The sequence below is a fragment of the Urocitellus parryii genome, chromosome 14, assembly GCF_045843805.1.
Source record: "Urocitellus parryii isolate mUroPar1 chromosome 14, mUroPar1.hap1, whole genome shotgun sequence".
In the NCBI taxonomy this organism is placed as follows: Eukaryota; Metazoa; Chordata; class Mammalia; order Rodentia; family Sciuridae; genus Urocitellus; species Urocitellus parryii.
In genome coordinates, this window is record NC_135544.1 from 58,381,457 (window position 1) to 58,453,545 (window position 72,089).

General features: G+C 40.3%; 1 protein-coding gene across 5 annotated transcripts; it reads left to right on the top strand.

The window, feature by feature from the left end:
- Nucleotides 1–1,461: 1,461 nt before the first annotated feature.
- On the top strand, nt 1,462–43,057 carry Ccdc25 (coiled-coil domain containing 25). 5 transcript variants are annotated; one of them, XM_026398887.2, is made up of 9 exons: nt 1,462–1,665; nt 6,191–6,238; nt 11,400–11,439; nt 16,137–16,188; nt 23,593–23,668; nt 29,283–29,386; nt 29,599–29,801; nt 37,736–37,781; nt 41,663–43,057. In XM_026398887.2, the coding sequence occupies exons 1-9, from the start codon at nt 1,638–1,640 to the stop codon at nt 41,690–41,692; spliced, it is 627 nt and encodes a 208-aa protein (XP_026254672.1). In that variant the 5' UTR covers nt 1,462–1,637; the 3' UTR covers nt 41,693–43,057. The 5 variants fall into 5 exon arrangements, with proteins under 5 accessions (XP_026254672.1, XP_026254674.1, XP_077648567.1 ...); XM_077792441.1 differs by having other exon boundaries at nt 1,637–1,665; nt 6,191–6,278; XM_026398889.2 differs by lacking the exon at nt 6,191–6,238.
- The last annotated feature ends 29,032 nt before the right edge of the window (nt 43,058–72,089 follow it).

Here is a 72,089-nt window from a genome sequence, read left to right on the forward strand (position 1 = left end):
TAAAATACAAAATAGGGCTTGGAATGTGGCTCAGTAGCAGAGTGCCCCCCCCCTCAAAAATACACAAAAAGACACCTAAGTGCTGTGAGAGATTCACATGAAATGATTATTCCCACTTACAGCAAGAGGACCTCTGAGGTTCAGAGGTTTGGCATTTGCTTGATCTCATAGGTAATAGATGACAGACCTTAGATTTAAAGTCAGAATAGTCCAAACCCTAAGAAGCAATATGAATATCAATAACAATTAATTTGAGTGATCCCTACATTCTAAACCCTTGATGCCTATTAACTGACTTAACCCTAGCAAAATATCTGGAATTAATTTCTCTATTATCACTTGTATTGGGGAGATTCAAAGAAAGTGAAGCACAGAGTCTAATATGCCCAACATTTACCTTACAAGCAATGGAGCTTGAAGGATACAGATAATAAGTTCAAGGACATTTTCCCTAAGCTTTTGTCATTTAAAATCCCAGGCCCTAGCCAGAGCAAAGGAACACAAAAGGAACTCTTACAGGACTGTCACCTGACTCAATTCAATAAGCCCCAGGGGATTTCCTATCCACCTTCCTGTTCCACCCTAAAGGAAGCTCAGACCCTTTATTCAGCCTGAGCCATTTTCTGCCCCTAAAATGAGCCAAGCCAGGCCTTTTGCCACCAATAGACCCCGCCACTAGAAACTGCTGATCCCAGGTTTGCTTCCAGTCTCCCACCTTTGCCACGTGTGCATGATTTGTCCTAACAGAGCTAGAACGAGATTATGTTCAATAAGGTTATTATACTTGTTAGAATATGTGAGAATTTAGAAGTTATGCACCGTGGCAGAGAGATGGATCTCAACTCCAAATATGGGGTGGGCAAGCGAGAAGACAGCCAATATGCAGGCTGGAGGTCAGTGGGTAGAAAATCACCAACGGGACACATCAGGATCAGGGGTAGGGAGGGTTGCGGCTAAACTGCCCTACAGGATTCTTGCTCTAGACAGTCCTAGGTAATCAGAGACTACCCAGGAGGTGACGGAGGGTAGGTGCCAGAAGGTTCCAGATAAACTGACGCAACAGAGGTCTTTGCTAAAACTGGATTTTACAAGGGAGTGCAAGATGGGCCTAGTAGAAAAATCAGAAATTTAAAGTTTGGCGAAGGAATTTGAGTTCACTTAAAATGGAGTGTAGTGAGCTCCTATTAGGCACCACACTGTGTGATCAGCATACCCCTTGCTGTGAAAAAGCAGTTTCTGCTTTCCTGAAGCCCAGGAAAGGTTGAGGGGAGGCGGATAAAATCTATAAATATCCCTCTAGATACGAATGCGCACTGGAAGTAGGCTCTGGAAAGATCTGCCAATAGCATTTTTCCTTTTAGACTTTAAAGAAGACGTCGAGTTTTCCAACCACAAGTTGTTCTACCTCCCTCCTCCCTTCCTCAACCCTCAGGTGACTGGCGCCCGGCTAATGCCACGCCGCCGCGCCAGGATTAAAGATGGCGCCCACGGGACGGCGTTATGACGCGACCTGACGTCCGCCGGAAGTGCGCGCGGGAGTTCCGGGGAGCAGGCGGGCGCCGCGCTTCTGGTGTCCTGAGCTTCTCGATTTGAGTCCTGCTGCTGGGTTCTGGGGTAGTCGCACGGCCGTCGGGATCATGGTGTTCTACTTCACTAGCAGCAGCGGTGAGTGGGCGCCGCGCCTTCGCGGGTCCCTGCCGGCAGCTGGCTGTGGAGGCTGCCGCTTCCTTGGACGTGGTCCTGTGGCGCCTCCTCGGCGACGGCGCCCCTTCGGTCCCCCTGCGGTCCCCCTGCGCATTGGTCCCTTCGGCTACCCTGGCGTCCCCGGGTGTCCCCTGGTCAGGGCTGGGAGGGCGCGGAGGGGCTGTGCCCTTGCGGTCTTTGCGGCCGGGAATCGTCCTCGTCCGTCAGTCCGGTGCTCCTTGGAGTTGGGCAGAGTTCGTGGGCATCCTCACGTCCCCGCACGCCGAGCCTCTCCCCTGCTCCTGTGGCCTTCATCCTGGCTGCAGTCTGGCAGTGCTTCCCATTGAGAAGGAGACGTCGGTCAGCGACTATTACAGGAAATGCACCTTACTCTTCCAGGAAGGGCCTGGGACGCAGCGCGGAGCGGTAGACTGGAATGTCGATAGCAGCCACTCACTGGGCAAGAGTCGATGTTCCGGTTTTTGAAAAGTGACACCATGCTCCTGATTTGGTTTTGGCAGGCAAAGAAAAGGTGCTTGCCAAAATGGTATAGCTCCGTTTAGTTTCTGTGCACATGTTGTTCCTTTTGTCTAGAATAAGTTAATTCTTATTCTATTAAGATAGCTCTGAATATCTTTCCCAAGATGCTTTTCCTAACCTAGCGTCCAGGAATTGTTTATCTCTTCTGGGACCCCCCTTAACATCCCACGTATTCCTTTTGCACCGCATTTGTCTCATGGCGTTAAATGCTATCAGTTTGAGGTAGAGTGTAAGCCCCTGGAGGACAGGGGCCTGACTTCACATAGTGCCTGACTCATAATTGTTCTCAGTAAATGTTGAGTCAAATAATGGCATTTTATGTCTTACTCATAGCACTCTGTTGCTACCCCATGCTTACTTGTAAAAGGGGAGCTTCTATTTTATTTTCTGGGTTAATCCCAATTTTATTACCTGCTTTGAGTAAAATAAACATGACCTATGAAAGTCATGCACTCTTGTTTAAACAAAACATGATGCACTGTCATGTTTCTTTTCACAAGTAAAAATGAGGAAATGTATTCTCCAGAGATGTACTTAAAGAATGAACCACTGCTAAACACACACATAGTATATATGTATGTGTGTGTGTGTGTACACGTATACATACATATATAAAACTTCAGTCATTTCTTTCGATACGAATTACTTTGTTGTCAATTGGCCTTTATTTCATTTATTTATATGGGGTGCTGAGAATCGAACCCAGTGCCTCACACATGCTAGGCAAGTGCTCTACCGCCGAGCCCCTACAAATTACTTTGTATCAGGCTCTTCCTATCACTTAGATTCAATATGACTTCCTTACATTAGGAAGTTTCAGGAGATATTGAAACTACTTGTTACAACTGACAGCTGTCTTGTATTTTTCACATTCTCAGATTTTCAATGTAGTGTGCATTTTTACAAGTAATCACTGAAGACTTTTGCATATCTCTTCTATCCAAGGTAGTGCCTTCCTTTACATCTGTGAATTGAATAGACCTGACTATAGTCATTCCCACATGCTTTGTGTTAATGTAAGTTCTCTCCCCTTGGCATTCTCAGGAGTACTGAAAAAGTCTTGTGATAGTGAAGCATCCCACATTCTTTATTCAGGGTTCCTCTCCAGTGTGAATTCTTTTGAGCATGTGAAAGGACTGGATTGAGTGAAGACTTTCCCTCATTACTTACATATTCTCCAGTGTGAATTCATGCATGCCTTTGATAGTAAGTGGAACATACATATATTGCTTACATATAAAGGCTTCTCTCCTATGTGAATTAAAAAGTGAGCTTTAAGTTAGCACTATATTGTTTGCGTGGGTTTTGATAGGGTGTACTTTGCTTTTAGAGATGAGGAAAATTGAAGCCCAGGGAAGTTATAACTTCCAGCCCTCTGCTTGTCCCATTCCATCATATTGTCACATCGTTACTTTTCTCACAGTTTAGACTTCCCTGCCTGCCATAAGCTATTTCTCTGCCTCTGTAGATTTGATCTTTTGAATCTTATTATTATTTAAACCTGTAAATAAATAAAAACTTACAATACTAGTATTGTAAGCTGCTGAGAATTTTCATCCTTCTTGAGGTATTATAAGTTCATACTCTTTATGGCTTCTTTACTCATGAGACTCCCCAACACAATAGACATCCATTCTAGACCCGCAGCAGAATAAACAATACAGCCAGGGAATAAAGGTTGCTAAATATGTTTCACACTAGCTGCTTTATTTCCTTTAAAATATTCTAAACTCCTTTTAAGTGCTAATTGTGTATGCACAAGAGCCCTCAGTAGAACAGCATACTTTGGCAAATTTGTGGATCCTGTTATGTCAATGACTTCCATTTTAAGGTCAGAACTGCTTCCTGTTGGAAAAATATTTGGGCTAATTCTAATAAAATTAAAGTTGGCAGCAGATCATTGAAAATTGTCAAGTTAATGTGAAAATAACTTTTCCAGGAAAATTATGGTAAAACTTTACATATTTCCAATATAGAAAAAAAGTTGAACATACAGAATAGTCAGAAATGGGTTGGTATGCATAAGCTAAAGGTTATTTCAACCAGCTAAAGATTAACTGCATAAAAATGGGAAATCTGTAGAAGGTTTTTGTTGTTGTTTTTCCCTTTCCAACAGTGGTATCTTTGGCTAGAGTCTGCGTGATTTTTATTCTTTATATACTCTTTTATAATGGAACAATGAAATATTTGTCTTACTGTATTTCTAGCAAGTATAGGTAGTCTGTGGGCCCATAAATCAGATAGTCTTGAATTTTGAATTGAAGAATTATTTTGCAGAATGCTTTGTAGTATGAATTTGATGTGGTCATATTCCTAATCACCTCTTTAATAGATGAACCATCAGGACATTCCTCTCATTTTTTTGTTTCTAACTCAGCTTGGCCTAAGTTGTAACTTTTATTTCAGTTATTTTAAAAATTATTTTTGTTCCAGTTACAAAGGCCCTGTGTATACTTTATAAGCAAGCTACCTAAGGTAACTATTATTAACTTATGAATATTCATACACATAAACAAAATGTATATGTAAACATATATTTGTAAACATCTGTGTGTGGACACCATGATATATTCATTTATTTTTTACAAATTGAATCTTACATCTAGATTCACAGAAATACTATTCTGCCACTTAATTTCTTCTTTAATGGGCCCGTGGTATTTTAAGGACATTCCCCATAGTATATTTAACCAGTTTCTGCTATTCTTAGGTTATAACATGAACATCATTGCCTGGTGGAGTATTTCAGTAGAATGTACTCCTAGCAGTAACATTATGGAAATACAAGAGTATACACATTAAATATTGCCAGGCTGTATAGAGGGAACCTGAGAAACAGTTTAGTTTTATTCCTAGTCTTCATTTGTTACGTGACATGCTGAGGCCTTATTGCACTAATATAATGCTCCATCAGCAAGTAGGTGTTCCTGTCAACTGGTCAATGCAAACATTCCCTCTTTTAAGTTGTCTTTCAACTGCTATGGACTATAGTCATTACAAATGCTCACCGGTGGAATTGGGAGTTTTCCCTCCCCAAGAAAAGCAACTAGTATTGATAATTTAAGAAAAACAAGCAATCTCTGATATAAGGATTTATATGAAAGATTATTGCTTCCTGGCCTTTCAAGCTTACATATATGTCTGTTTTCTGTTCTCTAAATTCTCCAGCCCAACCAACCCTGCACCCACAAACCCTCTCAGGCTTTGTAGACTGAATATTACTTTATAAGTTTAGATCCAGTGGGAATCAAACAAGTTTAGAAACCCAGTATCGGTTGCAGTTTCAACAGAAAACTTGTTTTATTCCTGATCAAGGATGCCTGTATTAAAACATATTACCTCAGTAAGAAAAATGTCATTCTTAAACATACCCAGAATATTCTGTTTGATTTAGGATAATGTTTTTTAACCCTGACTTCATATTAGGATCTACTTGGAAGTCTTTCAAAAACACAGATGCTCACCACTATGCCCTGGTAGTGGGAATTGGTTTGTCTGAGGCATAGCTGGGGCATATTATTATGCTAAATAAAAGTTGGCCAAGTATAGGAAACTGTCTTTAAATGATTGTGGTGTAGTTTGTTTTATTTTATTTTTTTAACTTTTAAGGAAGGCAAAGAAAGGTATGGGAAATTGCCATTGAACTATGTTCCGTAGAAAGTGGGAAAGTGATCGTTTAATAATGATTGATAATCTTTTCATTTTAGGGCTAGATAGTAAATATTTTAGGTTCTTTGAGCCATACACAGTCTCTAGAGCTTAATCTTTGTTTTCCTTTTTGTCAGCCCTTTAAAAATGTAAGTCTTTCTTAGCTAGAGGGCTATCCAAAAATGGGTGGTGGGCCAGATTTGACCCATGGGCCATGATTTGCCAACCCCTAATCTGAGCATTTATCACTTCTTTTCCCCATGAAACAGGTTTTTGATGATAAAAGTATCTAATTTTTTTTATGTTTGTTTTGTCATAGTTAATTCATCTGCTTACACTATTTACATGGGAAAGGATAAATATGAAAGTAAGTTTTCAAAAGCATTTGATTTTGAAATTTCCAGCAGGTAAGTGTTGTTGTCCCTGGACCCCCATTTATTGGATGAGTTTTTTTTTTATTTTAATTAATTTTTAATTGACAGATAATAATTGTGCATATTTATGGGGCACAGTGTTATATTTTAATACATATATACATTGTATAATGACCAAATAGGGGTTACATAGCTTATCCATTGCATCTATTGACCAATCTCTCCTATCTTCCCCAGTCTCTGGTGACCTGTGCTTCCTTCTATGAGATCAGTTTTCTTTAGATTGCACAGGGTATGAGTTTTCAACTACTTTGATAAGTCAGCTTTTGAGAATTTATCACACCCATTTTAAGGAACTCCTCCTAGAATTTAATCATATCAGATAATATTAGAATTAATTTGACTGTATAGCATGAATCATGTTAGCATGTATTAATTTAGATCAAATAAAAAATAGTGATTTGGACTTTTTTCGGGGAGAACCAAGTATTGAATTCAGGGGCACTGAGTCACATCCCCAGCCTTATTTTGTATTTTATTTAGAGACAGGGTCTCACTGAGTTGCTTAGCGCCTCGCTATTGCTGAGCTGGCTTTGAACTTGTGATCCTCCTTCCTCAGCCTCCTGAGCCACTGCCAACGCACCTGGCTTGTGATTCGGACTTTGAAGAAAGCATTTTCTGTGTTTTTTTTTTTTTTTTTTTTTTTAACAACTTAACGATTCATGGAAACTTATCTGTTGGTTGAAGATGTTCTTTCTAAGTCATGAAATGTTAACAATTTTTTTAAACTTGTTGACTACTTTCCTCAGTATGAAGTACATAAAAAATTATGTTTTGCTGTACATATTCCTTTAACTAGAACAAAAATTTACAAAAAAATACCTCTACTATTTACTATTTGCTATGCCCTCTACTTTCTTTCTTTTTTTTTTTGGTGATGGGGATGGAACCCAGGTCCTTGCATGTGCTAGGTAGGTGTTCTGCCATTGATCTGCAAACCAAGTCTGGCCCTCTATTTCTGTTTTATTTCGTTTATAAAAAAAAAAAGTAGTCTCAACATTTTGTGGCCCACTAATGAATCAGAACTAAAGTTTAAAAAGAAAAATATTGATTTAGGAGTTAGCCTTTTTGGCTTCACAAGTAAAGGAAGAAAACAAAGAGAAGCTGAGTTTGGTTTTGGTGTTTTTCTTTGTTTTTTTTTTTTTTTTTGTTGTTGTTGTTGTTGTTTTGGTTGTGCTGGGCAAGAAACCCAGCACACAAGCACATGCTACCACTGAGCTAAGCCCCCAGCACTAAGTTGAGCTTTCTTTCTTTCTTTCTTTCTTTCTTTCTTTCTTTCTTTCTTTCTTTCTTTATCTTTAGATTGAACCACTTAGCCATATCCCCAGACGTTTTTTGTTTTTTTTTTGTTTTTTAATTTAGAGACAAGGTCTTGCTGAGTTGCTTAGGGACTTGCTAAGTTGCTGAGGCTGGCTTTGAACTTGCGAGCCTCCTGCCTTAGCCATCTGAGCTCCTGTGATTACAGGTGTGCATCACTGTGCTTGGCTGAGTTGAGCTTTCTTGATTAGGAGAGCAATGAGTTTACAGCACTGATCCTCAGTGTGTGGAACATCAAGGTGAAGGAGGTAAGACCACAGCAAAGAACTGGAGGAAACAGCATCAGTGTGCCTTAAGCTTGGAAAGCACAGCTGCTTTCCTTCTGGGGTGCTGGGATGTTTTGGAAGAGACAGCTTTGAAGTCATGCCAATCTAGGGTAAAATCTCAGCCCTTTAACAAACTAGCTTTATCATTACTAAACCTCCTTGAACCTCAGATTTCTTAGATGTCAGAAGAGGCTCGTGGTTTGATAACTAACTTGCATAGTTGCAAAGACTGGCCACTGTGTGAGGACCATGTGAAGTCCTGAGTTATGGCCACACGGGGCACTCAGGAATTGGCAGTTGGTACCGCTGGAGCTTCTGTAGATCCTCCTTCAGCCTACTGCAGACACTGCCCTCCTGGGCTGGATGACTCTGCTTCAGTAGTCAAGAGTTACCTTGACTAAAGTTCCTGCCTTTAATCTTCATGTGCTGCTTGCTTATTTTATTTTCCTTTCCCTTTCCCTTTGTAATCTATACCAGTGTCTGTTCTAGGGGTAGCTTGATTAAACTTCTTTGTGTGTGTGTTTGTGTGTGTATGCGTGTGGTATTGGGGATTGAACCCAGGGCCATGTGCATGCGAGGCAAGCACTCTACCAACTAAGCTATATCCCCAGCTCTAGAGAGGCTCATGTCCATTCTTCTGTATAAGGCATTTGACAGTAGTAAAATAAACAAGACCAAAAATGGTTACCTTAAGGCAGAATCAATGCAAGCAAGACCATCACATCTTGAAGAAGAGAAAATCAAACCCAGCAAAATAAAATAACGTGTTTTGAAACAATTTTCACTTGTAATGAATTTAGGATATTGACTTTGGGCATGAGGTAATGGTGAAGTAGTTCACAGTATAACCTAGTAACTCATAAATTTGTCATAGGTAATTTCGACTTGTTCTTCTAGCATCTTCCTAATGTATGGAGGAGGATGTTACCTTCCTGTGTTACATTAACACATAACAAGAGTTAACACAATATCAAGAGTCATGGTTGATATAATAGATAAGAATGTAGATCTACTGACCAAATTTGCTTTTATTTCTATCATATCAGAGAACCTGAGAATTGGGTTACTAAGAAACACCTATAGCCAAGCAGCTACATAGATTGTTCAAGTTTTGCACTGTGCAACTCTGCTGAGTGGCTTTGCACATTTCTTATAGTGAAGTGCTGCCCTGTTTCTGGTTCACACAGATGAGCTGACCTCAGGCAGCTGTGCTGGGGACGTCCCTACCCTGTCTCTTTCTTCTGTGTTAGTTTACTGTTCACTGGGGGCTTCTCTTTGTGGGGCCACATTCTACCCTGTGTGAAATGTATATGTCAATTTTGTTGTTAACCTAAAACTTATCTAAAAAATAAAATCAATTTTTAAAAGTTTGGACAAAATAAATAAATACATAAAGATAAATAAGAAGGGCTGAGGGTGTAGCTCAGTGAGAGAATTTCCCAGATACCATTCTCGTACCTTTAAAAAAAAAAAAAAAACAAGAATAAATAGAATTTAAAGCATGGTAGCTGCTCAGTAAATATTCATAATAATCACCCCAAAGAAGTGTGGACAAAATGAAGTCCTACGAATAGCAAGTGCTGTACAAGTAGAGAGATGAGAGATGTTAAGTGTGGTTAGAGGCCCTGGGAGCCGAGAAAGCTTTGTGGAGGAGGAGTTGCGATTGCAGAATCCTTGTAGTGGCTGCAGTAGAAATACAGGTAGATGTAGAATTTGTGTCAATACATGTAAATCTGGATATCTAGAGCCCTTTAGAATGGCATTTTGCCATCATTATTGTATAGAACATTTTCTCCTAAGGAATCTTTGAGTCATTTGGGAGAGTCAGCCTGTCCCAGTTTGCCTTATGAGAGAGGGTGGAGCATTTTCAAAGCCTCCTGTTGGTATATAATTTCTGATATTCCTGAGGATTTCAGGCTGAAGGACTAGAGCAGTCATAAAGAAAGTGTAAATGAAAAGATGTACTTCCATGAACAGCTCTAGGTCTGTTCCTTTTCACAGCCAGCAGGTGTCATGAGGGAGCCACATGCTGCAGCTGCATACTAAAGAACACTGGGTTGCACACTTCCCTTTGCTTTTTCTATTGCCTATTGGCTATTTGCTCAACTTTCCACTTAAGGTGATAGAAAGCCCTTGGAGGACTTATGGTGTCTGCTCGTGGTGTTAGCAGTCACTAGAGTGCCTTTATCCAAGATTTGCCCCCCACTTAAGTTATGTGTCCTCTACTTTCTTGATTATATTTTAAATCATCACATGAATCATTATGTTTACCTTATAATTTTTAAATTGTTATTTAATATTTAAATACCGTTGTATAAAAACATAATTATTCCTAATTATTAATATAGCTATTAGAAGTGTATACTAACACAACCTTTCTGTAGTGGTTGTTTTCTAAAATGTTCTTAGAATCTTATTTTTATCTACCACATATTTAATTTAAAAAGTCAAATAATGCCTGGCATGGTGGCACAGGCCTGTAATCCTAGCGGCTTGGAAGGCTGAGACAGGAGGATCAGGAGTCCAAAGCCAGTCTCAGCAAAAGCGAGGCACTAAGCAACTCAGTGAGACCTTGTCTCTAAATAAAATACAAAATAGGGCTGGGGATGTGGCTCAGTGGTTGAGTGCCCCTGAGTTCAATCCTCAGTACCAAAAAAAAAAGGTCAAATAGTAATAGAATGTTAGTGTAATGATAAAAATATCAGCTTCTATTCCTTTATTTGTATTACATGTTTCAGTTTCTTTTTATAGTCATGTTCTCTTCGCTTATCTGTATTTTTATGCATTGCAGGAAAAAAAGAACTAAAATAATAAATATTTATTGTTGCTTCTAATCAAACAAAGAGCAAAAAGCAAAACATCAGCTCCCTGCCCTGTACGTACAAAAGCCATGTTCCAAACTCTACCCAAAACAAATACTTTTCACCCTTTCACCTTTTTCCATGGTATTTTATTTCCACCATGTGATGTAACTTTAGATGATTTTTAATTTTTTATACTTCTGATGTTTTATTACTGATTTTTCTATATTTATATGATTGAGTTATTTTTTTCTTAAATAATTAAAATGCAATCAGTTCTTTGAAGTTTTAGTGAAGCTATATTTTTACAGTGAATCAGTTTTCCAGAGTGCCATCTAAATTCTCAGCTGCTCTGTTTTACCAGTGTTACTTTTGTTATCTTCTAATAGAAATATCTTTGGGTATCAGATTAAAAGTATTAAAATTAGCTGGGCACAGTGGCACACAGTTGTAATCCCAGCAGCTTGGGAGGCTGAGGCAGGAGGATCTCAAGTTCAAAGTCAGTTTTAGCAATGGCAAGGTGCCAAGCAACTGAGTGAGACCCTGTCTTTAAATAAAATACAAAACATGGTTGGGGATGTGGCCCAGTGGTCAAGTGCCCATGAGTTTAATACCTAATACCGAAAAGAAGTATTAAAAATTATGCAGTTTATATTGTCCAATTGTAAAAACTTTCTATTTTAACTTTTCTGTGTTCTCTTTTACTATAGATGAAGATCTGATAAAGTATGGCTGGCCTGAAGATATTTGGTAAGTAACACTTTTTTTTTTTTTTTTGGTTATTCAAAACATTACAAAGATTGTAGAATCACATCGGTTGGTAAGTAACACTTTTGATTCTGCTTTATGGATTGTTTATTTTCTTAGGTGTGGCCTGCCACCCTGCTTCTGTCACTAGAATTTGTGCTTTGTATTTTTGTTTATGTGTGTTCTGTGACAAGGCTGGTTCCCTTTGTTTATAATGACCATGTGAACTGGCTATAATGCCTTGGGGTTTGATCTCAGGCCTGAGAGCAAAGGCCTTCAGGACATAGGCTTCCTTTTACTGCCTGTTGGTCACCTTGTGGCAAGTTACTAAGACACCACACTTGTTCAGACCCATTGAGTAGAGGGATAAGACTTTCCCAAGACGCAGTGAAAGAAACAGGCATCTATGTCAGTGGACTGCAAGCTGTGTCTGACCTGGTCCAGCATTAAAGGAAACAGATGGGCTCCTTTTGTCCTCCCTGATGATCTTAGCCCTGTTTTGATCTACCCCTGTCCCTTCTTTCCAATATTATTTGTGGAAACTGTTTAAATAATATATACTTTCTTAGCTTCTCTCCAAGATCATTCATTTTGCTGCTCATTAAACCCAGTCCTAAAAGAAAACAATGACCAAAAAATGAACAAAAGGACTCCTTCATTTTAGCTGAATTTTCTCTTTCTCTGTCAGAATCCTATGAGTACTTTCCTTCCACACAGACCTAGTCCTTTTGAAAAGTACACAGGCTTTCAGTGTGCATGCGCGCGCGCGCGCACGCTCTCGCGCTCTCTCTCTCTCTCTCTCTCTCTCTCTCTCTCTCTCTCTCTCTGTCTTCTACTGTTCTCTCACTCGGTTGCTTTCCTTTTCCATCTCCAGCTTCCACCACTCACTTTGACCCTCATAATCTCTCTCTCTCAGAGCCTATTTTGCCTGTTTAGTGGGGTATCCCCAGCTTGTAACATCTGGTACCAAATGTTGGTCCTAAAGATCTGTTTCTCATATCCTGTTTACTTTGATATGATAGTAATAATAGATATTTTTCAAGCACTTATCTATATGCTACATACTGTGACGTGTTTACTTCTGTTAATACTTTATTTCTCAGTGATACTGTAAGATAAGTATTGCTATTATACTCATTTTTTAGATGAGGAAATCAAAGTTAAGATGAACTGGTCTTTTTTTCCCTCACGGTGCCACTCTTTTGGCTTCTGGTTATTTTTTCTTCCCCTAGGCCATTCCTACAGCTCTCTCTAGACCTCTTTTTTATAATGTGAGCTTAGACTCTTCATTTAATTCCTTAGAGTGATAGCATTTAAATTCCAATGTTTTAGAAGAGTTTATTTATTTATTTATTTGGTACCTGGAGTTAAATTTAGGGACACTTAACTACTGAGCCACATTCCTAGCCCTTTTTATGTTTTATTTTGAGATGGTCTTGCTAAGTTACTTAGGCCCTTGCTAAATTGCTGAGGCTATAATCCTCGTGTCTCAGCCTCTCAAGCCTCTGGGATTGCAGCACCACCATGCCTGGCTGAATTTTTAATAAGGTATATAGCATTGAGTATTTAACAACAGAAATATTGCATAGAGTCTAAAAACTAAAGCCACCCCCAGATGTGGCTATGCTCACACCCCTGCCTGTGTGTAGGGACTCCCTGGAGGGTTTTCTTTCTAGCTTCATGAAGAGGCCAGTTCATATCCCCAGAGGACATGTCCTTCTATCTACTTTCTATAAAATCCATACCAAGGATCCAAGAAGTCCAAGGAACATGAGAAATTTTAAAGACTTAAAAGGAAAATCTATCCCAGCACAATATCCTGTTATCTGAACTCAGATGTGTCTTCAGGTTAGACTCTGCTTAGTGCCCCCTTACCTCAGGTGGGTGGTTTACTCTGCTGAGAACTTTTAGGTTGAGTATTGCCTACCTTCCAAGGACCCTAGACTGAGCTCCATGAAGACAGCAATCTACCTGCTTTGTTAACTGCTGTGTCCCCGGTACAGGGCATAGGTTCTAACATGTAGTAGATGTTTAATAGATATTTGTTGACTTCCTAATTGACTAGGTCTCTGCCCTTCTAGAAGTGATTCCCCCCAGATGTTTCTGCCCAGTAACCAGTTTCTTCTTATCTCTGCTCTGAGCACCTCTGCCCTGTCCCCCCCCAGCTGGAATAGTTTCTGTTGTCCTTAAAGCTCAAAGATCTCTAGACTCTCTCAAGGAAATTAGAATGACTATCCTGTTAGATAGCTTACCTGCTGTACATTTTTAGCATATCAACTTTGAGACATAAATATCAGCATAAAAATGTTATAGGTTCAGTTGCAGCATAAAAGTCATTTCGAGTGGAAGAGAAATTTCTAATTTACAGCTGACAATAAATTATGACTTGAATGTTTAATTTCATCAAGGTTTGTGTGTGTCAAATTGGTGTCTGTAGATTCCTAGAGTCCTGTTTTGACCCTCTTTAATAGTCTAGAGGTTAGTGACTATGGTTAGACATGATTGACTTTTATTTTCGTAAGTTTTTTTAGAACTGATGTGAGTTGAAATAGGCCCCAAACTCAAGACCCATTCCAGTTCATGTCAGCCTGGCAGTCTTCTAGGGAGTGCCAAGAGTGATTCTGTGTTGCTCTACCTTCCTGGGTAGATTTTAAAACACTGGTTCACTTTGATGAAATATTTGCGACTTTACCTCTGTGGCTGTCAATATCTGAATCTATTCCAGAAAACCTCCTGAGATTCCTTTAAGCAAAGAATTTTCCTAGGATTAAGTGAGAATGGAACTAGATTATATTTTAAATGAGAAAACTAGAAACAGTGTGCATTTACTGCCTCCAGAATGCCTAATGAGCAGGGTTTTCACAGACCTCATTAAGGAATTTAGTGTCCTCACTTGTGGGACTTTGCATCTATGTTCCCTTGAGTTATTGATACTCTCTTAGTGAAATTTCTAGTCTGTATTTGGTAAAGGGCAGCAGGAATTAATCAGGAACAGGAAGATATGAAGAGGAACTAGTGGGCATAATTTAAACTTTAAGTGAGCATTTGGGAAGGAATTTTAAAGAAAACTTGCTTAAAATAATTCCCCCCCCCAACATTTCATCAAAGCCCCGAAGTTCTGTCTACTCCCCCACCCTTTGTAGCAGTACACTTGCTATGTACAAACCTGAAATTGGTATATATTGGCTGTGATACTCCTCTGTGTTTTTTGGTACTTTGACTATTATGTGTGAACTTAATAACTGTATATTGAATTGTTTGGGTATTTCTTTTGGCAAAATTTCACATCAGAGACCTTAAAGAAAAATAGAAAACAAGGGCTGGGGTTATAGCTCAGTTGGTATAGTGCTTCCCTTGAATGCACAAGGCCTGGGTTCAATCCCCAGCACCAAAAAAAAAAAAGAAGAAAAATCAGAAAACAACCTAGCTATTTTGAGTATATAGGAAGGAATTGTAAATAGAGAACTGGCTTAAAAGCTGTTGACTGTTAGAATGGGAGAAGGTGTTTCTCAGTTGGACTTGGTTAGTAGTGCAGATTTTTCTAGGATTCTGAAAGAAGATGAGGAGGTAACCAGGTGCGGTGACCCACACCTGTAATCCCAGTAGCTCAGGAGGTTGAGGCAAGAGGATCTCGAGTTCAAAGCCAGCCTCAGCAATGACGAAGCACTAAGCAACTCATTGAGACCCTGTCCCTAAATAATATACAAAATAGGGCTGGAGATGTGGCTTAGTTGGTCGAATGTCCCTGAGTTCAATCCCTGGTACCTTTCCTCCCCCACAAAAAAAATTGATGCTAAGAAAATGTCTAGCAAAATATAAAATGGGATTTAATGATAGATTTTATTGAACACTTACTCTGGAAAAGTAAGGACAAAAGTTAACAGAATCACAAAATGTAATCATGCGTTACCTTGTTTATTTTTTGATATTAGGACTTTGGAGGCTTCTCTGGGTGTTGTAAAGAGAGAGTTGACTTTGTTGACTTGTAAACTTGAAAAATACAATATTCCGAAATGTCACATCAGTTTTAAAGAATTTAATTAAATTGATGGATTTTGGAGCCTTAATGAAAGATTGATTTATGACACTGGGATTAGAGATATCCTGAATGTTTTTTAGACAATGCCATAAAGACAGTGTTCATCCTGAGGACACATGTTAGTGTCATTGTCGGAGTATAGGGCTGGATGAATTTGTTAATCTGAGCTTACTGACTTTAGACCTTACCTAATTTTCCCAAATCTGTACTTGACATTCACTTGTGGCTGTTTTGTCATTGTTTGAAACTCAGAATGCTCCAGGCTACTCCAGTCTGTGGTCCTGCAGATCTCCCAGGCTGGCAACATTGGAGTCTCAGCAACTTCTGTCATTCCCTTCTCTTCTCATCTGTAATTTCTTTTTCTGTTTTTCCTTTTAGTCCTGTGTGTGCTTCAGTCAGGGGACAGCCAAATCTTATTTCTTCCATGAACACTTTGATCACAGAAAGCTCTTTTTATCACTTGAAGAATCACTTTTCTCAGGGCATTTAATATTTATTATCTTACTCATCTTGGCACTTAACCACACACGGTGGCATAACTCCCATGGCCTGTGGTAGGCCCTGAGTGAATACAGTTTGGGAATGGAATGCTTTAAATGCAAGTGACCAAGGAGATGGTTATCTCATATCTCTTGCTAAAAGTGATTTTCATTCTTTGTAGGTTTCATGTGGACAAACTCTCTTCAGCTCACGTATACCTTCGATTACATAAGGTAACTGAATTTAAACATGGATTCATTACTTTTTCTTTAGTGTTAAGCATCATATCTTATTCTTTATTCTTTTTCTGCTGTTAAGTTAGTTGAAATAATAAATGTTTCAAAATCTAGGCCTTCCCCATGACTCAGAAAATTACTGGAAAATTCTAGGTGATTTCTGAGACTGTGAAGGGGCCATACTATGTATTTCCTACGTAGAAGCATTGCCTTGTCTTGGTGGTTCAGGTGTGTTGAGTGTCCACTTTGCAAGCTCTTTCTTTTAGTTGGATACCACCAGACTTTCTTTTTTTTTTTTTTTTTTTTTAAGAGAGAGTGAGAGAGGAGAGAGAGAGAGAGAGAGAATTTTTAATATTTATTTTTTTTAGTTCTCGGCGGACACAACATCTTTGTTGGTATGTGGTGCTGAGGATCGAACCCGGGCCGCACGCATGGCAGGCGAGCGCGCTACCACTTGAGCCACATCCCCAGCCCCCACCAGACTTTCTGTCTGCTCCAGTGGTTCCTTTTTCTCAGGCTCATGTGATTCTTTTGCCTTATAATATAAAGGAAAAGAGATTTAATGTTCCCTCGTAATATAGTACACTATTTTTCCACTCATTCATGGAAATGGATATATGAATATTCCAAATATTCACATATTTCGAATAGTTGAATCACAGGGCATATACGTCCCCATATGTATATATGTATATTTCCCAACTTTTCACTTTGGAGTAATTTTAGATTTATAGAACAGTTGTGAACATAGTATAGCGAGTTCCCATATAGTTTTCCTTATCATTTCCATCTTGTATTACCAAGGTACATTTGTCAAAACTAAGAAGCCAACCTTGATATATTACTATTAGCTCAACTCTGGACTCTATTTGAACTTCATCAGTTTTTCTGTTAATGTTGTTTTCATGTTCCAGGATCCAGTCTAGGGTACTACATTGCATTTAGTAGTCACATCTGCTCTGTCTCCTGGTTTGTGATATTTTCTCACTCTTTACCTATTTTTCATGACTTTGACAGTTTGATCAGGGATTCTGTAGAATCTCTCTTGATCTGAGTTTTTCTGATATTTTTCTCATGACTAGACTGAGGTTATGGGTTTGGGGTAAGAGAACCACAGAGGGAGTTGCTCTGCTCATTAATTACATCAGGGGGTGCACTCACTGACATGATTCATCACTGATCCTGTGAGTCTCAATTACCTGCCAGGGTAGTGTATGCCAGATTGCTCCACTGTGAAGCTGCTTTTCTCCCCATTTCTAGCAATGCACTAAACCCAACTCCTACTCAATGGGGCAAGGGAAAGAATTAATTTCACTTTCTAGAATACAGAGCATCTACATATTTTATTTGGAGTTCTGGAAGGAAGATTTGTCTTTTCCCCCATTTATTTGTATCATTGTGGACTCTTGTTTCTTTTATACATTGGGTTATGTTTTGGTGCTGTGTTACTGTTGCCCATGATGTGCCTGCTTAGCTCCCCATTTTGAGCACTTCCTTACCTTTTGTCCCTATGAGATGCTGCAGGCACATCTTGTATTATTCCTGCCCCAGATGTACAATCAGCCATTTCTACAAGGAACCTTGGTTCCTTTTCTTGGTGATTGATATTTCAAAATGAAGATCTGGGCTCTGGGTGTGACTGTTGCTTCTAGAGTGTTGTTGCTCTAGCTCCTCCCAACTGACAGAACTAGGAAATGTCTGTCCATGAATCCATGTATATACTCGTATCTGCTATCATCGTTTTTCTATCTCTTCATCGTGTCCATGTTAAGGTAAATCTGAACACATATTGCTTCCTGTGACTAATCTGGGCTCATTCTAGCCTTCCCCACGCACTTAACTGCAGCAGTGAGAAGCCTCCCTTCCACTTATTCATTTGTCTCCAGTATATGCATAGCTGGTTTCAGAATTGCTAACCTATATCCATCCACTTGAGAAACAACACTATCTGCTAGAGTATTTGGTGTGCAGATAGTTTTGTCTTTTTGTCCAGTGGTTTTCATCAAAACATTGCTTTCCTAAGTTACATATAAATTGTTTTTTTTCTGTCCTCCTTCCAGTAATGTGATGTCCTTCTCTTTTTTTCCTCAATCTGAATCTATCCTGGCTTTTCCTGGCTGATTGTATTACTTTTTAAGTGACGGCTTATGGACCTTTTCATGTTTCTGTATTATTTTTTATATTTATTATTCTGACTGGCTACATGGCATTGATCATATGCCACAATTAATAAGAAATCTTTATCAGAACATAATTATTTACAATTTGTCAGCATTATGAATTCCTAATAAGAACTACCTTTATATGAGTTACTTTCTGTTCTTCTTCTGAATTAGTTTCTTAGATTAATTTTTAGAAATGGAAATATTTGGTCAAAAGATATATATATTTCAGTAAACTCCTTTTTGCTAAATGGCCTTCAGAGTATTGTGCTAGTTTAAAATGCTGTTTGCTATCCAGTTTTTTTCCAAAAACTTTTTAGGTTTTATAACAACAACAACAACAACAAAATATGTATATATAAACCCTATTTTAATAAGTACACGATGGCTGAAATACTAACTTCTGAATTTACAGCAGGGTTAAACTTGTGCCCAATTTTTACTTGTACTTTTGATTTTTTTTTTTTTTTTAATTGGTACCAGAGATTGAATCCAGGGGTGCTTAACCACTGAGCCACGTTCCAGCCTCTTTTATTTCAAGGCAGGTTTTCTCTAAGTTGCTTAGGGTATCACTGAATTGCTGACTGGCCTTGATCCTCTGTCTCAGCCTCCTCAATCACTGGGATTATGGGTATGCACCACTGTGCCTAGCATTGTTGATTTTTTGAGGACTGATTAGTCCCTGGTACTTGGTAGATACCAAATATGTATTGGAGATGTACAAGGCTAAGTGGTTGCAACCCAGCCAGAGCCGAAGTGCTGGATTTGAATACTGGCTGTACAGCTTACTAACCTTTTGACTTTGAGCACATTACTTGACTGCCTATTTCCTCCATTGTGGGAGGGGCCAACTTGTTGAATCATTGTGGGGTCTAAATGGCCCAGTCTGTCTTAAAGCACTTAGAATGTCTCATGTCATATGCGAAGCACTATATGCATTCATTATTGTTGTTGTTGTTGTTGTTGTTAAATTTAATTGAATTCAACCCATACCTTGAATCATGGATATTCAGCAATGCTCTTTTATAGTCTCACACAGAAAAAGCTCACCTACCTAGAGGTTTCTCCATTAACTGATGGCACAAAACCTACCATCAAAATTCTGGCCTTCACATATTGAAAGTACTTGGACACTTTGAGCTCACTTCCTCTGACTTTATGCAGAGTGCTAAATTGGATGATTTTTTCTTTTTGTTCATATTATTTAATATTTATTTTTTAGTTGTAGTTAGTACCTTTATTTTACTTATTTATTTTTTATGAGGTGCTAAGGATCGAACCCAGGGCCTTGCACATGCTAGGCGAACGCTCTACCACTGAGCCACAACCTCAGCCCTTTTTTGTTCATATAATATTGGAAGTAGCAAAATAAGGATAGGAGATGACTTTTTAGGAATAGCGACAGCCACAGATAGTAAGGAAACATATTGGGTCATAGCTTGACATCAAGGACCAAGGAACTGTATGGTGCTGCTAGAACTCTATAAGTAACCTAAGCCTGGGGTTTGGTTTTAGAGTATAGTTTTAAAACAGTACCATCTCTCAGCTCCATCACCTACCAGACATAATGGGCCTTGGCCTTGCTACTTAACTTCACTAAGATTCATTCTCTTCATTGGCAGGGTGAGGATATTTCACAGGACTATTTACTGTACCTGGAACATAGTGGGCACTCGAAATGGCAGCTTTTAAAAAAAAAAAAATCATGGAGTAAATGTCTGTGTATTTAATTAATGTTATTATAACCCAGTATAATGGTCAATATTAATGATGAAGATACTGAGTTACTAAGATATTATTGCAAAATCCTGTATTAAAATGGTCTTGTAATGGAATGAGATGTGCTTGAAAGTAGTGACAAAATTAGATTACTTACTCTGGGCCAAAATTTATATGTTTAAGAAGTTCCCATTTAAAACAATTAAAATGAAAAAAATTTGCCAAGTTTGATGGCTCACACGTGTAATCCTAGCAACTCAGGAAGATTGCAAGTTCTAGGCCAGCCTGGACAACTTAGTGAGACCCTATCTTAAAAAATAAAAAGGACTGGGGGTGTAACTTCATGGTAAAGCACCCCTGGTTCTATCCCTAGGGCCAAAAAAAATAAAATAAAATAAAATGAAAGTTTGAGTAACATAATGGAAGGAGTTTAATTTATCTCGATATTTAATTAGGTGGAACATTCATTCTCAAACAGGTGTTTCTGTAATCGCATACCAAATAGGAGCCAGTACTGAACTGATATCCATTTACTCTTACCTTGGAATATTTTTGCTATCTTGAATTGCTCTTTAATTTAATATAGGTTTTGTAGAGAAAAAGGATTGATCTTATCTGTGTTACTTCTCTTTCACAGTGAGTGGCTAAGTTCTAGCACAGACGTTTTGTTCCTAATTATGTTTGGGGTTAGAAAACCCACAAGAACTCTTCAGTTATCTTTTTCAGAGGAATTATAGGGACTTCATTCAACCAGCAAGAGTTTGGGTAGTCAAAAATAGGCACCATCGCCAGAGCAATCAGACAAAAGAAATTAAAGGGATACACATAAAAAAAGAAAAACTGAAACTATCACTATTTGCCGATGACATGATTCTATATTTAGAATATCCAAGAAATTTCACCAGTAAACTTCTAGAACTAATAAATGAATTCAGCAAAGTAGCAGGATATGAAATCAATACCCATAAATCAAATGCATTTCTATATACATAAGTGAAGAATCTACTGAAAGAGAAATTAGGAAAACTACCTCATTGAAAATAGCCTCAAAAAATATAAAATGCTTGGAAATCAATCTAACAAAAGAGGTGGAAGACCTCTACAATTAAAACTACAGAACACTAAAGAAGGAAATTGAGGAAGACCTTAGAAGATGGAAAGATCTCCCATGCTCTTGGATAGGCAGAATTTATATTGTCAAAATGGCCACACTACTAAAACTGTTATACGGATTTACTGCAATTCCTATTAAAATCCCAATGACGGGGCTGGGGTTATGGCTCAGAGGAAAAGCACTCTCCTGGCATGCATGAGGCACTGGGTAATTAAATAAAGGTATTGTGTGCACCTACAACTAAAGAATAAATGTTAAAAAAAAAAAAATCCAATGACATTCTTCATAGAACTAGAAAAAAAATCATGAAATTTATTTGGAAAAATAAGAGACCCAGAATAGCCAAAGCAATCCTTAGCCCCAAAAAAAAAAAAAAAAAAAAAAAAAAAAAGTGAAGCAGAAGGCATCACAATACCAGACCTTAAACTGTACTACAGAACAATAGTAACAAAAACAACACGGTATTGGTACCAAAATAGACATGTAGACCAATGATACAGAATAGAATGGTACAGACTTCCTTTGGAATGTCTTCTATTTTCTCTCCCTGAAACACAAAAGTAATCAAATGGTCAATTCCTTGCTGCTGACAGATACTACAGCCCTTAAATGGTACAAACTTCCTTTAGAATGTCTTCTCTGTATAGAATGGTACACAGAGACAAACCCATATAAATACAGTTGTCTCATACTAGACAAAGATGCTAAAAACATACATTGGAGAAAGGATAGCCCCTTCAACAAATGGTGCTAGGAAAACTGGAAATCCATATGTAGCAAAATGAAATCAAACCTCTATTTCTCACCATGCACAAAACTCAAAGTGGATTAAGGACATAGGAATTAGCCAGAGACCCTGCGCCTAGTAGATGAAAAAGTAGGCCCAAATCTCCATCATGTCAGATGAGGTCCTAACTTCCTTAAAAAGATTCCAAAAGTGCAAGAAATAAAATCAAGAATCAATAAATAGGATGGATTCAAACTAAAAAAACCTCTCCTCAGCAGAGGAAACAATCATTGAGGTGAAGAGAGAGCCTACATTTTTCGAGCAAATTTTTACCACACGCACATCAGTAGAGCACTAATCTCCAGGATATAAAGAACTCAAAAGACTTAATACCAAAAAAAAAAAAAAAGACAATCCAACCAATAAATAGGCTAAGGAACTGAACAGACACTTCTCTGAAGAAAATATACCAGTGATCAACAAATATATTAAAAAGTATTCAGCATCATTAGTAATTAGAGAAATGCAAATGAAATTAGGTCCTAACTTCCTTAAAAAGACTCCAAAAGTGCAAGAAATAAAATTAAGAATCAATAAATGGGATGGATTCAAACTAAAAAGCCTCTCCTCAGCAAAGGAAACAATCATTGAAGTGAAGAGATTTCATGTCACCCCAGTCAGAATGGCAGTTAATCAAGAATACAAGCAATAATAAGTGTTGGAGAGGATTTGGGGGAAAAGGTACACTCATACATTGCTGGTGGGACTGCAAATTGGTGCAACCCTTTTGGAAAGCAGTATGGAGATTCCTAAGAAAACTTGGAATGGAACCACCATTTAACCCAGCTATCCCTCTCCTTGGTCTATACCTAAGGGCTTAAAATCAGCATACTATAGCGACATAGCCACACCAATGTTTATAGCAAACTGTAGTATATATATACAATGGATTATTACTCAGCATTAAAGGAGAGTAAAATTATGGCATTTGCAGGTAAATGGATGGAGTTGGAGAATATTATTCTAAGTGAAGAAGCCAATCCCAAAAAACTAAAGGCCAAATATTTTCTCTGGTTAGTAGATGCTGATTTGTGATGGGGGTGGGGCATGGGAAGAACGGAAGAACTTTGGATTGGGCAAAGGCGAGGGTGGGAAGGAGTTATGGGGATAGGAAAGATGGTGGAATGAGGTGGACATCATTACCCCTAGGTACATGTATGATTGCACGAATGGTGCACCTCTATACCATGTACAAAAAGAGAATTGAAATGTTGTGCTCCATTTGTGTACAATGAATTGAAATGCATTCAGCTGTCATGTACAACTAAGTAGAACCAATAAAAATAATAATAATAATTTAAAAAAATAGGCACCTTTTTCCACACGGTTTCCAGAAGAATAAGAAGAGAGCAGATATTACTCAGACATAATTACAGTTAATGTTTTGATATAACTATGATTTATTTTTTCCATATTACTGTCTTCTCTTAATTTAAATAAATATTCCCATGATGGACATAGAAAATTTACTTTGCTTTTCAGTGTTCTGTAATGTAATTGAAGAGCCCCTACTTGTAATAAACTCAAACCTAGCAAGCAAGGCAGAAATACTGTTTAAGTGCTGTAGTATCTGTCAGAAGCAAGGGAATGTGGACCATTTGATTACTTTTGTGTTTCAGGGAGAGAAAATAGAAGACATTCCAAAGGAAGTGCTGATGGACTGTGCCCACCTTGTGAAGGCCAATAGCATTCAAGGTCAGTTTTCCTAAGGTATTTTTTGAATTGGCATTGACTTTCTGTGTCTGAAATAGATTACATCTTAGAGAACATGCAGTTGACTTTGGTTTGCATCAAAGGACTAGCAGATTATATCTTTATAGTGGGTGGCAGTTTTGCTCTCTGTTAAAGAACTAAAAGTTTATCTCCCTGCCCTTCAAATTTTCACTGTTTCAAGTCAGCTCTTTTCCTTACCTTAAATAGAAAGTAGGACATCTGGATCTGCCCACCCCTAAGATTATTTGTAAAAAGACTTGGAAATTTGGTAATGTTGATAGCTAAGCAAGAGAGATGTATCTTTTGGCTTTATTTTTTTTTTAATTTTTTTTTTTAATGTTGGTTGTTCAAAACATTACATAGTTCTTGATATATCATATTTCACATTTTGATTCAAGCGGGTTATGAACTCCCATTTTACCCCGTATACAGCTTGCAGAATCACATCAGTTACACTTCATTGCTTTACATATTGATATACTCATGTCTGTTGTATTCTGCTGCCTTTCCTATCCTCTACTATCCCCCTCCCCTCCCCTCCCCTCCCCTCTTCTCTCTCTACCCCCACTACTGTAATTCATTCCTCCCCCTTGTACTGTTTTTCCCTTTCCCCTCACTTCCTCTTGTATGTAATTTTGTATAACCCTGAGGGTCTCCTTCCATTTCCATGCAATTTCCCTTCTCTCTCCCTTTCCCTCCCACCTCTCATCCTTGTTTAATGTTGGTCTTCTTCTCGTGCTCTTCTTCCCTAGTCTGTTCTTAGTTACTCTCCTTATATCAAAGGAGACATTTGGCATTTGTTTTTTAGGGCTTGGCTAGCTTCGCTTAGCATAATCTGCTCTAATGCCATCCATTTCCCACCAAATTCTATGATTTTGTCATTTTTTACTGCAGAGTAATACTCCATCGTGTATAAATGCCACATTTTTTTTATCCATTCGTCTATTGAAGGGCATCTAGGTTGATTCCACAGTCTTGCTATTGTGAATTGTGCTGCTATGAACATCGATGTAGCAGTGTCCCTGTAGCATGCTCTTGGCTTTATTTTTAAGGTGGATATTTGTTTTAATCATTTGTCATTAGATTCTGAAACTAGAATCTCTAAATGATATTTTCCTATTTTTTTTTCCTCCTCCTCTTACATATTTTTTTCCTTTCTCCAAGTCAGTTGATCTTATTATCTCTTCTCTCCAGAGAATCTTAGTTATTCTGGAATGATCCCTGAATATCACTATTTTTACAAAGCTTTTTGTAGCATCTGTTGGGGACAGTTATCCTAAATGTTTTAGGAATGGCCTGGAGTACTGTGCTTGGTACTTGTTTTATTTCTACTATATAAAATTCAATGTAATAGTAAAGACTTCTCGCCGCCCCCCCCCCCAAAAAAAAAGATTATTGGGGTAAGGGTTGCAGTTAAGAGGGGGAGCTGGGAGAGTGTGGTTTACTGAGAATGTTTAAGCTAGTTAATAAGATTTTAGGTGTGGGACATATACCTAGATAGGGAATAGGGTAGAGGTAACTTTGGTTTTATATGAAATTGAGTGATGTGGGCAGGAATACAGTTCGGGTAAAAGATAAACATGGGGCAGTTGTAGAGCTGGTAAAGGGACCAGGGGATGGCGATTATAGGACAAGAGCTGTGCAACCATCTCCCTTCCCCATCACTGAGTCTATGTTTCTTGAATCTTAACTTGGACAACCTTAATAACAAATTAGCTCCTTGGCCAAAGAGGGTAGAATTTCTTCCTTGTGGAGCCACTGATTTCAACTCCATAAATAAACAAATTATAATGAGTTTGAGGACATTCTATTTTTTATGAGAATGGAATTTTCTTAGATTTTTAGTGACTGAAATAAAAATTGAAACAGCCATTACCTTTTTCCCTGTATTCCAACCTTCTTTACAAATTCTTGTCCCTTCCCATGCCCCTGGCTAGCAGATGCACCTTTGTTCAAAAACGTTCTGTGGATTCCGTATTCTTGGTTCATCCTCTTTTTTCTTAGAATCTTTATAGTTTACTAGTTGTAGAGAAAACAAAGGAAGGTAGGGTCATGACACTGAATTACTCTTCTGACTCCTCCTCAGTCTTCCATGGTGATAGTTCACCTAGCAGAGAAAGAACCTAAGCCCCAGGACCTCACTTTCATAATTCAGTTCTGCTAGGGAATGAAGAAATGATCTTTGCTATAAGATCTGCTGAGGACACTCCACTTGTGATACTGTGTAGTTACAATATTTCCTCCCTGGATAATTGCCACGGGAGTGGGGATTAAACTTGTTTGTTACTATAGAATTAACCTGTTCTGAGTTCTAGGTCTAGAACCATAGGTCAGCTCATTCTGTATCACCTGGCCAATCTTGCCAGATAAAACTTCCCAAAAGTTAGAAAGTTTTTGTGACTCCCCTTGCCTATACAATTCAGTCCAGGCTCAAGATGGCATCCAGCCTAGTTGCTGTTTTCCACCCTCCTGCCTTTGCTTTTGTTGTTTCCTCTGCCCTCCTTAGACATCTGTCTTCCTCAGTGTCACACCAGCAGATCCCAGCTAAGGTTTAAGACCCCCACTGCAGGTGTAGTAAATAATATAATCATTGATGGAGTATTAGTTACAGGACTGACCCTGTGCTGAAACTTGACAAATTATTTATCAACTTTATTGAGCTTGATGATGTCATTTTTATGTTGCAGGTGAGAGAACTGACCTTACAGAGTAATAAGAAATTTGTCAAAGATCTCAGAGCTCTGCACTGTAATGAGGCTGACCGACTTGAGTCTTTTGTCAGCCTGGAGCTCTGGGTACCTTTGTGGTGATGCCTATCCCCTCTTCAGCTCTGGGTAGCCTTGGAGTTATTTATGTACTTATCTCCCCCTTTTTAGGGTCTCAGAAGGCAGGTCCATTGTTTGACCCATGTTTGTATCACGTGCCTTGCACATGGAGATTCTTTTTTTTTTTAAACTTTTTTTTTTTTTTTAAAGAGTGAGAGAGAGAGAGAGAGAATTTTTTTTAATATTTATTTTCCATTTCTCGGCGGACACAACATCGTTGTTTTGTATGTGGTGCTGAGGATCGAACCCGGGCCGCACGCATGCCAGGCGAGTGCGCTACCGCTTGAGCCACATCCCCAGCCCCTTAACTTTTTATTTTGAAAGAAATCTTCAAAACTACAGAAAAGTTGCAAGAAAAATACAATCAGAAAACATATCTAGCCCATATGCTCTTCACCTAGATTCACCAGGTTTTAAATTTTGCATATTTATTTGCTTTTTATATATATCATTCTTGTCATCAACTATTTTTTTTTTTAAATTTTGGTGGTACTGTGGGTTGAAGCCAGGGGCATGCTATTACTGACCTATATTCCCAACTCTTTTAATTTTAATTTTATTTTAAGATGGAGTCTTGCTAAGTTGCTGAGGCTGGCCTCAAACTTGTGATTCTTTTGCCTCAGCCTCTCAAGTTGCTGGGATTACATGTGTGTGCAACTGCATTCAGCTCATCATTAACTTTATAGCTGGGCCATCTGAAGGAAATTTACAGACATTATGACTCTTCAACATGTAACTCTTAAGACGAAGGACATTACCACCTGTGGTGGTGCACTCCTATAATCCCAACGACTCAGGAGGCTGAGGCTGTAGGGTCATGGATTCAAAAGCCAGCCTCAGCAAATAGCAAGGCCCTAAGCAACTCAATGAGACCCTGTCTCTAATAAAATATTTAAAAGGGCTAGAGATGTGGCTCCGTGGTTAAACACCCAGGTTTGATCCTGGTACCAAAAAGAAAGAGGGAGAGAGAGAGAGGGAAAGAGAGAAAGAAAGCCAGGCCAAGGACATCATCTTAAGTAACTGCATTACAGTGATCAAATTCAGGGAATTTAACATGGATAGCATACTGTTACTGGCAGGGTGTGGTGTGTTGCACGCCTGTAATCCCAGTTACTCAGAAGGCTGAGGCAGGAGGATTGCAAGTTCAAGGCTGATTGGGCAACTTAATGAGACCCTTCAAAATAAAAAAGGGCTGGGGGTGTAGCTAAGTGGTAGGACAGTTGCCTAGCATGTACAAGGCCCTGAATTCAATCCCAGTACTGAAAACAAACAAACAACTCTTTCCTGATATATAGTTCATATATAAGTTTTGTCAGTGGTTCTACTACTGTTCTTTTATCTAGCCTCCTTTAAAAATTCCTGAATCTGGAGGTACCTCTTTTTCTATCAATACTTTGACTTTTAATGAGTAGAAATGTTCTATAGTTTCCCTGAGTTTGGGTTTGTCTGATGTACCCTCTTGATTAAAATTACAGTATGCATTTTTGAACAATTAGAGTTTTGCACATTTCAGTGAAGCAGAAAATGATTTCATTTTGCCCTATTTTCAGTGATGTTAACTTTGACCACTTGGTAAGGTCCTGTTCATTAGCTTTCTCCATTGAATACAGGGATTTAAACAGTAAAGTCAAGTCCACAGCTATCTGATGTGGAAGGATGGTGGAAAGTAGCAGACCAGCGAATCCCCTGTGATTCTCAGAGCTGCTGGGGTAGAGGGCACCCTGTGGTGGAGGTGGTGGTGTTATTTTCAGATGAGGTTCAGAAAGCTATGGGGACTTTCTCCAAGTGGCACAACTAGTTTGTGGTACTGTCAGGATAGAGTCCAGGTCTCTGGAATCCCAAGCCATGTCTTTGTTTTTTTTTTTTTTTTTAAGAGAGAGAGAGAAATTTTTAATATTTATTTTTTAGTTTTCTGCGGACACAACATCTTTGTTGGTATGTGGTGCTGAGGATCGAACCCGGGCCACACGCATGCCAGGCGAGCGCGCTACCGCTTGAGCCACATCCCCAGCCCCCAGGCCATGTCTTTGTATTGCTTCCTAACCTTTACTGACTCAAGGACTCCTTTGAGAATCTGAGGAAACTTACTTGGGTCTTTTTCTCTAAAAAAAAAAAAAAATACACATGATAAATTTTACTGTCTATTTTAGGAAGTTTTCCAAAGTCCTTGAATCTAATCCATGGACCCTTGTTTAGTAAAAGGAATCTCTTTCCTTTTCTACCCTCTAGAGGCTGCTCATATTCCAAGCCAATATCACTTTTCCCTGTCTGATCACTGCTTTCTCTGATTTGAAGGAATGATGTAACTAGAGTGGACCACCCATATAATCCATGATAATCTCCCTATTTTAAGGTTGTTAATCATATAACAAAGTCTATTGCCATAGAAGATTTTAGAGATTAGCATGTGGACATCCTGGGATAGGGATTGGGAAGGGAGTGTGTGTGTGTGTGTGTGTGTGTATGGAATTTTCTTAGATTTTCAGTGACTGAAATAAAAACTGAAACAGTCATTACCTCATTTTATTTATATATATAATGTATGTATATAAAATACATGGTATACCATGGTAATACTTATGGTTGTGTTTTGTTTAATACCATTTGCCTTTTATGGGTGGTTTTTGTAAAGCATTTTGTGGTTTGAAACAGTGGGAGGCTTGTTGATCCTAAGCCATTTCCTGGGTTGGATAATGGCAGTTTGCAGTGGGTGAGGGGGTACCTTGCTCAGTCTCACCTGCCTGCGTGTTGAAGACAGTCTCTCTTGGCAGGCTGCAAGATGAACAACGTAAATGTGGTATATACGCCGTGGTCTAACCTGAAGAAAACAGCTGACATGGATGTGGGGCAGATAGGCTTTCACAGGCAGAAGGATGTAAGTGTTTGGCACCATTGCAGGAGGCGCATCCTGACACGGAGTGGATACCCACCTGTTCTGTGTGACTCTACTGTTGTTGAGGGCCGAGCATGATACATGTTTCCTAAGGGAGTTAAACTGGGTTGCCAAACCCCTGGAAAGCCTTACCCCTCTTCTGGGAGAAAAGAACAATAATAAAGAGTCAGTACTTTCCCCTTTCTCTATCTCAGGTAAAAATTATGACGGTGGAGAAAAAAGTGAATGAGATACTGAACCGATTAGAAAAGACCAAATTGGAGCGGTTTCCAGACCTAGCTGCAGAGAAGGAAAGCAGAGACCGGGAAGAAAGAAATGAGAAAAAAGCCCAAATTCAGGAAATGAAAAGGAGAGAAAAAGAAGAAATGAAAAAGAAGAGGGAGATGGATGAACTTAGGTATGTTAGAGATGTCTCATTGATGCAACCTCAAAGATTGTTTGTTGCTGATTTTGATCATGGAGTAATGGTTAAGAATGATAAATTAGGACTGAGGATATAGCTCAGTTGGTTGAGTACTTGCCTCGCATGCACAAGGCCCTGGGTTTAATCTCCGGCATTACCCAAAAAAAAAAAAGAAAGAAAAATTGGTAGATGAAAAATGTATAGTTCAGAACTTTAAATGAGTGAAAGCATATGTATTTACTTGTTGGTCAAATGAATTGTCATTTTATGGAGGTAGGTAGGATATGAGAGTATATAAAATAACATTTTACTAAGTAATCAATCATAGGTTTTCTTTAGAGTTTAGTTTGTAAGTTTTTCAAAGAGGAAAAGATGCTATAAGTTTTTTTTTTTTTTTTTTTTTTTTTTTTTGGTGGTGGGGGCTGGTGCTGGGATTGAACCCAGGGCTTCACACATGTCAGCAAGTACTCTTACCACTGAGCTACATCCCAGCCCTAAAAGAAGTACTTAATATTGATTCTGTGCATTTCAAATACAGTTGTCTTGGCTCAAAAGGCCAGCTCTAGAAACTCTGAAAACTGTTTTTTAAAACTTTTTTCTATGTTTTTAAAGTTTGAAGTAACTAATGTGATGAGACTGCTCCAATGGTCTGCGTTTTATTTTATTTTATTTTTTTTTTAAAGAGAGAGGAGAGAGAGAGAGAGAGAGAGAGAATTTTTTAATATTTATTTTTTAGTTCTTGGCGGACACAACATCTTTGTATGTGGTGCTGAGGATCGAACCCGGGCCGCACACATGCCAGGCGAGCGCACTACCGCTTGAGCCACATCCCCAGCCCTGGTCTGCCTTTTAAACAACAGTTAAAATACACTTTGGCTCTTGAAGTACCAAGGCCATGAGAATACTGACTACATCAGTTTTCTGTTGGTTCTGTAGCAAGGTGCCACAAAATTAGTTGCTTAGAGCCATTTACTACTTTATAATCTCATAGGTCAGAAGTCCAGTGAAGTTGTCACTGGGCCAAAGTCAAGGTATGAAGGGCTATATTCCTTTCCGGAGGCTCTAGAGGAAAATCTCCTTCCTCTTCTGCCTTCTAGAGGTTGCCCATATTCCATGGCTTATGGCCTCTTCTTCCATTTTCAAAGCCAATGTCACTTTTCCCTCTCTGACCAGTGCTTTCTCTGGTTTGAAGGAGTGATGCAACTAGATTGGACCACCCGTATAATCCATGATAATCTCCCTTTAAGGTTGTTAGTCACACTTACAAAGTCTATCGCCATACAAGGTTTTAGAGATTAGGATGTGGACATTGTAAGATAGGGATTGAGAAGGGAGTAGGGGCACTGAACTCAGGGTGCCCTACCACTGAGTTACATTACCAGTCCTTTATATTTGTTATTTTGAGACAGGGTCTCACTAAGTTGTGTAAGGTCCCACTAAATTGCTCAGGCTGGACTCTAACTTTCTATCCTCTGCCTCAGCCTCCCTACCCTTCTGGGAGGCGTCATCCTGCCTATCACACTGAAAATATTTTATATATATATATATATATATATATATATATATAAAAACATATACTTCTATTCCTAAATAGTCCTCTCATTTTTCTTAGTTAAGGGAAATCAATCTTGTGACATCTAGTCATAGAACTGGTAGATTTTTCATAGGTATTATTTGTGATAGGTATACCAAAAAAAGAAATAAAAAGATATTGAGAACATATGCTACCTTTGGGAATGGTATAAATAAGAAATCAGTTATCTTGCCACGTCATTACCTAGTTCGTTGGAGTGTCATGCAATCTTACAAAGGTTATTTGATCAGAGTGTAGTATTACCATCATGTGCCATTGCTCATTAGTTGCATGTGTTCCTGTTGGGGGTTCTGCTAAGAAAGGGTGATGAGGTTCATTTAAAATAGAATTTTAAAATGGAGAGTTCTGGAAATGTTATCCTGAGTTATAATTTGCTAACATGAGTCAAACTAATGAATGAATTTAAATGTATTATATGGCTTAAAATTGTGAGTCTTCTTTGTGTTGTGAGTAAAAGAAAAATTATCAACACCATCAGTGCAGAGAACATTTAGAATTCTGAGTGATGCAGGATTTATAGTAGTTAATTCTTTTTGTTCTTAGTTTGGAATAGGGAAAATTGAGAACATGGCTTTTTGTGCCCTTTAAGGTCTACCATCATTGTGTTTAGAGACATGGATGTGGGCTGAGGTTGTGGCTCAGTGGTAGCACGCTTGCCTAGCATGTGTGAGGCACTGGGTTTGAGTCTCAGCACCACGTATAAACAAATAAATGAATAAAGGTCCATCTACAAAAATTAAAAAAAAAGAAATGTGATGTCAATTTATTTATAGCATTCAGTAAGAAAGAATTGCAAACATTCTTTAAAATTTACCGTCTGCCAAATGCTGTCCTAAAAATGCTTCATTGCATTGTGCCATTTATCAGGTAGATATTTTTGTTAATCTGCATTTTATAGAAGAGGAAACAGTTTATGAAGCAATTGAATAACTTGCTCAAGGTCGCATAGTGAGTTGGTCTCAGTCTGAGTTTTCTAACCCCCATAAGTTGTTATAGTCTCTTTTTTCTTTTTGGTACTGGGGATTGAACTCAGGAGCACTGAGCCACATCCCTAGCCCTATTTTGTATTTAGAGACAAGGTCTCACTGAGTTGCTTAACGCCTTGCTTTTGTTGAAGTTGGCTTTGAACTCATGATCCTCCTGCCTCAGCCTCCCAAGCCACTCGTATTGCAGGCATGCACCACCACGCCAGGCTTGTTCTTATATTCTTGTGCTCTCTATCTAACTCAGTTTTAAAGTAGTATTTATTCAATGTAAATCAGTTAATTTATAGATGTTATAGTTTGCCTAAAAATATACTCCTTTTTTTTTCTTCTTCTTTGAATTAAGGTATATGCTCCTAAACTTTAGGGCATTTAATGATTTTACTAGTTTCAGTAGTTGCAGAAATTTAAACAGAAGAATACATCAGCTAAAAACAGTCTTTGTCTCTTCTGGGCTTTCTTTCATGGTATCAACAACATCTAAAATATGTATATGAATTTGAGGAGGTAGATTCTTAGTCATATTGAGTAAAATTCTTGCTTAAAATTTCGTCAGTCCCATTTTTACTTAGTCACTAATCACTTGTATTTTTTGGTAGTCTTTATGGGCCTCAGAAAACCAAAAATAATTGGTATATTTACTTCTGTTAAACACATACCACACCAACAGCCTCAGTAGCACGCACATGGTGGGGAGCAGGAGTGCTGCAGTGCTGGGAGGAATGGGAAGCGACAACATGGGGACCACTGCTGGGCATGTACAGAGCTGCAGCTTGCAGGCTTTATTCTGCAGCTTTGGGGAGTTTTGGCAACGGCCTCTAAGCCTCTGCCTTTCCAGTTTAATACATTTGTAGTGCTAATATCACTCGAATTTCTGTTTTTGAATCTTCCAACCAAGAGATCAAATTCCACATCTATTACTTGTTTTATTTTAATCTTGTATTTTCTTACATGTTTTTTTGTGTTATTGTACCAGATATTTTTTAACCTGAAAATCAAGCCTATCATGTACATCTATCTCATGACCAGAAGAAAGAAATAACAGGGAAACTTAATTAATGGAGAGTGGATAATAGATCAGAGTTTGAAGCAGTCAAAGGGTGGGAACTGTGGCCACCTGAGATAGGCATGTTTAATAGTTGGGAGTCTGGGAGATCATATTTGGAACTCAAGCCTCAAGAGATTGACGTGAGAGAAATACAGGACCATGTGAATGATAAATCACTGGTAAATACATCAATTTGAACATTGACAAGAACTTGGTTTTCAGGCAGATTACTTCATTAAGGAGATTAATGTGTGAATAGAGTGTTAGCCCTTTGTCACTATGACTAAAATACCTGATAAGGACAACTTAAAGGAGCAAAAGATTATTTTGGGCTCACGGTTTTGGAGGTTCAGTCCAAGGTCAGACAACTCCCTTGCTCTGGGCTCAAGAAGAAGCAGAACTTCTTGGTGGAAGTGTGTGGAGAAGAGCTGCTTAGCTGATGGCAACTGGGAAAGAGTCTGCCCAAGAAGCCAAGAACAAAATATCCCTTGGGCACATCCCCAGTGATCTGTTTCTTACTCCAGCCACCCCCTGTCTACCTACAGTTACCACCCAGTAATCCTTCCAGATTATTAATCCAATCAAGTGGATTAACCCAACAGGTTACAGCTCTCAGGATTTAATCATTTCTCTTCTGAACGTTCCTACACTGCTACAAGAGCTTTTCAGGGGACACTTTCTATCCAAACCATAACAAGTGGTCTCGGCTAATATGTGACAAAGTAGGAATTCAAACTCTAGTCTGTAATTCTGAAGTCCATTATATACCATGTTGCCTTTAAGGTAAGGATGAACATATTGGCAAAGCCAGAGTCAGGGTCAAGTAAAAAAATGAAGAATTAAGTACATTGTAGAGTAACTAAAAGATTTCATTTGATAGAAATATGTTGTAGGTTATAAGGAGCCTTTATAGGCTTCTAGGATATGGGGAAGAAATAGATTTGTGAAATGAGATCAGTGACAACTTGCAGAAGAGGTAACATTGAGGCTGTTGATTAAGAGTGATTCAGGGGGCTGGGGATGTGGCTCAAGCGGTAGCGCGCTCGCCTGGCATGCGTGTGGCCCGGGTTCGATCCTCAGCACCACATACCAACAAAGATGTTGTGTCCGCCGAGAACTAAAAAATAAATATTAAAAAAAAAATTAAAAAAAAAAAGAGTGATTCAGCCTCATGAAGACACTACTGCTCTGCTTTTGCTTCGTTTTGTGAGTCTCATGTGCACTACTGCTGCCTTCTGTGAGCAACACTGTGTGTGCTGCTTCTTCCTGTGAATCATAAGCTCCATCCAAGAAGTAATGTGCATTGCTGCATCCCCTGGTGTGGGACAGTGCTTTGCATATACAGTGAGTCAGTATGTTGTGAAGGAACAAATAACCTAGATGAGTGTCCCTAAAACAGTGATTCTTAAAGCTGAGATCAAAACTCTGTTAGCTAGTTAAAAAGGGCTGGGAAGAGTGCTCAAGACCCAGGGAACTCATGTCTGAGTGCAGAGATCCTCTATGGGAGGCAGCAAAGCAAAACCCAGGACCAAAGTCCCAAATTTCTGGAGCAGCAGGAGTAAAAGGGGGTTTGGAGCAAGGGACCTTTCCACAGAGGGCCTTGTTGGCCATGTGACATCATTGAAAGATTTCAAGCAAGCATAGTATTTTAGTCAGCTTTTCTGTACTGTGACTAAAAGACCTGATCAGAACAATTGTAGAGAAGGAAAATTTTATTTGAAGGCTCAGAGTTTCAGAGGTCTCAGTCCATAGACAGCCAGCTCCATTCTTCAGGGATTTAAGTGAGGCAGAACATCATGGGGGAAGAAGAAGCAGAGAGAGACTCCACATACCACAGACAAAGTATACATCCCAAAGGCATACCCCCAATGCCCACCTTCTCCATCCACACTCTACCCGGCCACCCAGTTAATCCCATCAGGATTAATTCATTGAGTGGGTCAAGACTCTCATGACCCAATCACTTCTCCTCTAAACCTTGCATTGCTCACACGTGAGCTTTTAGGGGACACCTCACATCCAAACCATAACAGGTAATACAGTAATTTTTGGTAAGGTCACTTTACTGATCTGATTATAAAATGAACCAGAGTGGGTGTGGATAGGCCAGACACAAGCCACTGGCAGATGTTGCAATCACAGGTGATGGTATCTTGGACTGTGGTGGTGACATGGAAGTGGAGAGGAGCATTGGTAAAACGATATGATTGGATTATAGGTTGGGTTGAGGTGAGGGGCCAAGAATGGCTCCTACGTTTTTGGTTTGAAGTAGAGTAGAAAATAATGCCATTCTTGGAGTTAGGAACCAATGGGCAAGAAATTGTTTGGGTAGGTGTGCAGACCATGAGTTAGATACAGACTTAAGAATCTGAAGATACCTTTGAGGCACCCAGAAAGATGTCAGAGGGGCATTTGGATTAATGCGATGGACCTCAGAGTAAATGTGTAGCCTAGAAAAATGACTTTGTGTGTTACTTTAAGATAGATGTGAAATCTAACCAGCGATTCTTCAGCTGGGTTGTAGATTTCCACACCTGAGCACCTGGGTATAGGGTATTGATTTAACCCCTTGGAAAGCCCATGGTACCATCGACCTAAGCCAATCCCATGCTATTCCCACCTGCCAAGCTCTGATGCAACCATCCCTGAGCCTGTCCCATAGTGCCACAACTACAACTCCAAACCCCTACCTCACAAAAGTTGAACACCCAAACATCTCGGGACCTCTTCTCCATCTGTGGAGAGATGTGCCTTTATTTGTCAGCTCTGACAAACCAAACTCTTGTGTGTATCTCTGCCTGGTCTCCATCTTTCATCTCTCACTTGCCCGTCTCCTGGTTCCTTGCTTTCCATTCACTGAGTATGTTCTGATCTTCACAGTGATTTAAATGCAGCCAGGATTGAGCTGCTCTGCTCTAACCACGTTTTCTTTTAATTGTGTATCTTTTTCTTTGTGTTTATGCACTTGTTGATCTTGCCTGTTTTGATTATTCACGTGGAAGCCATTGAATTCTACAGCATCAACTAATCTTTCTGGATGCCTCCCAGCTTGTTCTCTTTAACCATATTTTTAACCCGTCCTTCCTTCAGATTTTCAGTTTTCACTGTCTGCAAGTTGTGTTGACTTGTGTCAACACCATCACTTCAGATGAGGTGTGGCGTGTCTCAGATCAAGCACATCTTCTCATTGCTCTCATTTGCAGCGTCCTCTTTTCAAATCACCCTTTTTTCAAATCATTCATTCCTCTCCTGTTTCTCTCTCTTGCCGCTGTAGCTGTTACCACAGTAGATCATGCTCTCAGTTTCAGGTAGTAGTAGGCTGGATGTGATGGTAGGAGTGGGAGTTTAGGAGGCAGACCTGGGCTCAAAGCCCATCTTCATCTTTCCTGCCTCTGATTCCATATAATACTGCTGCCTTATAATGTGGTTGTGGGCTTAGTGCTGATTTATGAAGCACTTAACTTTATTTCCTAATAAAATTTAACTAATTTCCTACAAAAAAGGATATTTAGTAAATGACAGATACTTATATTGTTAATTGGTCTTCTTGCCTTAACCTCCCCTCCAGCCACTCTGTTTCTTATATATTAACACTTTCCCTGGTGACCTTTTTGTGATAGTGTATTTCTCCTTAAATACTTGTTGAATCTTTTTATGTCGATCCTATGCTCAATTTCATATATGTCTTCTTGCTAATCACGTCATGTTTACTCATACAACTAGGTCAACATAATTGGGCCCCTCTTTCTGGCCTGATTTGCCACTGCTTTATTTCCTGATTCCACTCAAGTCAATTTCAGCTTCGACACATCATTATAAATACCACCTCTTTGCCTTAGTTCATCCCAGTCTCTGGATCTGAAATGCCCTCTCATTCAACCTACCCACTTGTCAGACTTCTGCCTCAACTGTGAAGGGTACCCTGACAGTTCCTTCCCACACTGTGTGTTCTCTCCTTTGTATTCTTGTAGCATTTACAGTCTGGACTTTGGCAGTGAATCACAAATGATCTTGGCTATAGATGAATCTCCCCCTCTAAGGGATAGGAGTAATGCTATCTACTTCAGAGTGTGGAAGTGAGAACATGAAACAAGTGAGAAAGCTCTTGGTAAACTGAAGTACTGTTCCATCTTATTTATTGTTCATACACTTATCTTTTAATGTTGCAGTCTCGTTGAGGACAAGAATTATATCTAATAACTGTTTTGTTTCGCCTGAAGCCCTTTGGCAGTGCTTGAATATGTGGTAAGTGTTCGTAAAATTCTCATTAGCTCAATAACCTTATTTTAATGTTTTCTTCTAGGAGCTATTCATCACTAATGAAGGTTGAGAACATGTCTTCAAATCAGGTATGTTGAAATTATTTCCACTTATATGTGTCTTAAAATAATTCACTATGGGTTTTTAATAAGATGTTGTAAGTATTTTGTTAGTGTTGCAAATTTCTCATTGTGAGTGGCAAGTAGTATGCTCACTTGAGTTGGATTCTATTAATCATTTCCCCTCCTTGCCTATAGACCTTCTCATGTTTTGTTTTTAAATAGGTTACCTCATTAAAAGAGATTGTTATACCTTATCTACTGTGAAGTATAGGTCTACTAGATTATAGGATGTATTAATTAGCTTTCTAGTACTATAACAAAATATTTGAGATAATCAACCTAAACAGTAAAAAGGTTTATTTTGATATACATGTTTTTGGAAGTTTCAGTTCATGATTGGTTGGCACCATTGCTTTTGGGCCTGTGGTGGGGCAACAAGTACTTAATGGTAGAGTGAGTGGTGGAGCAAGCAAAGGGGCCTAGGATTCCAACATCCCTTTCAGGGACACACTCTCGGTGTCCTAGCTTCCTCTCATGAGGTGCTACCTCTTAAATATTCTACTACTTCTCAGCAGCATAGCACATGGGTTTTGAGGGGGGCATTCCTACTATAGTGCAGGACTTTTGTTTGTTTCTTTCTTTTTTTTCTCTCTCTCTTTTCTATTTGCAGGACTGCAAAAGTGCCTTTATTTATTAATGTTTTCAGTTAATATGATTATAGATTTTATAGTGTAATTGAGTAAATAAAATTATCATCTTAATCAAAAATAAAAGTACTGACCCTCAGATCTTTCATTGTAGCCCAAGTTACAAAAAATGGTGACCCATAGCATAATACTAAAAGGATCCTCTTAACATCCACATCTAATTATTTTATTGGAACTTCATCAGACCTTGTTTTTGAGGACTGTCTTCCTCAAAATTTGGGTTAAAGTGTCCAGAGAGATAGCATAACTTATGCTATCTGAACAGTTACTGAACGGTCTTTGCAGAAAATGAAACCAACTAGTTGTATTTTGGATATTCTGGGTATTATAATATAATTTTTTAAAAAAACATGCTTTAGATCTATGTCATCCAATACAGTAGCCTCTAATGTCATATGTTATTTAAATTTAAATGGATTAAAATTAAATTAAAACTTGAGGTCCTTAAGTCATACCAGCCCCATGTGCTAGAGGCTACCAAGTCAGCACAGACAGAACTTCTCCATTGTTGCAGAAAGTTTTGCTCAGCAGCTGTCTTTTCCTTAAAGGCAAACTAGTGAGACCCCAGATTTAGTGCATGAATTGGAATGGATAGGATTTTAGGCATTGTTTATGTCTAATATTCTTTCAGGCATGTATAAAAGCAACATCCTTAGCCCCACCTCTTTGAAGAACTAAATTTATGAGTCTCCTTTGAATCTGAGATGTATCTTTATAGTTTATTCCTGAACAATTCCAGAATAGCATTGTATAATTCAGCAGAACACTGAAGAGAGAGACTACTATTTACTAGTTGGATAAACCTGACAAAGTTATTTAACCTATCTAAAGGAGTTTTCCTTATCAGTTAAATGGAGAAATTAACTCATGGGGTTCTAAAATTTAAACAAGGATATGTGTGTGAAAATCGTTCTGGACTTAATTTCTGCATAAGTAGTCATTATTAGTTCTTACCTATTTGTTTCTCAGTTGTTCTTTGCCTACAGAGTGTCCATATCAAAAGATGAGATATATTTAGTCCCTTCTGGAAGCTATTTCTTCAAACTTGGAACAATTTAACAGTCTTTAACATCTTCCAAATCTAATTTTGTACTAAGTTAAATATAATACTCTAATCTTTGCTGTGGTATTATTACTTAGAAGTTTTCTGTTAGTTAGAGGCTACTTTCTACCAAAAATATGACCCTGGCATTATGTTATGATTTAGACATTTTATTCCCATCATCATGGATTTTAAATTTGGATATTGTGGTGGAGTTGAGAAATACACACACACACACACACACACACACGACTCTTACAATCTGTGGGACATTGATTCCAAGGCCTCCACAGATACCAGAATCTACAGTTGCTTAGGTCCCTCTGTGACAACAAGTATTTTCATACCGTACACACATCTTCCCAAGTAATTTAATTTCTCATACCTAATGCAGTGTAAATTCTGTGTAAATAGTAACTACACTGCATTGTTGAGGGAACTTGCCATCCTCTTGCCTCAGCCTCCTGAGTCATGGGGATTATAGGCATGTGCCACTGTGTCCAGCTAAGAAACCTATTTGTTGTGTTTATTTATTCAGAGTAAAAGGAATCTAAAATGGAAAAGTTATCCAAATAAAGTCTTAGATCTCAGGTATATGGTTAAAATTGATATGATCCCAGACATGGGCTCTTGGACACATGGGAGCTCCTGCCTACCCAACTCCGGCCTCACAGAGGGAGTAGTGCACTTTCATTGTCCTTGGCCCAGATTCCCTTGTTGAGCTGTTCATCCTTAGTGGCTGAGTTGGAAAGTTGAAGCCTGAAAATGTAGGATGATTCTTTCAGACAAACTGCTGCTATTTCTGTGATCTGAGGCACTTTTACTGTGGCTTGGGTTTCTTGTGCTAATGGAAGAAAAAAGCACATAAAGAACCACTGAATGAAACTGAAAATAATGCCAGAGTGCATCAAAACCATTGTTTTCCACCTGTGTCTCATATTTCCCTACTATCTCTAGCAAAGGCTGTCAGAGAGAAAAAAAGGCTATGGAATCCTCAGTCCTGTCCCTGTCTCAAGCAATCCTGGTGTCGAGCAACAAAGAGACAGAAGATGAAACAAATACAATGCCCAGGTGGTTCACACTGCCAAGCCAGTGTACAGGCGCAGGCTATGAGACCTGGCAGTCAAGGAGTGGAGCCCCACCTCTGTGCGCGGCCTTCAGCATTTGTCTACACCACACAAGAAAATCGATCCCTTTATTGTATAAGCCATCACATAAGATTTTTCTTAATAACTTGGCAAGCCTACTAACTTGGTAACTAACCTATATTTGGCTTCCTACAGATTTTTCTTTCTTTTTTTTTTTTTTTTTAAGATTGGGTATTCTTTCTTTCTTTTTTTAAGAGAGAGAGAGAGAGAGAATTTTAATATTTATTTTTTAGTTTTCGGCGGATACAACATCTTTGTTTGTATGTGGTGCTGAGGATCGAACCTGGGCCGCACGCATGCCAGGCGAGCGCGCTACTGCTTGAGCCACATCCCAGCCCCCCTACAGATTTTTCTTATGAAAAAAAAAGAAGAAATCAAAGCTATTTTTGAAAGTCACATATCTGGCAATCTTGAGGCTCAAAACACTGGAATTTAGGCCACAACTATTTTGCATAGTGGCAGCATTGTTGGCATAACAGTATTGAAGCATGTTTATTTGCTATATTTGTTGAAGGATTAAGCCTGATTTCTTTTTTTAAAGTTTATTATGTATATTTAAGATATACGTGAGATGTTATGGAATATGTATAGATGCTAAAAATCCTATAATGAAGCAAATTAATATATCCATCATCTCATAGTTATCCATTTTCTAAAATATGAGATTCATGCTAAGTGAGTAGATTTTAGCTTAGATTATTTTTACACTCATTCCACCCTGTACTAGGTCAGATGGACCTTCATACTTTGGAAATCATGGTAACTTGTTGCTGTGAATCAGTCATTGCAGTGACACTTTAGCAAATATGCCTGCTAATGTAGATGTTTCAGAGAACTGATAAAGATGCACAAGAAGTAACAAGTGAATTTAGTTATTTTACCTTTTATTTTTATACCCTGAGATTGATTAGAGAAGGAGGCTTGTCAGTTAAGATTATAATTGTAAATTTTAAATGTTGAGTTGTTTATTTTTGAGGATTTTATGGTTTCACTTTTTTGTTTTTCTTGTAGGATGGCAATGATTCAGATGAGTTCATGTGAAAGGAGAAAAGGATTCTGAAAGCTGTGAATGCAGAGAATTTTGCGGACCTTGTGATTTCATCTATGTTCTAAATTATAAACAACAACCAAAATTCTGCCTTCATTCTACACAGATATTATTAATTTTGGATTTAAAAAATCCCTTTTTTTGCTGACAAAAAAAAGAACAGATATATATATATATATTATAGTTGAACTTGAAGACAGCATATATAACTTTAGGAAAACAAAAATATTTTTGCCAGAACACGTCTCAGTACCTTGCGAGAGCTGACTGCCCTTGTTCTTGAGATAGACTTTAGAGTAAACCAACTCTGAAAAGTATTTTTGTGGCTGTGGTTCATCCCTGAAAACAGATGTCTTGAAATGCTTTTCATAGCCTAAAATACCTTCACTTCTGTTAAGAAGAATGTGTTGGTGGGCAATTCAGGCCAAGATTCTCCCACTCCCAATTTCCTGATTAGAAAAGCAGAGGTTTGAAGGTGATAGTGATATTTCAAAAGATTGCTAGCTTCAACATTCTCATTCCCGCATGTCGTCAGTCTGTTAGTGTGGTGGTCCTCAGCTTGTCCCAGCTCCTTTGTCCTCCTCCCTTTTTTGAAGTGAGGGCCTTCATCTTCATAGCATCATATTGAAAGAAATAGTTGGTCTAAATCAGGTTTTGCCTTGTGCACCTTGCCTGAGCACCAAGTAATCCAAGCTACAGGTGCGACAACTTCTAGGCTCCATTTCTCCACGCTGAGGGGGACCAGAGGGTGCTCTGTGAACTGAGTGGGAGATACAGGTTACCTGATTTTTGTCTTGAAATTCAAGATGAAGCAAAAATACACATTGAATTATCAAGCATTTTCCTAGCCAGCCAAGTAATTTATGTCCTTACCTTGAAATAATAATTATTTTTGACTTTTAACCTTTGAGATTGTATCTCTCAGTTACAGGCTCCTAACTTAAGTAGCATTACTACTCAGCTGAAACGCTCGCTTCCCATTGTGATTCTGACCAGAAGATACATTTTTTATTGACACGTGTAAGGCGGGAGTGACAAGACAAAACAGTGAAAGAGCCTGCAGGATCCCCGCTTGAAGATTGTAACACCCAGAACCCTGCCTGGTGCTGTTATTCTAACTCGTCAAAAGTGACTTTCAGCAAACCTTGTAGCTGCCTAGCACTTTGGAAGTGTGGGTAAAACCAGAAGACATTTTCTTTTATTCTAAGTTGGTGTATGGGCTTGATCTGGAAAATTCCTGAGGCATAACTCATTGGCCAAATTTTGAGGGGTATGAAAATACCAGAGGTCAGTGTGTGGGCATGTGTGTCTAATGTTTTAGACTGGAGTTCTGTGATTAAAAAATTATAATAAAGTATTGTTTTTTTTTTAATCTGGAAGGACTTGCTTGTTATAAAATCAGCATGTTGATTTTGAGGTTGATTTTCTGTAAAAACAAAACAAAAAACCATTTATTAAGTGTATCAGGCAAGCACTCTACCACTTAAGCTGCAGCCCTGGCTCGTCAGGCTGATTCTGGCAAGTTCTGTAAGGGTATCCTTCTCCATGGGTAAATGTCTGTGGCTCCCAGCTGCTGGTGGGTCAGAAGAGATGGCCTTTCTCAGTCAGACACTCTGGTTTGAGTGCACTGGTGGCTATGCTCCACCATCCTCAGGCCTCTGGCTGGTCACAACAGCACTCTGAACATGACCTCAAGCACCTCAGATAAGACTGTGCCTCCAGCGTTGCTGTGTCCCCTCAGCCCTATGCCTCTGCAGTGCCCCTCTGCCTCACACTACAACATATGCAGGTGGAGCCTCTGAGGAGTTCTCTTTAAGAGAGGTGTTGGAGTCCAATTTTTCAACAGTTGGGACTCTTGGCTTATAGGGCCTCTTCTGAATTCTGAGTTGAATTTCTGGTCCTTACCTCTTTAGCTGTTATCTGCTGATTCCCCTTTCCCTCTGTCTCTGCCTTTTTTCTCCCCATTGACTTGGTCCCGGGGAAAAGCAAGTATTCTTTTCTTTCTCTAGTGATTGAACCAATGGGTTCTTAACCACTGTGCCACATCCCAGCCCTTTTTATTTTGAGACAGGGTCTTACCAAGTTCTTAGGGCCCTACTAAGCTGGTGATGCTAACCTCGTACTTACATTCCTCCTGTGCTGAGGGCCATTACCAAGTAGGTATGACGCATCGTATCCTTGCCAGTGTACCCCATGTTAAATGGACTTGCCTTGGAAATTTGCTGCGACCTTGCTTGTGTGTTTGAGAAAGGTGACCCTGCTCAATCACCAGGGTGGATCCAGGATTAGGGTGTATTCCTGCAGGAAGTATCTCCGTCCTTGGGTTTAGGGCGTGACAATAGGAGTTTTAGGGAAGTTGAGGTTGAAGATTATTGATGCTGGGATTAGGGTGTTCCTGCTGCTTGTTCCCGTTGAGTTCTCGTGAGATTAAAATGGGATTTGAAAAAAGCCTCGTGGAGTAGGATTTGGGATCGGACATTTTGGAATTGCCCCTGAACGTGTGTGGAGGCTGGTGTGAGATCGGGAATAAAGAATTGCTGTTTGAACCTACAAAGCTGTGTGGTGGCTCGTGATTCTGTGCCAAGCCGAGACATTGGCACTTGGCTTTCGGCACTCCTGCCTCAGCTTCTTAAGTTGCTGGAAATACAGGCATGTGCCACTGCATCTGGCTTTGTGGGCGGGGGATGGGGGGTGGGGGGATGGATGGGGGAATCCCGGGGATTGAATGCACTGAGCTGTATCCCCAACCCCTTTATTTTGAGACATGGTCACCCTAAATTGCATAGTCTGAACTCTAACTTGTAATCCTTTTGCCTCAGCTTCCAAAATAGCCAGGAAAGGGGTTACGCTTCCTTGCCTGGCTAAGGACCTTTCCCTTAAGGACATACACGTTTGCTGCTAATAGGTCAGACTGTTGGCCCTGAAGTCATCTCAGTCCTTGCTGTTGGCATATTTCTTGAACATTTGATGGGAAAATTCCAAATTGTTGCTGTTTTTATGAACTGTGCCCTTGATGAAATCCATGCAACCTAGAGGTTCTCTGTGGTTCTCCCTTTGCCAACTCCATCTCCAGTTTCACCACTCTGAGCTTCATGCAGGTGAAGGTTGTATTGTGGTTTAATTAACTTCACAAACTGCTCTGTTGTTGTATTTGGATAGCTTTAGACTTGATGTTTCTTACCCACCTTTGTCCTTGGGCAAGCGAAGTTGATCACAGTTGGAACAGATACTGGAAAGTTTATCAAAATATCAAGGATTTTAATATTGGCAGAATAGGGGATAGGCTTTAGTTGAACCTCTTCAGTGTCTTTTTGTGTTTTGTTGTATTTTAACTCTTTCTAAAAACTCATTCTAGTGAGCCTTGTAATTGTTCAGTGCCAAGTAGTTCCACCCATTTAGGAAGGATGGCATGAGCCACACGTAAGCAAAATTAGAAAGAACTCAGTTCCTGCCTCTAATTTAAGACCAAAGCTGTCCCACTTTACAACTGTCTGAGTGGGGAAGTTCTTGTTTTCCGAGCTGGAACAGTTAGTTTATGGAAAACTGAGCTGGGTAGCAAAGCAGAGAAATGGAACAACTTTCCAATTTCTCCTGGAGTCATCATTGAAGCCTGCTTTTTCTTTGGTTTCAAGTACAGCATGTGAATAACAAGTTCCTATTTCAGAATGATCATATTAGAGTGGGTGAACTTTTTATTTTAAAGTGGTCTATAAAAACAGATCAAACTATAATCAAAAGTATAAAGTCAGAAACTTAAATTCTAGGCTCAATGTCAATCTGGATCCACATCGCTCCAGTGAGTCTGCAGTAACTCAGGAAAGAGAACAGTTTGGCTGTGGCCTGAGCAAGTTCCTATTCCAGCTCCACAGACAGCTCTGCTCTGCCAGTCATAAGGGAGGCCAGCATGGGCAGGAGAGTTTTCTGTGCATTCTGTCGTTTTTAAAATGGTGCCAACCACAGACAGTGTGGCGTGGATAAGTGATGCCTAAAACATAAAAGCTTATAGTTTGAGTAGAACCATGTGTGTTTGGGATTTCCCATTGCGCTTGTCCTCCAGTACTCATCTTGCTAGTGGGATGTGCATACTGATTTTAGGCACGTAGGGAGAAGGAGGTTTTTGTGCTGTGTGTAATGAAGGATGCCTTTCAGGCAGTCACTTGTTCCTCAGCAGGAGGAGAGGACCAAAGCAGAGATAGGGGAAGATCACCCATGAATTCCAGGAAGAAGATGGAAGAAGCTAGAGCTAAAAGGTGATGGTATTCGTATAAAACATATTTTTGGAGCTTAAATTTGCCCATTTCCCCCCTACAAAATTTTTAGGGGTCTGCCTGAAATTTTGGCTGGTTTATCAGTCCATTTCCTGTTTCTCTAGCAAAATACTTGAGGCTGGGTACTTCATATGTTAAAGGGGTTTATTTGATTCACAGTTCTGGTGCCTGGGGGGGGGGGGTCTCAACAGCATGGTGCTGGTGTCTTGGTGAGGGCCCCCTTGCTGCATCACAGCTTGGGAAAAGACAGAAGCACCTGGGGTACTGGAGAGGCCAAGCAAGTGGTTGGTCTTACTTACCACAACCTGTTCTCATAACCAACTCCCTTAAGAGGCACTAATTTCCTTCCATTAGGCCCCACCACAAAAGTTCTACCACCTCATTAGCAAAACCAAGCATCTAGCAGAAGAACCTTTAGGGGACAAATAGCTAAAAACATAGCAGCCGGATGAGGGTGCAGGTATGAAGATTCACTGGAATGGACTCCCTGGAATATAGGACTCTGGACAGTGTTCTGTGTATTAGATTTCCCCCTCTTTTTCACCAAGCTTAACTCTAATGTTACTTGGTGTTTGTTGGGAGGTATTGAGATTCCCCCCCCCCCACCAATAAAAGCATATTTAAGCCCATGCATGACCAGACAAGTACTCTAGCTCTCAGCTGCAGCCCCAGCCCTGTATTTAAATTCTATATAAGAATTTAATTGATGAAGGACTTGAGTTATTTCTTTCTAGGCAGGACCAACTCCTACACTTTTTGTTTTAGCTGCCTTAGCTACTAGAATTCTGGGACTTGAGTAAAATATAAGGCAAATGTAGGTTAAAATCAGAATTTTTCATACAGAACAATTTAGAGATCCGGGTATAAACTGGTTGGACTTGCCAGTCTACTACAAATACAATACCTGTCTAATGCCATCTAGCCCAGTTTACGGCTATCCATACCTCTGTCTCACACTGATCATGTAATTTAGTCTCTGATTTCATGGCTGTGCAGGAACTCCAAGCTCTCCACCTTAGTGGTGGTGACTGTAGGTCTGCACTAGAACCACATGAAAGAAGAACTGGTCCCTGGGTTGGCATGCCCTGATTGGCACTGACTCAGCATTTTCTGCATTTGTGGACAGCTGAGAAATGGCAACTGGGGAAGTGAATGCTTATTTTAGAAATCCATGTAGATTTCTCTAGTTCTCAAACCAGGTGCGTGGGAGTCAATATTTAAGGCTGGAAAAAAGGAAATTCTCCAAAGGCAGTATTGTGTTTCCCCCTCACATCAGCCCCAACTAGTAAAACACTGCAGTAAAAACAGACATTTCACATCCTGCCCAGAGGCCTCACTGCCCAGGCTCCTGCTGGTGTTTTGGTTTCTACTCAGCAGTTTGCTTTACATGGAGAAGGTTCACATTTGCTTATGAGTTGAGAGAACTGGGATCTCCTAGGTGGCAGAGACAGAACCTTCTTGACCCATGGTGAAGACAGTCCAAGGTCAATGGATTGAAGCTACAGACTTAAAAAAGTACTCTTGGGGGCGCTGTGCAGTGCCCTTTCACCAGCCCAGTCTTGCCAGACTACCTTCAGTTGTGAAGTCCTTAGCTTTCACAGTGTGGCATCCATCAAAACCCTGAAAATTTTATTTTATGGTTAATATACTCAACATTGATGAGGCTTACATAGCTTATTTCAAAAACAAAATTACTTTTATTCTTTCAAATTTTTTAAAATTAACACAGTAGTATTACATACTTCTAGGATGCTGTGTGCTATAAATGTGTACTGATCAAATCAGAATAATTAGCATTTCCATTTCTTTATCATTTCTTTATGTTTAGAGCCTCTGAGCTCCTCTCTTCCAGTTCCTCATAGGTGATTGTAAACTGTGGTCACCCTGCTGTGCTGTGGGGCACTGGAACCTATTTCTCCTGTGTAATAGAATTGCTTTTAGAGCAGTCTGGAAAGGGATAGAAGGACTGTGCTGTGGTTTGAGTTTTAACCCAAAAACCTTTTGTGCTGGAAGCTTGGTCTCCAATGTGGCCATGTGGAGAGGTGTGGCCCAGTGAAAGCTGGTTCGATTGCTGGCTCAGAAAGGATTACTGCAGTTCTCATGGGTCCTGGTTAGTTCTGTAAGAGTGAGTCTGGCTCCTGACTCTTTCTTGCTTCCGGTCTCACCTTGTAATCTCTTTGTCTCCCATACACCCTGCTATGATGCCATCGCCTTGTGATTTAGCCAGAAGTCCCTCACCAGAGCTGAGCAGAAACTGGTGCCATGATCTGGGACCTTCAGAACTGCGAGCTAAATGAACCGTTTTCTCCATAAAGGAATCAGTCTTGGTATTTTGTTACATCAACATAATATTGACTGAAACAGTGGGAAGTATACAAAACTAAAATTTGATCCACAAAGGAGTTTTCTTGGTGTCTATAACTAGAAAATATAGCCTGTTTTGCACAAGAAGGAGAAAGAGGTCCATGTTCCTGTTCCTATCCCAAGGAGAGTTGCTCCCTGTCTTGTCCCTTTTCTGCCATGAGAGAAGTTTTGTGGTGCCCATGATTGGTGCTTTGTGAAACTGCAAAACCATAGTTTCCCAGACTGTTTTTCTTCCTCAATTGCATCAAAACAAGACAACTGCTGAGGCTGGAGCTCCCCTGTCAGGACTGAAGGGAGAGGCAACCCGGCTGCCCCTCATTTCAGCTGCCTGCTCCCCTCAGGCCCTCTGTTAACGCCGTAGAGGGTCTCCTGGGGTTCAGGGCTAGTTAGAATTGTTAAACTTATCCAATTTACATGAATCTGTACTCTAAAGGCATAGGGTAAATGTGAACAGTGCTCTCAGTTCCCCTTCTTGGGATGACTAGTGCTTCAGAGTTTTTTTGTTTTTGTTTTTGTTTTTTAAATTAGAGGCAGAAGCCCATTGATCTGGACTAGCTGATCCCACAGTTCTACCTGCTTTTTGCCTGAAACAGTCTTGCCTTGGTGGGATTCTCTGTCCCCTTGCCTCTTGCATCTAATCCAGGAGAAAATGCCCTAAGCCTTCCCAGGCTGCACACATGGTAGCTGGGCCATAGGGGCAGATGATGAATTCATAAAGGGACAGGAACAAGAGGATTAGGCGTCCTTTGGCATCCCTACCCATAAACCAACCTCTGCTTGGACACCCAGTTACGGGAAGGATTGTCTCTTAGTAAGCCATGTCCATTGAAATCTGAGCTCAGTGGAAAATGAACCAGAGAGAAAGCTGCTTACTCATTTTGTGCTTGACAATTTGGAAGGGGGGAGAGAGAGAGAGTGAGTGAGTGAGTGTGTGTGTGTGTGTGTGTGCGCGCGCGCGCACGCGCGTGTGTAGTGGGAGGGAAGGGGACAGGACTGGCTCAGGCAACTCCAGACCTTGGTGCCCAACTTCTTCAGTTCTCTCCATACATCCAGCCTACCCTCTTAGCCAGGGACTTGGTGCTGCTTCTTACCCCAAGAGAAAGGATGGGAGAAAAGTGCAAGTGTGGGTGACAATCTGTGAAAGGTAGATTGAAGGAAAGGAGCCACACAGCATTTTCACCTATAGACTTCCCTGTGTGGGGCGTGGGCTTTAGGATATAGCTCTGCTACTCTTCAGTGTGACTCAGAATTAGTCACTTGTCCCCTCTGTTTGCCCACTGGAATATGAGGAAGAGGACCAGAGAGGGCACTGTGAATCCCAGTGCTGAAGGACACAGGAGGAAGGTGAGGCTGAGGGCTCACACTGTGTGAGCAGTGGGGACAGTGACAAAGGAGCAGAGCAGTACAGAGCTCTGCTAAAGAGGCAGCTGCTGCAGCTGGGCCATGCATCTCCACAGGGAAGTCAAGTTTCAGAAGAGAAGCCAATGATTAATTGGTACATTGAAGAAGCTGAACTTGATAGTACAGAAAAAGGGAAATGGCTTTTCCTCCAATCCCATTTTTCAACAAGGCTCTGATTTCTTTCTTTTTTAAATATTTTTTAGATGTTGATGAACCTTTATTTTATTCATTTATTTATATGCAGTGCTGAGAATTGAACCCAGTGACTCACACATGCTAGGCAGGTGCTCTACCACTGAGCCACAACCCCAGCCCAAAGCTCTGATTTCTTTTCCCATCCTTTGATGACATCTTGGAAGAATTAGTCAGATTCTGTTACCTTTTTTTTTTTTTTTTTTTGGCACTGGGGATGGACCTCAGGGGCATGCAGCCATTGAGCCACATCCTTAGCCCTATTTTGTATGTTATTTAGAGAGGGTCTCACCAAGTTACTTAGCACCTTGCTATTTATTGCTGAGTTTGAACTCATGATCCTCCTGCCTCAGCCTCCCAAGCTGTTGGGTTTACAGGCATGTGCAGATTCTGTCACTTTTTGATCCCCAAAGAGTTCCATTTAAAAATAGTGACTTCCTTGTAGATTTGAAAAACTCACCTCATCAAATCCAGACTTCAACTGGCTTCCTTGTTCAGGTCTGAGTCTTTACTCTGCTTGTCCCCAGCAACCAGCTCCCTTGGATTGGAACAGAAGTTATAGAAAGTAAATTTAAGGAGGGTTGGCTGCTAGGTGCTCGAGGACACGGGTAGAAGACAGGGTTAAAGAAAAGGGGCAAAGTCTTTAAGTGACAGGCTCTTTTGTGATCTGGTTCCAAAGCAGCTGATGCCACAATGCTAGTTTGTTTTGTGGCACTGGGATGGAACCCAGAGACTCAAGCACACTAGAAATTACTCTAGCACTGAGCCACACTCCAGCCTGCATGCTGGTTCTTCCCAAGATTCTTGTGGGTTCCTCTGATATACTAATAGCATCATCAGTGCCATAGTTCCCTGACCCAGGAATATGCTTCCTAGCCATGTCTTTGCAGTCTTTCCCAGAAGTCCATTTGCCCTGGAGGGCTGCCGTCTTCAGCAAAGTGTCAATTAGGAACCTGGAACCCAGCTTTCTCCCTCTGCTTTCATTTGACCAGAGGGAAACTTCACTTGCCAAATGAGGTCAAACCAGTTGATAGACTGCTACCATTGTCACTTCATCCTGCAATCATGGACAGCTGTAGCCAACTTTCTGTGTTTAGACTTCCCCAGATGAGAAGCAGTTTCAGTCTCTATGGGAAGACAGGCCAAAATGGGCCATTGGCCATGCACGCTTTCAGCAAGGAGGTGAGATACCTGTTTTTCCTCCTGACTTGTACCCCTCACACACCCCATGCCACCCACAAGCTCTTGAAAGCCTCTCATTTGGCTTGGGGCCTGGGAAGAGAAGAACTGAAGTTCTTCTCTCTGACCCCCAAGCCTGTGGATTTGCTGCCATGTAGCTCTTTTGAGTTGAAATTCCTTGTACAGCTGCCAGATGACTGGTTTTGCTATCTCTGGGCAAGACATGCATTGGGGTATCTTGCAACTGGAATATAGATGTACTCATCACTTCTTTCTCCGATTTGAGACTTTGTGAATGTCCAATAACTTGTTATATTACACATTTGGAATTTTAGGTAAAATTTCCAAATTGTTTATGTTGGCTCAAAACTTCTCCATTACATGAGCCAAATACAAGGTCTGTCTGGGCTCTGCCTGCTCACAATCTCAGTGTTTGAGCATTCTGGTTAGAATGAGCTCTGAGCTCACTTCCAACCTTCATCATCTGGGAATTTATGATTTTCTGGGTCCTAATAAAAACTACTGAATAGAATTCTGGGTTACAGGTTTTCTGAAACCACTGGAGTCCTGGAGAAACTAGAGATGGAGGAAAGGGCCAGCAGGTGGCACAAGAGAGTAAGCCCAGGTCTCATGCATCCCAGTTGTGCTTCTGATGAGGGCTAAGACTAGGACACAGGACCTTGCCACCTATTGGAAAAGCTGTGCTCTTAGGAATGGGGCGTGGTGTCTCAAAGTTCTCTGCTGTTGAAATTATAGATATGTGGGATGGAAGGTGTCTGAACCAATAACATGTATTGAATTTTAAAAATTGCTATCAAGACTGTGCATATTTAAAATGAATCTTGTTTTGGAATCAGCTTCTGTCTTTCCTTCACATACATAATGCACAGGTTTTGTAGACTCAATAGTTCTTGGATGGAGGTTGGAAGGGACCTTAGAACTCATCTTACTCTCCTATACCGTTTATAACACCCTAACCATGAGGCTTTAGCTTGGCATGAACCTGTCCAGAGACAAAAACTCTGTCTTGAACTTGGCATGAACCTGTCCAGAGACAGAAACTCTGTCAATAAAGTAACTTCCTTATAAGCAAAAAGCTTTTTGCTTATGAGGAAGTTACTTTATTGAGCTAAAATCAGCCTCATAGTGGCTTCTGTTCTTTGTTCTGTCCACTAGAGCCTCTCAGTTAACAGCTTGCAAGGTGTGAAGATAGTAGCAGCTGCTCCCTGTGGCTGCTTCTGAACACCCCATTCACTATGATCCATCCATTGTGACCCAACAGGATGAGCAGGCTCCTCATGTCATGTGGAGTGAGGCCCCAAAACCTCCTATTTGTCTCCCTTCCAGGGAGAAAGCAGCCCCCAGAACCTCCAGTCTCTAGCCAGGACCACAGCAATAGCACAGGAGCAGGGTAAAGAATGCTTTTCTCCAAATGTAGCCTAGAACACCTGACTCCTTGATTTAACATTGCTGATTAAATTTCATGTCTTTTCCACACATCACATTGATTAGGTTATCTTGGTGTTTCCTGGACTATAGGACTTCAAATTTGTTCCTTTAATTTTTTTTTTTGTAGCCAACTCATAAAAGAGTGTATGAAAACATATGTTCATTTAAAGGATAATAATTATAACTATATAAATTATAATTATGTAAGAATTATAATTATATAAATTCCTGTTTTCTATTATCCAGGTCAAGAAATAGAACAGTAGCCACCTCCTCAAAGCCCCTTTTTCACCTGAGGCTTAACACAACCTTCTTCCCTCACCTCTGCTGACTTTTGTGATAATCATTTCCTTGCTTTTTCATAGCCTCCCAAACATGCTATTTGGGTCTACCTATTTTGAACTTTATCTATATGGAATCTTACTATCATGGTTTTTCTTTAACTTTTTCACTCAATATTTTGTTTTGATGAATTTCCCTATTAAAGATAACCCAGTTAGAATCTGCCCTTTGGATTATTTGGCATTGTAACTGTTCCTCTGACATAACCCTGGTATAAATATTATGTCCATATTTATAAACATTCCTCCTATATTGTCACCATAGAAACATTTGGGAAACATTGAATGGGATAGGTGCCTTCAGCAAACATCCTTTTGACTGAGCTCAGTGTGTTATTTCACACTTTTGAGAGTCACTCAACCAGTTATGAACCCTCCTGATTTCATCTTAATCTGGGCAGAGTTTTCCTACTTGCTCACATGGTTATCAAAATATACTTCACTTGAAATCCATATAAAATGTATTTATGACATCTTTGTGATCTACCAGTCCAGCAACCTTGTCAAAGAAAGGAAATGAGGCTTCGAGGATGTGTATGGACCCTACTTAACATGTGGCAAGCCTTTGGTCTCCTGATGTTGCCTAAGATTGACAGTTAACTATAGAAGCCTAGGCTTAGGAGAATTTACATATGCCTTTGGAGAAGTAAAACCAAATTTTCCAATCTCTAGTCTTGCTTTCCATGATTTCTCAAAGTGCATAAATAAGCACTTGAGAGATCTTAAATTCGGAAGTGTTTAGTACCTGGGGTGTTCCCCACGTGGGTCAGCAAAGTCGGACTCAGCAAGGACAAGAGCCATTTTTAATGAGGAAGGGATTGGGACAAAGCTCTTAATAACTGACTTGCAGAAAATGGTAGATGAAGTCGTTTGTTAGAAATCAACAATAATAGTGCAATTAAGAATCCGAGGATGAAGTGGAAAAGTTGAGATAGTTGTGGTGTGGTAAAAAGCATGCTCTTAGGAGAAATGAATCAGACATTAACCAAAAGGAGGTGGTGGAGTTAGAACAATTTTGTACTCGGTCCATTTAGCATGGAGTGATAACTTTCCCCACCTGAAACAGAAGAGAAGAAAGAAGACAGGATAGTCCAGGGCTGCAGATGCACCAGCTGAGGGGGAAACCTAAATGAGGTTAGGCCACTGGTGAAGGCAGTGTCACGGGGGCTGCAGGGCTGCAGGCCCCACAGGAAGGAAATCAGATGAAAGGAAGGGGTGCAGACAGTGAAAAGTGGGAAAGGGTACATGATTGAGGGTCTGATGAAGGTGAGTGGGTTGTGGTAGGAAAGAGAACACCAGGTATGAGGCTGAGCAAATGGACACGCAGAGTAGGGCGTCCACGTGGTCTGGTGAAGTGGCATAGCATGCCTGAGAGGGAGCCCAGAAAACAGGAGAGTGAGCAGACCCAGGTGAGGTATCCCTGCAGGTGGGGCCACATGTCCCAGCTGCCCAGTCACAAGAAATAAACAGGAAGACCTACTGGAAAAAGTAAGAGAAGCAGATGCCCAGCCCTTAGTGGTGGACAGTGGTCTGTGGTACCAGTAGGAAACAAGGCCCAGGACACTGCAAAAGGAAGGCACTGTCTGGCCATAGAATGTGAGGGCAGCAGGAGATGGCCAAGGGAAGGCCATTTGTCTAAGGAGAGAAGGGATGAGGATGAATGGAAATCCACAGGGAGAAATGTGGGGATGGTGGGCTTTGCCATAGCAGCTCCGGAAGCCCACTTTTAGGAATGGAGCTGAGGCCACCTGGCAAGTGGGGTGAATAGTAGGGATCCTAAGGATGGGGCAAGGGGTTCAGGAAGAGAGGCTGAAGGCACTCTGGATGAAGGGCCAAGGATTGTGAGGTTTATATGAGCTAGGGTTCCTGCTGAAGGCTCAAGACCCCTCTGTGGTGTAAATAAGACCCCTTGATAGATGCAGAAGCCCAGAGTAGCTATCCAGGAACATAAGCCAGGAACTCTCTTTCTCTTTATTCATCTTCATATCCAGGGGCCCTGGTCATGGGAGCTCATTCCCGGGAGCTTATCCATTCTGCACAACATGTGCCTTTTCAAGGGCAGAGAACAGATGTGTGAGACCTTTGAAAGCAAGCCCTGACTTCCAAATTAAAATAGAAATCACAATCTTGTACATACTTAATAGCTATCTACAAATGGAATGCTAGCATGTTACCTGTAGGTTTAGATTTAGCATTCATAAATATTTCATTCCATTTCAAACTGAGGTTATTATTGTACAGCGAGAAATCAATCATCTTTTTAGCAATTGTGTACAGCGAGAAATCAATCATCTTTTTAGCAATTGAGTGAGTCGAAGACAACACCAGAATTCTGGAATCAGGGTGAGCTCTGGAGTCCTCAGTTTTGCTGGCAGGAACCTCATACTCTGTATGTGATATATTGTGCTGTTTCCTATAAATCCATACCTATAGTGAAGTTTAATTTATAAATTAGGCACAGTAAAATATTAATATCAATAACTAATAAAAATAGAACAGTTTTTAAAATATCCTGTGATAAAAGTTATTTAAAATTTCTGAATTGTTTATTTCTGGATTTTCCATTAGTATTTTTGGACTGTGGTTGACCATGAGTAATTGAAACCATGAAAAGGAAAATCATGGACACAAGATACTGCTGTACCATCTAACACTCCAAACATGATGATCCCCCCCACCTTCCCTCCTGAGATTACCCAGTATCCCTGAGCTTAGATGATGTAGAGGGAGGGAAGAGATTGTCCTTAACTTTCAGAAGAATCACAGAGGAATAATTTTTTTGTGTTTCTGAAGTTAGTTACAAGAATACAGAGCCCTGGCCTCAAAGAAGGGGACAGATGATAAAGCATATACTTTTGCTTTTATGCAGTCATCTGGGCTTTTGGTATTCTGATTCTGGAGAGGCAGATCATGTATCTGTTGTGTCTTCAGCAGGTGAAGAGCTACTTTTACACACCTGGAATGACATCTTGTATAGCCTGACTTGATTCCACTCTACTGCATGCTTTTCCCAAGAAACACTTCCCTGTTCCCCAAGGGCAGAGGGCTGTGTCTGGGGACAGCTTGTTTTGAAAGCAATGGATCTGGGAGGGGGAAGTCCTCATGCTTCTGAGCTGTAGGGTGCTATAAAGATTGTGTCGCAGGACTCTCAAGTTTATTTGCAGACCCTCATGTGCTCAGGAACTGGGCTTCACTGGAGGTCTAATGTTTTGGGAGCATTTTCTCAATCCAAATGAATTAGGCAAACATCCCTGAGGCACCTGCCTATTGGGCCTGGCCTAAGCATCTGGTGAGGCAGAGAACTTTTCCTGAGACACTCCTGAGGCTGCTACAGGATGATGCATCACAGCTGCCCAGTGACTAGATGACAGAGGGCCCTGAAAACACAGAGGAGAGGTAGTTCCCAGGTCTGTTTCAGGGAGGTTTCCATGGGGAAGGCAGCTTGTGACCTGGATCTTGAAGGGGTGGCTCAGAGCTTACCAGGTGATGAAATAGCTTTTTGAACAGGGTCTGGTAGGGGACTGAGGCCACAGGGAGGCAGAATATGAGATGAGATAATGCTGCACGTGGTGGATGCTTAGCACACCCTCAAGTGTGTAGTCAGTACCCCTGAGTGTTTGTAGAAGGACTGCACCTGAAAGTGTGGGACCTGGGTACAAGGGCATATGCATGTGAGGGTGAGAACAGCAAGGAAGGTTTGAAACAGGACTGAATGCCACAGGAGGCAGAGGAGGGATGTGGCCAGAGTTGTGTTTTACATGTCACAACTGTTTTCTTGAATAGTTAATACAATTATACAGTTCAAAATAAAAATTATGTTAAAAGGTGTACATCTAGAAATCTGGTTCCCAGCCCTGACTCTATCCCACATATGTCTGTTCTATTAGGTTATTTTTTGGTTATCATTGTAACGGAGGAAAGGTCTGATTCTGCTGCCACATGGGCCAAAGGATGCAAAAGCAGGAACTTTGTTTAAAACAGCTTCTCAACTCTCTGAAATTGAGGGGTGCAGAAAAAGGATAGGAATAATGAGAGAGAGAGAGAGAGAGAGAGAGAGAGAGAGAGAGAGAGAGGGAGGCAGGCTAATAAAGGGGAGAAATATTCATGTCCTTTCTGGGAATGATAGTGATCTTCCAGAAACCTGGGTACCACCTCTTTTCATTCCTTTTACGGTCTGATATTTCCCATCATGGCAGCTGGGTTAAGCCCCAAGGTTTTGAAGGAGAGAGAGACAACCTGAAGGCCGAAGTGTCAAGCTTTTTCATCTTATTCTTGTCACCCATCAGACATTAGCAGGCCCAAATGAAGAGCTAGAGTTTTCAGCAAAAGCAGCCTTCACATCCCTGGAAAGTAACATAGTAATCATTATCATAACCTGCACAGCAGAGGTGTGATGTATAGCCATGCTAATGGGGGACTAGTAATGTAATACTTGGCTGTGTGACCTCCAAACTTAGTGATTTTGTAAGTCAATTAATATCAAGTGAAACTAGAGGGTTTATTTAGGTTTTTCCTCTGAAATCATTCTTGCACTTATTTGTATCTTTATCCACATCTCCATCTAGACCTGCATCTATATCCACATCTCTGGCTATATATACAGTTTTATTTTGGAGCAATTTCAACCCTACAAAGAACTTCCACAAAGACCCTATTTACATTTCATCAGTTGCCCTAATGAGAGTCTAGCAAAGGACCCAATCCTGTCCAGGATTCCATGTTAATGTCATATCCAGCTTTTATAATCTAAAACAGGTCCTCAGCATTTCCTTGAATTTCAGGCCTTTGATATTTTGTTGTTGTTAGGATATACAGGCCAGTCTTTGTAGAAGGGCCTGTACTATCTCCTTGTTATTAGACCCTGATTGTGCATTTCTTTGGCAGGAATGTCGCAGCAGTGATGGCTCTTGCACCTGATACGGATTTGTTACATTTCTGGTGGTGTTAGTTTTAATCACTTAACTAAGACAGTGTCCTCAGGTTCCCCACTGTATGTTCCTTGATTCTCACTTTGTTTTGAAAATGTATTTGACATGGTGATACTTTGAAATTATGTAATTATTCTATTTCTTACTTTCACCCACTAGTTTTAGCATCCATTGAATTTATTTTTATTATCATGGCTATAAATTGATTTTTCTAATTTTATCATTCCTTCTATATTTATTAGTTGGGCATTTTCTTCAGATGTAGCTATCTTTATGTTATCAATGGGGACTTCTTATTTTAATCAATGGATTATAAAGTCTACTAATGTCCTTTTTTGATGTTCAAATTGTTACATATTTGACCAGTAGGAGTCCTTTCAATCTAGCTTCTATGTCCATTTGACATATCCCCATTATTCTTTGAACATTTCTTTGCTTTCTGGTAAAAAAAAAAAAAAAAAGTTTCAGGCTTATTTGTACGTCCTCTGCTCCAGCCCTGGTATCAATTATTTCTCCATGGACTCTTGGTTCCTTTTAGTAGAGAGTGATATTTACCTACTGCCCATCAGGATCAGGTATGCTGATTTCCACTGGAGCGTTGCTGCCCTCAGGCCTTCTCAGTGGAGAATGCACCTAGGTATCATCTTTGAGTCTCTATTTATTCTTCTATCTTCTGCTGTCTGTCTCTTAAAACATAAGGTCTTTCAGTTACTTCCAATTCCAATCCATACTATAGGGTTCACTTTTTCTTTCTCTTTTCATGTTACATCTGTCTTCTCTGTCAGCAAGAAACCTATTGCTGTTATCTTCAGGGCATTTACTTACTCAATCTTAGGCACATAACCAGTCCCTTTTTCTGTCACTTGCTCTGGTGCCATTTTTTTTTTTTTTTTTGGTAGATGGACACAATACCTTTATTTTATTTTTTTTTATTTAAATGTGGTGCCAGGGAACGAACCCAGTGCCTCACACATGCTAGGCAAGTGCTCTACCACTAAGCCACAACCCCGGCCCTCTGGTGCCAGTTTTGTATCACTTACCATTACTGGCCATCTCTGACAGGTGCCATTCAACCACTTTAAAAAAATTTTTTTTAAGTTAATTTTATAAAAATAAATGATAGTGGAACGCATTACACATATACAGCACAATTTTTCATATCTCTGGTTGTATATACAGTATGTTCACACCAATTTGTGTCTTCATACGTGTACTTTGGATAATGATGTCCATCACATTCCACCATCCTTGCTAACCTCCTGCCCTCTCCTCTCCCCTCCCACCCCACTGCCCTATCTAGAGTTTGTCTATTCCTCCCATGCTCCCCATCCCTACCCCACTATGAATCAGCCTCCTTATATCAGAGAAAACATTCCGCATTTGTTTTTGAGGGATTGGCTAACTTCACTTAGCAGTATCTTCTCCAACACCATCTACTTACTTGCAAATGCCTTGATTTTATTCTCTTTTATTGCTGAGTAATATTCCATTTATTTACCATCTCTGGGCCAAAACCCAACCCAAGGGAGTTTTGAGAACTTTACAAGGGAAACTGAGGATTGTTGCTCAGCTGTTTCCAGGAGAAAACAAGAAACATTGTGAAAAATAGCTAGCCAGGGTCTGCGATTCATAGACACTGTTAAATGCTGCGATTACTAATTAATGTGAGTAATGTGCCCTGGAGATCTTTCTTAGAAGTACATAAAGAGCTTCCTCATTCCTTAAAAAACAAAACAAAACATCTGTAGAGTATTACATTTTATAGTTGTGCCACAGTTTAATAGTCCCATCTGAATGAGTACTTGGATTGACTCCAATCTGTTGAAAAGCTGAGATGTGTAAGAGTCATTTTGTGCACGTACAGATAAATCAATAGGATAGTCTTAGGACAGGGATGGCTGGGTTAAAGGGGTGGGTGTTAACTGTAAATTTGGTAAACTTGTTAAATTGTCCTCTTTTGAAAACCTCTCTTTATTAAGAGTTAAGTTGATCATCCCCTTATTGGCCATTTGAATTTCATTTTCTATCTCTTTGTTCATACCCTTTTCGACTTCTTGCTTTGTAGGAACTCTGTGTGAGGAGATTAACTTCTTTGTGATTTAAGTTACAAGTATTTCCCAGTTTGCTGTTTGTCTTTGAACTTTGCATATAGTGTATTTTCTGTGCAGAAAATTAAAATTTTTATATAGTTGAGTATTCTTTCCTTTCATGGCCTCTAAATCGTAACTGTTAGAACGCTTCCCCACTGTGTGGGAATGGACCAGAGCAAGGCCACACTGGAGGCAGGGAGAACAAGTAGGATGTTGCTGGGAATGGAGAGAAGAAGGGTATAATTGTCACCTGTTTGGTGACAAGTTGGGCGTGGGGGAGGGAGGAGGTGAGAATAACTGAGACTTTAGGCCAGACTGGGTTTTGGAATAGATTCCTAGAAATTGGCTTGCTGGGCCAAAGGATAAGTCCATATGTGCACTGGTAGGTGTGACCAAGTTCCTTTCTAAAGGTTCTCCCATTGTTTCCCAAGGTTTGAGCTAAACTTGAGGGCAGAAGAAGGTGGAACAGAACCCTGGATGGGACTCTGGGGGAAACTGATTTACCATTTACCTTACAGTGTCTGACAACGATGAACTTCTATACCATTAAATGTATAAAAAGATGACCGACTTTGCTCATGATAAGGATATGCAAATTTAACCTACACCAACATATCATTTCTCACCTATTGGACAGAGAAAAGCTAGAAGTTGGGCCACATACTCTGATTTTGATAATTCCAGGAGGCAGGAAGACAAGGGAGAGTTTACAAAAGTCTACCTGGCTTAAATCTGTAGATCTCAGGGAGCTTGCAACTAAGCATCTTAGGAAAGAAAGGCCTGGTCTTTTCTTTGTTCCCTTTCAGTGACATGGGGTTTCTGTTGTTGATGGTTGGTTGCTGTGTCTATCAGCATCATCTTTTCTTTCTCATCTAGTCAATTTATTTATTTGTAGATAAGTCTTATCAAGAACCTACTCTGGGGCTGGGGATGTGGCTCAAGCAGTAGCACGCTCGCCTGGCATGCGTGCGGCCCGGGTTCGATCCTCAGCACCACATACCAACAAAGATGTTGTGTCCGCCGAGAACTAAAAAATAAATATTAAAAATTCTCTCTCTCTCTCTCTCTCTCTCTCTCTCTCTCTCTCTCTCCTCTCTCACTCTCTCTTTAAAAAAAAAAAAAAAAGAACCTACTCTGTGCAAGCTTCACTTTGGGTGTTTGTGATACTTTAGTGACTAAAATGGACAAAGGTTCCTGCCTGGCCTCCTATCTAGCCTCGTGACTTTATTGGATTGATCTCTCTCTCTCTCTCTCTCTCTCTCTCTCTCTCTCTCTCTCTCTCTCTTCCCCCACGTTTCTGTGTGTGTGTGTGTGTGTGTGTGTGTGTGTGTGTTCCCCTAGTTTCTGCTTCCTCAAGCTTTGGTTTATACTGACCCCTTGATCCTCTTGATTCTCCCTGCATCATGATGGACTTGGATTTTCCCTAATCTTTTGCTATTACAGATAGTACTACATCAAACTGCCTTGAACAGCTATCTTTTCATATTTATACTGGGTTTGGGAATAGATTCCTAGAAGCTGGCTTGCTGGGCCAAAGGATAAGTCCATATGTGCACTGCTAGGTGTGACCAAGTTCGTTTCTAAAGGGGCTCTGTGGGTTTTACGGTTTGAGTCCTCTTGGATGGCCCTCTCCTAACTTCCTGGAGTTCCCCCTCTATCCTTCAGGAACTTTCATACCATGCACCCTGAACTAGCCTCTGGAATACTGTTTCCACTATACTATACTCATCTCCTCTTCCTTTTGACAATCATCCTAACATTCAAAATCAAAATGAAGCTAACAAACATAATACAATTTGAATTGGTGGCTTAATCATTCTGAGAGTGATTACTTTAAATGACCTAAAAATATAATAACTTGTACATCTTTAGTGGGTTATACTTTAAGGATAAAAACAATTAAAAAAGATCTTGAACTGTTTTCATGAATTATATTGTTTGTAATAGTATTCGTTTTGCTTTTCTGAAACTACTAATATTACAGTGAGATAAAGCAAATAAGTAATAATCTTCATGTTGTAGTGAAGGGAAAGTAAGGAATGAGAGATGGATAAGTGAGAAATGAAAGACAGAGACCAGGCAGAGATACACACAAGAGTTTATTTGTTAGTGGTGACAAATAAAGGCCATCTCTCTATAGGAGAGAGAGGCAAAATAGGCTTGAGTTCTGGGACTTTTATGGGGGAGGTTCAGGAAATCAGATCCAGGAGGGTCCTAATGTGGTGGCTAAGGGTTGGGTTGGTATGAGGGAGTATTGAGCCCTTCTCAAAAAGGCCCTTGTGTGAGAAAGCAAAACTTTTTCCTTAAAATGGCAGCTGAAACTTAAGATGGCCCTCCAGATGCTAAGCAAGGACCTTATAGTTAGCAGTCAAGATTTTTAGGTTAAGAGAAAAGATAAAACACAAATCAAAGATAAACAGCCAGTTTTGGTGGCATGTGCCTGTAATTCCAGCAACTTGGAAGGATGAGGCAGGAGGATCACAAATTCAAGACCACCCTCAGCAACATAGAGGGACCCTGTCTCAAAATAAAAAGTAAAATGGGCTGAAAATGTAACTCGGTGGTGGAGAGCCCCTGAGTTCAAATCCCAGTAACTCCCCCCCCCAGTACCTGCTACAAAATTTGCAAAATCATGTATTTCTAACTTTGAATTAGAAGTATTTTAAATACTCAAGAAGTATTTTCTCTTTGTTAGAAAGAAAATGTAGCTTTTCTTCTTCGTCCTCATCTTTTTTCCTTTTCCTTCAGTCCTAAAGCCAGTGGTTGAAGCTGAGTAAGGAGCTACCCATGCTGAGGGTCAGGGACACGGGGTTCTTGGAGCTCAGAAGGTATCCCTGTGAGGGCTGGGCTGCCCAACACACGGTTCAGAGCCTGCGTGGGCAAGAAGCAGCCTAACACTAGGTATGGGAGTGAGGGTGGGACAAGGAGGGTGTCCACAGGGAGTCACCACAGGTGTCAGTGGTGACAACCCAGTGATACCACCAGTTATCCATGATGAATCCTGCTCCCCACATTTAAACATTAGAGAAGCACCCCGAGTGCTGGTGGCAGGCCCACCCTGGCCCCTGGGGACTCAACCCCCAGTTCTTTGTTCTGCATGTCAATGTAGCCAGCTCACAAGGCCGTGAGGCAGGCTTGCGGTTTCCTGTTTATCTGCCTGGAGCACATGTGTCTTAGGGGAACATCTTGACCTGTTCCGAGCCTTCTGATAGGGGACGGTGGCGGTAACCCAAGGACGCACTTATTACTCTTCCCTCCTCGCTTTTGAGTGATTTCCCGCAGCTGTTACAATAGATATATAAGGGGAACAAAGTTTGGCAATAAAGCGCACGCTTCCTCCTGGATGAAGAACCTTGGTGTCCTGTGTATTTCTTAACCGCGCCGTCCCTCGCCGGACTCGGTTCCCGTAGCCGGACGTGGCAGCCGAGGCAAGCATATGAAGCAGGTTTGTTTAAACAGGGAAAACAGACCTCTCCCACAAGGGAGAAGGGGCCATGGCTGGTATCCTGGTTTCCCAAGAGCGGGTGTTCTGACCTGTTTATATGTCCTAGGCTTCCTTTGTTCTCCTGCCTTTTCCCCCTTAACCTCTCCTTCCTGCTTAGGTGACTAGGCCCAGGAATGCTCGGTGGAAGGGCCAAAACGTGGGAAACTGGTGGGCTGAAGGGAAGGACAGGATGGAGCAGCCAAGAACACTTTAACAACCTTATAGCTCCCTGTAGGGAGGGGAAATTCCTGGGACAGTTCACCTTGGAAGCCAGTTGGAGCAGGGGCAGGTTCTTGATAAGGATGGAGGAAAGGCTCTTGAAGGGATTAACATTTTAATCCCTCAGGGACAGTCTCCAACTTGCCAGACTCAAAATTGCCCTCCTTGATCAGACCTGACTGGATTTACCTTTCTACACTACCTGTCTAATTCGGGCTTCACCTGTATGAGAGGTCAGAGCCCCAGTAGAGTTGACATTAAAATCCACAAAGGACAGGAAGTGGCATCTGCTTTGAGAGATTTAGGGAGAACTGAACAAATTAGCAAATGTATTCAGGATAATTGGAGTCATATTTCTAACCATTGGAAAAGGCTATTGTACATACAGCATGGGCCTTGTAGTATGGACTGGAATTGAACTCATAGTTTCCCATATACAGATAGATAAATAGAAATAAATATAAAGATAGGTATGTGTATGTGTGTGTATTCTCCTAGCTATGTCCACTGAGAGATCATGAGAACACAGAATCTTTAGAACCAGAAGCCCAGCCAGTATTCAGACCTTGGTTCCTAAACACCATTCTCCACCAAAAGCACTCAGGGTTCTTTACAAACTGTCAGAGTCCAGACCCAGGATACGAAAAAATACAAGATAATCCAAGATTTTTTTTCTTAATCATTTTTAAAAGAAAGGAAAATGTCAAAGACAACTGAGTTTGGCTTAGAAGATTTCAGGAGCTAACCGAAGAAAGCCCAAGATGGAACTGTTTGACACGAGTAACAAGTGCAACATACTGAAATGTATCAAAATTGTTAAAATCCATGCATTTATTTTTAAAACAATAAAAGTTAGTTGACAGATTATCTTTGTATCATATAGTAAGGAACCAAAGTATTGTGAAAACTGAAAAAAAAGGAAGAGGATCAATAATTCAATTTGCCTTTCCTATAGGAGCTGTACCTGAAGGTAATAATTATCTGAACAGAAAGGCTTCTGTAGAGGAATCCCACCTGGAGAATGAAGATGCACCATTGCAGCCACCATTTTGCAAAGCCCCTATAGACCTGTTATATACCTGATGAAATATTTTTGCTCAAAATCACATCACAACTGGGGCTGTAGGTCTGTGGAGCTTGATTGAGGCCCTGGATTCAATCTCTAGCATCTCAAGAAAAAAAAAAAAATTACTCCTTTGTTTGATCTATAGCTCTATCAGTTTATAGAAAATTCTGGAACAGTGGAACATGTTTTAAAAATTCAGAAGGTGGAACGCTGTAGGAAAATGAATCCAGATGCTGCGTGGTGCAGCTGTTGCCCTGGCTGCTCAGGGGGCTGAGGCAGGAGTACCACCTGAGCACAGGAATTCCAGACCAGCCTGGGCAACATGGCAAGACTGATCAGGAAAAAAGAGGAAAAGAAAGGAGAAGTGACCTGGTTTCTTCAACATATAATGATTCCAGAGAAAAGAGGAAGCAGCAACCTCTATATTCAAAGAGACTTCAGAGAACACTCAATGTGATAGGTAGATTTGGGAAAAATTTTAGCACGGCCTGTTTGATGCTATTGTGGATCTTCAAAACCATCCACCTGTGGTGTTGGGAAGAGGAGAAGGTGATGGTGTAGCTGAAAGAAGTGTGGCCAGGGGCTGATAATTTTCTTTTATCCAAGTAATCAGAACTTAGTGGCTCATTGCTCTTTACTTTTGTTCTTTTTAAATGTCACTGATACCACTGTGGCCTCTTGATTTCTGCCTCCTTGCTCCAGGCCTGGTGCCTTCCCTAGCCTAGCTCCCATCATCTCTGAGGAGCTGGAGCTCCTCTTTGATGTGCTAATGTAACAGTGGCCCACTTTCTGCTTTGAATATGACCCTTATTTTTAAGTTGGACACGTTTCTTTCTCTTCCTCTCTCCCTGCTCCTCCCCAATTTCTCCCCTTCCCTAATCTCCTGGGAAACAGGATTACTTTTCTCCCCCCCCCCCCACTAGGCAGATTAATCTATCCCTGAGTACACACCCACCATAGGAAGGAAATAATCCAGATTTTGGGGATGGTACCAGAAGATCTCAGAAATGAGCATCTCCCAAATTAACAAGTGAATTACAACTGCAACAGAGAACACATAGAAGGTAGCCTTTGAATCACCTCCTCCCCGCTGATGGACCCCATCAGCCTTTGGCACAGGAGTCCCCTGTGTTTCTCCTTTGCTAGCAAAGCAATAAAATTTCTTTTTCCTTTTTCTCAAAACTGTGTCCTTGTTATTAGATTGGCATCGGACAAGGCCTGAGCTTTCTGCAACAAAAAGTTTGAGTCCTTTGCAGACAACCTTCCTCATTCCCCACCAATAAGGGAGAAGAAGCAAGAGAAGAACTGATGAGGTGGCAGTGCAGGGTCTGGGACTTAGAGTTTCAATAACAAATTTAAGGAGTGGTTGTATGGGTCACAGATCTGAAATAATATAAGCAGCAAAGTCTGTAGATACAAAATGATATATAAATAAAAACGATATTGTTTTTATTTTCAATTCCTTCTCCTGAAGAGGATTTTTCTTGGCTCCAAGCTGGAAGAATATAGGGAAAGGGAACATAGGGGATTTGTTCAAACATTTAAAAACAAAAAACAACAACAACAACAAAAAAAAAACCTCTCTCTTTGTTTTTTTGTAATCAAATACTATCCAATCTGCTGACCTGGGATGCTGACACCTGGTTCCTAGGGCAGAACAGCCAGTCATCAGCCACCTGCAGGGAGGGCACTGTGGAGGAAGGGATGGAACAAGGGAGAGAGGGTGGGACTTGGCCAAGCGATGAAGTGTATAGGAATCCGAGTTGGCTGGAAGCCTGCACGGGCAGTGGGCTGGGCCTGGCACATGATGCAGCTGCATTTCCTGGCTCCAGCTCATGGCCAGCATCCCATGCGCTTAGTCATGGAAGGGCATCTTGGGGAGCCAAGCAGCTGACTACCTGGCGAGGGTGCAATACTACTCCTGTGGGTTTGGGGAAATTTGAGGGTGGGTCGTGAATCCAAGCTGGCTTTCCTGGGACTTGAGCTCTCCCCGCCCCGCCCCAGTGTTGAATTTCAATACTGTTATCCAAGGAGGAGTCTGGTTGGAGCTCCAGGACCCAATGGGCTCAGTGGAAGAGAAAACTAGAGTGGTATGGGAGCCCAGGTGAGTGCATGGAGGTCAGGCCACTGTGGGCAAGAGGCAGGGCCCTGACTCCTACTTCCTGGCCTGCTTATTACCCCTCTTTCTGGGCCCACGTGACCTCAGGTCTTGCTTGGAGTCTACAGATCTTTTCTTATAAAAGGCCCTCAGGTGATTAAATGATCACACTTCAGAAACTGTGAACTCAACCTGAGGGTCACTGAATTCCTTCCAACTTAGGTTTTTGGAGCCTGTTGCTGTCTGGTCTGGTGTCTTTCTCTGAAGACAGTGTTCATTTAGTTAAGTAAACAGTTATGAAAAGTGCCAAAGGTGGCACAGTCAACGTTTTGAGGATGTAATCTGTGCTGGGCGTTTGCCAACTTCATCTCTCTTCCCAGCAGATAGTAATAGACATAAGCCAATGACTTCTCTCTTTCCCCTTTCCTGACTCTGAAATAAAGGGTTACTCTGCTGAGCGCCTCCTCACACTAAAATGGGAATGGGAACTCATTTTTTAAAAAAATTTTTGCTGTTTTATTTACATTTAAACTAAAATATTGTATAAATCACATTTATATGTTGTTTTTATTTTTATTTATTTTTTTTAAAAAACCTCTTTTTGACATTTCTTTTTTTTAAATTTTTTTTTTTTAAATTTATTGTTTTAGTTTTCGGCAGACACAACATCTTTGTTTGTATGTGGTGCTGAGGATCGAACCCAGGCCGCACGCATGCCAGGCGAGCGAGCTACCGCTTGAGCCACATCCCCAGCCCTATATGTTGTTTTTAATAAAAAACAATAAGCATCTGTCTTCTCGTATTCCCAAACTGCCTCCTACCCACCACCAAGACAACCATTTTCACTCATTTCTTTTGTTAGTTTTCTATATAATACAAAAAACACTTTTTTTTCCTGCCTTTTTTTCTTGATATGTCAAGTTTTAGACATATGGTTTTTTGATATAATAGTATATAAGTTTAGATTTCTTATCATTTCTCCCACCTGTCATCTCTCCAGCCTCTCCATATAGTTGACTCACTATTTTTTTGCTTTAAATTAGTAAAAGGTTTCGTGGGTAAGGCTTTGTCAATATTGTTTGGGCACAGTCAAGTAGTATGCTATGACTCCATTTCCTTTCCCGTAGCTTTTTTATTTTCCTTGAGTTATTGGTTGTTGTTGTTTTTTTAACCTGTGTAATTTTCTATACTTCTTTTTAGAAGTTTCATCACATATTCTACTGTACCATTTATGCTATCACACTATGTTTTCTCTTTAGATCTGCCTTTCAGAGCCCTCCATTATTCTCTAGTCTGGACTGGTTACTCCCTAGGTCTGCTGTGGAGCATCCTCCTCTTTACCATGCCTCTGCATTGTGCAACCCATTTCTGGGGATACATGACTTTTTCAACCTGAGTTTACTCTTGTATTTTGCTGGCACCTATTCTCCCATAGTTTCCTAGGAAAGTGCATTCTCTGAACCTTTGAATGTCAATCAAACTGCTCTCACACTTGACTGGTTGCCACAGTCCGGCTGCAGCAAAATAACTGGGGGTTGACGAGCAACTTGTGTCAATTGATACAGCAGGAGTGGGAGCCGTTTATTGTAGAACAGGAGGGGTATACATACATTACACACAGCTTATCTTAATTAACATAAACTAGATACAGCAGTCAACCAATAAGGAATCTCCACACTTAATGGCTCCCTGGTGTTACTTCACAAACCATTCCCTCTGGCAAAATGCCAGGTGCCATCTTGACTTGTTTACAGGCCCTAACAATTGGTAATTAACTGGAGAGAGAAATGTAGTTTGAAAATAATTTACTCTCACAAACTTAAGATGCATTTTCTCTGGACCTGTCCAATGCCATTCTTATTCCTTTGTGTAGATTTTTTTTTTTTTTTTGTCTTTGTTCTGTCTTTGGCAGCTGTCAAATTCTTGGTGTTCTGGAATTTCAAGATCAAACTCCTACATATAAACCTTTTAAAATGTCTCATGCCAGGATCTTGGCTGATTCTTTTAGTCCAGTGATACATATTCTTTAGTTCTGGAAAAGAAATTTAAGAAAAAAAATGTTTAGCTATAGATGGACACAATATCTTTATTTTTTAATTTTTTTAAGTTGTAGTTGAATGCAATACATTTATTTATTTATTTATTTTTATGTGGTGCTGAGGCTCGAACCCAGCACCTTGCATGTGCTAGGTGATTACCACTGAGCTTTAAGCCCAGCCCCTGGAAAATTTTCTCACATTATTTGTTTCGTAATTTCTTCTTTTCCATTTTCTCTCCTTTCTGGATTTTCTGCTAATAAATTATTGAACCGCTTGAGTTGATCCCCCTAACTTTATTATCTTTTTTCTTTCATTTTTCATTTATTTTTTACTTTCTGGAAGATGTCCTTGATAATGCCTTTTAATTTTTCCATTGAATATTTTAGTTTATAAATTTCTTTTTTTAAATTTATTTTTTAGTCGTAGATGGACCCGATATCTTTGTTTTATTTATTTATTTTTATGTGGTGCTGAGGATTGAATCCAGGGCCTCACATATGCTAGGCAAGTACTCTACCTCTGAGCCACAACTCCAGCCCCTAGTTTATCAATTTCTAAGGATGCCTCTTGTGAAAAGATTGTTCCTTTCTCATAGCAGCTTCTTCTTATTTTATGGCCTGTGGTATTTCTCTGATCCCATGAGATTCGTTGTCTGTTTAAATTTAAGAATAGGAAATTACAAAAGTTGGTTGGAGGTTCTATGTTGCTTATCACTTTGGGGTACCTAGGAGAGACTCTGCCATTTCTTTGGAAGATTTATTAGCACAGTCATGTGCCTCATAATAATGTTTCAGCCAGTGATGGACTGTATATACAATGGTGGTCTCACAAAGTTACAATGAACTGAAAACTGTTCATTGCCTAGAGGTCCTGCAACTGTTGTAATGTCATAGTGCGATATGTTACTACTCATGTGTTTGTGACAAATATGTGTAAACAAACCTACTGTGCTGTGGGCTTAAAAAATACAGCACATACAATGTGTACACATAATACTTGATAATGATAATAAATGGCTTTATTTTATTTATTTATAATACTTTTATCATTATTTAAGAGTATACTCTAGCAGCACAATTCACAATAGCTAGAATGTGGAACCAACCTAGATGCCCTTCAATAGATGAATGGATTAAAAAAATGTGGCATCTATACATAATGGAATATTACTCAGCACTAAAAAATAACAAGATCATGGCATTTGCAGGCAAATGGATGGCATTAGAGCAGATTATGCTAAGTGAAGTTAGCCAATCCCTGAAAAACAAATGCCAAATGTCTTCTCTGATATAAGGGGGGTGACTCAAAATGGGATAGAGAGGAAGAGTATGAGAAGAAGGCTACCACTAAATAGGGAAGAGAGGTGGGAGGGAAAAGAGGGAGAAGGGAAGTTGCATGGAAGATGGAAGGAGAACCTCACTGTTACACAGAATACATATATGATGTTGTGATGAGAAAAAGAAAAAAAAGTGTGTCACATTAGATTGGATAGAGAGAAAGGATGGGAGAGGAGGGGAGGAGTAGGGAGGACAGGAAGGGCAGCAGAATAGAATAGACATTATGATTGATGTATGCACATTCCATGTATGTATTATACGTCAAAATACATTCTGCTGTCATCTATGATTAAAAAAAATAAATAAATCATATGGCAAAAAAAAGAGTATACTCCATGTAATTATTTTTTTAAAAAAGTTGACCATAAAACTGGCATGTTACATTGGCAATAGCCTCATACAGCTCATGTATATCTTTAAAAAATTTTTGTTTGATTCTGGAAATAGAACTCAGGACCTCATGCATGCTAAGAATGTGCTCTACCACTAAGCTCTACCCCATCCCTTATGGCATTGCTCAACGTCATCGATTTCTCTTGTGCGGGATTTAATCTTGTGTTATTCTTTTCATCATGGCCCTAGGAGCAATAGGCTGTAGCGCGCACACACACACACACACACACACACACACACACACACACACTCACACACAGTATCGCCTAGTTGCATAGTAGGGTGTATCATCTAGGTCTGTGTAAGTCTATGTTATTTGCACAATAATGAAATCATCTCTCTGATTCTCAGTAATGATGCATTTCTCAGTATGTATTCTCATCATGAAGAAAAGTGCGATTGTATCTGGAGGTTTTATGACTTAGAGGCTCTTCAGTTTCTCTAATGAATCCTGTTTGCCTACCTGGGGGAAAGGCCGTCAGTGGATAGTCAGGAGGAAGGGGTGGAAGCCAGATTGCTCCAGGACTAGACTTTCAGTGGATGACTTCTCTCCAGCCCAGAATCTCCCTCTCACTGTTTCTTGAAGCCCTAAGTCCTAAAAACAAACTCTGCCTCCTGCCTGGGAGCAGGCACTCTGCCAGCACTCTGAAGGCAGACAGGTTTCCATCCTGGTCCTGGTTCCTCCCAGTATCTCACCGCCCCACCCCTTGGCCTGGTGTTTCCCATTCAAGCCTCTCAGAGCTCTGTGGGGGTAGGCTGGCCCTTTCCCTAAAGGTATCACTCAACCAGCACATCTCTTGCTCAGGGCTAAGCTACCACTCCTGTCTCTAAGCCTCCTCTTCCTCCCCTGCAGCTGTCCCCAAGTTCCATTGTTGCCTGGCATCTCCTCTCATATTTCCTCCACTAGCTGCTTCTCTGCCTTCACTTCCCCTCTGCAGCTCCATCCCTTCTTAATTCCTTCACTTCAGCAACTTCTCCCTACAGTGTCTCACCCTCTGGGTACTTCTCTACTCAACCAGTTGTGCTCCCTACAGCCACACAATCTCACCATCTCATTCTGCTGCAGGAAAACTCCGTTCAAGAGGAGACCCTAAGCTCCTGCCTGGCTCACGAGCCCTCCGTGCTCAGGACTCCACTTCCTTCTCCTCCTCCCCACAGCACATGGTCCTTCTCCAACTCATGAACTCCTCCTCAAGCCTGGCTCTCGCTGACCACCAGCCCTCTGCAGTATTGCCTTTCCTTTGCCCTCTCAGGAACTTCTGATGGCTCTGCTGCAAATCTCCACGTAGATTTCCCTTCTTCTGCAAATATTTTCCTGGCCCCAAGAGTAGTTGGTGCTCCTGTGCTGCCCAGGGAGCACTCCAAGGGTGGCCCTTCTTATTCTCTTTTAGAATCGCCTTTCAACTTGTCCTGAGCTACCAGCTCTTTCACAGCAGCAACTGTTAGGACAAATGGCACACACACACGAGGAAGGTGAGCGATGGGAAGCAAACCCAGATCAGCAAGCTTTTCTTTATTCAGTATTTAGCAGCGGAGCTAATT

Coding starts and splice junctions, on each gene's coding strand:
- Ccdc25 (XM_026398887.2), top strand. CDS start 1,638: ATGGTGTTCTACTTCACTAGCAGCAGCG. Junction 6,239..11,399: donor GGGAAAGGATAAATATGAAA/GTAAGTTTTCAA, acceptor CTTTTACTATAG/ATGAAGATCTGATAAAGTAT. Junction 11,440..16,136: donor GGCTGGCCTGAAGATATTTG/GTAAGTAACACT, acceptor CATTCTTTGTAG/GTTTCATGTGGACAAACTCT.